At 40.9% G+C, this 66,682-nt stretch overlaps 2 protein-coding genes across 5 annotated transcripts; both read right to left on the bottom strand.

The window, feature by feature from the left end:
* Positions 1-6,236: 6,236 nt before the first annotated feature.
* On the bottom strand, positions 6,237-34,001 carry rbmx2 (RNA binding motif protein X-linked 2). 4 transcript variants are annotated; one of them, XM_059977194.1, is made up of 7 exons: positions 33,938-34,001; positions 28,406-28,521; positions 22,926-22,977; positions 21,231-21,360; positions 19,103-19,295; positions 17,861-18,513; positions 6,237-6,374 (listed from the first exon to the last, which is right to left on the bottom strand). In XM_059977194.1, exons 1-6 carry the CDS (start codon positions 33,940-33,942, stop codon positions 17,894-17,896), a joined length of 1,116 nt encoding a protein of 371 aa, XP_059833177.1. In that variant the 5' UTR covers positions 33,943-34,001; the 3' UTR covers positions 6,237-6,374; positions 17,861-17,893. The 4 variants fall into 4 exon arrangements, with proteins under 4 accessions (XP_059833177.1, XP_059833174.1, XP_059833175.1 ...); XM_059977191.1 differs by lacking the exon at positions 6,237-6,374 and adding an exon at positions 11,767-13,044; XM_059977192.1 differs by lacking the exon at positions 6,237-6,374 and adding an exon at positions 11,767-12,012.
* Positions 34,002-50,367: 16,366 nt separating this feature from the next.
* Positions 50,368-52,214, bottom strand: LOC132397743 (glucose-dependent insulinotropic receptor-like). The gene has a single exon (XM_059976507.1). It carries the CDS (start codon positions 51,561-51,563, stop codon positions 50,508-50,510), a length of 1,056 nt encoding a protein of 351 aa, XP_059832490.1. The 5' UTR covers positions 51,564-52,214; the 3' UTR covers positions 50,368-50,507.
* Positions 52,215-66,682: the final 14,468 nt, after the last annotated feature.

Below are 66,682 nucleotides of genomic sequence, written 5' to 3'. Positions count from 1 at the left end.
AAGTATGACATTGATTTGTAAAGAAAGACATTATTTAAAATATTGATAAATCAGAAAAGGCTGGATTTGCTGTACAGTTTGGAAAATGATATGAAGCATCTACAGTATAAAAATAAGAAGTCACTTTTAAACAATTGGCACAGTATTGAACCTCAAGAGAGAGAATTTGTAGAATGTCTAAGGGATGATGCTTTTTAGAACAGCTTGTTGTTGAGCCCACTAGGGGATTGGCTGTGCTGGATTGGGTGCTGTGCAATGATCTGGAGGTGATAAGTGAGCTTCAGGTTAACAAACCCTTAGGGAATAGTTATCACAATATGATCAAGTTCACATTGAAATTTGAGACAGAAAAATAAAATCCAATGTGTTGGTATTTTAGTGGAGTAAAGGAAATTACAATTGCATGAGAGGAGAATTGTCTAAAGTTGAATGGAAAGCTATATTTGCAAGAAGGACAGCAGAGTAGCAATGGCAGGAGTTTCTGCAAAAAATGAGGGAAGTGCAAGACAGATATATTCCAAATAGGAAGAAATTTTCAAAGGGAAGAAGGACACTACTGTAGTTGACAAGTGAAGTCAGAGCCAAAGTAAAAGCAAAAGAGAAGCATATAAGGAAGTAAGAGCTAGTGAGAAGGTAGAGGATTGGGGAGCTTTTAAAGACTTGCAGAAGGTCATTAAGAATGTCATTAGGAAGGAAAGGATTAATTATGAAAGGAAGCTGGCGACTAATATCAAAGAAGATACTAAAAGATATTTTAAGTATATAAAGGGTAAAGGAGAGTTGAAGGTAGATATAGGACCAATAGAAAATGATGCTGGAGATATTGTAATGAGAGATGCAGAGATGACAGAGGAATTGAATGTGTATTTTGCATCAGTCTTCACAGTGGAAGACGGCTGCAGTGCACTGAACATTCAGGAGTGTCAGGGAAGTGAGGTTTGTGCAGTGAAAATTACGACTGAGAAGGTGCTCAGGAAGCTTAATGGTCTGAGAGTGGATAAATCTCCTGGACCTGATGGAATGCACCCTTGGGTTCTGAAGGAAGTAGCTGGAGAGATTGCAGAGGCATTAACAATGATCTTTCAAGAATCGATAGATTCTAGCATTGGAAAATTGCAAATGTTACTCCACTAATTAATAAGGGTGGGAGGCAGCAGAAAGGAAACTACAGACCTGTTAGCCTGACATCAGTGGTTGGAAAGTTGTTGGAATCGATTGTTAGGGATGAGATTACAGAATACCTGGAGGCACATGACAAGATAGACCAAAGCCAGCATGGTTTCCTGAAAGGAAAATCCTGCCTGACAAACCTACTGCAATTCTTTGAGAAAGTTACAAGCAGGGTAGACAAAGGAGATGCAGTAGACATGGTGTACTTAGATTTTCAGAAGTCATTTGATAAGGTGCCGCACTTGAGGCTGCTTCGCAAGATAAGAGCCCATGGAATTACAGAGAAGTTACTGGTGTGGGTGGAGCATTGGCTGGTTGGCAGAAAACAATAGTGGGAATAAAGGGATCCTATTCTGACTGGCTGCTGGTTACCAGTGGAGTTCCACAGGGATTGATGTTGGGACGGCTGCTTTTTACGATGTATGTCAATGATTTGGACTATGGTATTAATGGATTTGTAGCTAAATTTGCTGATGATACAAAAATAGGTGGAGGAGAGAGTAGCGTTGAGAAAACAGAGAGCCTGCAGAGAGACTTAGATAGTTTAGGGGAACGGACAAAGGAGTGGCAAATTAAATACAATTTTAGAAAGTGTATGGTCATGCACTTTGGTGGAAAAATAAATGTGCAGACCATTATTTAGATGGGGAGAGAAATCCAAATTCAGAGATGCAAAGGGATTTGGGAGACTTTGTGCAGGATACCCTAAAGGTTAACCTCTAGGTTGAGTCGGTTGTGAAGAAGGTGAATGCAATGTTGGCTTTCATTTCTAGATGTATAGAATATAAGAGCAGGGATGTGATGTTCAGGCTCTATCGGGCACTCATGAGACCACACGGAGTATTGTGTGCAGTTTTAGGCTCCTTATTTTAGAAAGGATATACTGACATTGGAGAGGGTTCAGAGAAGATTCTCAATAATGATTCCAGGAATGAGAGTGTCACCGTATGAGGAATGTCTGGCAGCTCTTGGGCTGTATTCCCTGGAGTTCAGGAGAACAAGGGGGGATCTCATAGAAACATTCCAAATATTAAAAGGCCTGAACAGATTAGATATGGCAGTTATTTCCCATGGTAGGGGATTCTAGGACAAGAGGGCACATTTAGAGGACGTCCATTTAGAACTGAGATGCGGAGAAATTAGTCAGTGGGTGGTAAATATGTGGAATTTGTTGCCATGAGTGGATATGGAGGCCAAGTCATTGGGTATATTTAAGGGTAGATAGATAGGTTCTTGATTAACCAAGCCATCAAAGGGTATGGGGTGAAGGGGAGTGGGAATGATTGGAAGAATTGGATCAACCCATGACTGAATGGCGGAGCAGACCCAATGGGCCAGATGGCCTATTCCTGATCCTATATCTTATGGTCTTATGGATCAGTATAGGAGAACAAGAGTGGCCAGGAAAAAAAATGTTGTTTTGGCAGGGAAGATTATGTAGTGAAATTCTTGAGTAGGCAACATGGCAGTGGCTTTTCCACATTAATTCAGTTCCATAAGAGCGGTGGATTAAGGAAGAAAGATGGCACTGCGGCACAGACGGCAGAGTCCCTGTCTCATTGCACCAGAGACCCAAGTTCAATCCTGACCTTGGGTGCTGTCTGTTTGGACTTTGTCTGCTCTTCCTGTGAATTTATGGGGTTTTTAGGGTGCTTGCTTTCCTCCCACATCCCAAAGATGTGCAGGTTGGTGGGTTAATTCACCAGTGCAAATTGTTTCTAATGTGTTGCTGACTGGTAGAATCTGGGGAGTTACTGGAAAGTGGGGAGAATGGAATTAATGTAAATAGATGGTCAATAGTCAATGAGGACTTTGTGGGCCAAAGGGCTTATTTCCATATATTTCATAGAGAACTACAACTTGGAAATAATTTCATCAACCATGAAAAAATATCCAAAAGCAAAACAACATGCATCCTGAAAACCACAAAACAGGCAGCCCTGTAAGTACACAGGCAACATCTGTGGAGCAAGAGAGAGAGAGAAAAATGTTAACCTTTCAAATTGAAGATTTGTTATTAACATTGTTCTAATTATACATCAGTGAATTGAAAACTATCATTTCTCTCTCCACAAATGCTGCATGATCTGTTGAGTCCTTCCAGTATTTTCTTTTGAATCAATACACTTTTCTCTTAGAAAATATAATGTTTACAATCTTTACTCAAATCCTCAAACAGGCCTGTGGAATACAATTAAGAACCAACATGTTGGCTATCTATCACTTTGTGATGGCAAATTTTAAGTTTGCAGCAGAAAAGCATCCACATCAATGGATTGCTCCCTCAGGAAGATGGTGGAATTGGCTTCAGGGAAGGGAAGGACTTAAGGAGAGGAGTGTCAGTGGCATGGTAATAAAACATGGCAGAGGATCTCCAAATAAGCTATAGAGTCCTAGAGAGATTTACCTTCCAGCCCACCTATCAAGCACCTAATTTTACACTAATCTACCGTAATCCATTTTGCTGTTCTGTCAACTTGCCCCAGATTCTACATTCAGGTGTAGATCTCAGATTCATTGATCACATGCAGATCAGAATCAGATCCGATACCATTGGCATATGTTGTGAAATTTAACTTTATGACAGCAGTACAATGAAATACATGATAAATTAAGAAAAAAACTGAGTTATATTAAATATATATATGTCTGTTAAAGTTAAAATAAGTAGTGCAAAGTAGCAAATAAAAAAGCAGTGGGGTAGTGTTCATGGGTTAAATGTCCATTTAGAAATCCGATGGCAGAGGGGAAGAAGCTGTTCCTGAATCACTGATTGTGTGCCTCCGGGCTTCTCTACCTCATTCATGTCAATAACAGTGTGAAGAGGGCATGTGCTGGGTGGTGGAGATCCTTAATGATGGACACTGCCGTCCTAAGGCATTGCTCTTTGAAGATGTCATGGATACTATGAAGGCCAATACCCATGACAGAGCTGACCAATTTTACTAGTTTCTGCAACTTATTTCTATCTTGTACCAGGCGGTGAAGCAGCAAGTCAGAATACTGTCCATGACTACTGTTCATAGTTCTGGAGTGTTTTAGTAGGCAACCCAAATCTCCACAAACCCCTAGTGCAGGGGTCGGCAACGTTTACCACTGGAAGAGCCAATACGGACCCATTTCCCACAAAAAAGAAAACACTGGGAGCCACAAAACCTGTTTGACATTTAAAATGAAATAACACTGCATACAATGGTTTTTTTTTGCCTTTATGCTATGTATAAACAAACTATAATGTGTTGCATTTATGAAATTGATGAACTCCTGCAGAGAAAACGAAATTACATTTCTACATGCAACAAAAACATTTTGAACTCCGAAAAAAAGACGTTGGGTTGAAGGTTACTCCATAGTTAGCCTACCTTGGATCGAAGAATTAAAAGAAAGCACACACTGGCGGGTGTCAGGCATTGGCAGTGGTGATGTATATTAATAGCGATAAAAAACACGTTGTAGCGGTGTAGCGCTACACGCAGTGCTAAAATAAAGACACTGCAGTCAAAGGTAACTTTATTCGAACTAAACAGCCTTGCTTTAAAGCCTCCCTCAACCCGTCCCCGTGGGCGCGGATGCTCCAAAAGACACATACTCACAAACCCCCGTAGGCTATCTCCCTTAGCCGGAACGGTGGCTAATTGTGAGCCGGTTCAGATGTGCCAGGAAATGGGGTCTCCACAACGTTTTATTTAGATTGTACAAGATCACCATAATCTTCAAATTTCGAATTACATTTCAAAAACTAACAAACCACGGGGAGCCGCAGCACAGAGATGAAAGAGTCGCATGCAGCTCCGGAGCAGCGGGTTGCCGACCCCTGCCCTAGTGAAATATAGCCGCTGCCTTGCCTTCTTTATAGCTGCATCAATAAGTTGTGTTCAGGTTAGGTCCTCAGTGATATTGGCACCCAGGAACTTCAAACTGCTCAATCTTTTCACTTCTGATCCCTCTTTGATGATTGTTTTGTGTTCCCTCATCTTACCCTTCCTGAAGTCCAGTCTGCTCTTTGGTCTCACTCACATTGAGTGCAAGGTTGTTGCTGCAATACCACTCAACTGACCGGTATATCTCACTCCTGTACGCCCTTTTGTCACCATGTGAAATTCTGCCACAATGGCTGTATCATCAGCAAATTTATGGATGCTGTTTGAGCCACATAGTCGCACAGTCATGGGTGTAGACAGAGTAGAGCAGTGGGCTAAGCACACATCCCTGTGGAGTGGCAGTGTTAATCATCAGTGAGGTGGAGATGTTATTTCCAATCCACACAGAGTGTAGTCTTCCTGTTAGGAAGTCAAGGATCACGTTGCAGAGGGAGGTACAGAAGCCTAGGTTCTGTAGCTCAAAACATACAGTGAAATGTGTCATTTGTGTGACCAACCAACACACCCAAGGGTGTGCTACAGACAGCCTGCAAGAGTAACCACACATTCTAGTGCCAATATATCATGCCCACAATGTTCAGCAGAACAACACAATATACATTCATCTACACACAGGCTAAAATTTATGGTAAATCGCAAACTGTTGTAGGAACTCAACGGGTGGAGTAGCACATGTAGTAAGAAAGGAACTGTCAACACTTTGGGTTGAGACCTTGTATCAGCAGTCTTTTGTGTGTTCAGTTTAAATTGTTTGACTAACATACAACCCACACGCTTATGTGATGTGGGTGGAAAGAGGATCAGCTGGCAGAAACCCATGAGGCACTCCGCACTGACAGCACCAGACTGAAACTGTGCCACTGGAACTACAAGACAGCAGCTCCACCACTGTAACCCAAAAATAATTAATTCCAAAAATGAGATCATGCAAGGATAGAGCCAGTTGGCTTTTTTGATGACTAAATTTTTAGCGATGACCCATTTTAGCATGAGGTTTTAAAAAATCTGTATAGTGTGCACAAATCCAAAGCACTCATGAATTTAAAGATGATTAATTAATGATTTTTAGCCATCATATCAACAATTTCAGTTCAAGGAAAAGTCGATTCATTTTAACTTTAATGTGAATTAATGATTTAATTAACTTACGTGGTACAAACGCTTTACATAAAATGCTTTTCCATTCCATTTGCTTGTACAGCCTTACTCGGCATTTTCCGAAGCATGTCCCAAGCTTTATTAAATCTATGCCTTTCTTTTTTAACGATCCTTCCCGTGCACCCATCCTGTTGTTCTTCAAGATTCCAGCAGCACAGAAACAAACTGTGTGAGATAAGCAGTGTCACTACCATAACAAGTTAACAGAATGAATACTAACTATACTGCACATAGTAGTTTGTTCTGTCTTTTTGCCTGTAATAATTTTGATGTCAAGATATTGCACACACATCTTTTAGAATCTTGAAACATTCACATGCTCTCTTGTCCCTGCTGCCGTCAGGAAGAAGATACAGAGCCTCAGGACCCACACCACCAGGTTCAGGAACAGTTATTACCCCTTTAACCATTAGGGTCTTGAATCAGAGAGGACAACTTCACTCAACTTTACTCACTGCAATATTAAACTGGCTCCACAAGCTATGGATTCACTTTCAAGGACCCTTCATCTCATATTCCTGATATTTATTGATTTTTTATTTATTATTATTTCTTTTTTCTTTTTGTATTTGTGCAGTTTGTTGTATTTTGCACACTGGTTGTTTGCCCGTCCTGAGGGGCGAGGTCATTCATGGTTTCTATTGCTTTTTTTGTATTTTTGTGATTGCCCACAAGAAAATGAATCCCAGAGTTGTATATGATGACATATATGTACTTTGATAATAAATTTAAACTTTGAATTCCTTTCCTCACACAGATGCTGCTAAACCTGCTGAGTAACCTTTTTATCCAGTATCTAATTTAGAATGAGCTGCATTTTTCTACCTAAGCACTGGGAAATCTCTTTAATCTTTAGTCTCAGGTCCTCTCTCTCACCAACTATTTATTTACCATGTGATATTGAGCAAATCCTCAGAGTATCAGGTAAACTTTGAGGCAGGGGAAGACAGAGGGGCCAGGATGTAATTCTGTGGTGTCAAATTACAATGTACGGGATGGATTTAGTCATAGAATCATAGAACACAACAGCACAGGAACAGGCCCTTTGGCCCATCTAGTCCATGCCAACTGTTATTCCACCTCACCCCATCAACACTTACCTGGACCATACACCTCCACACCCTTCCCATCCATATACTTAGCCACGCTTAAGTATTGCAACTAAACCCACATTTATCACTTCTGCTAGCAGCTCATTCCACACTCTCACCATCCTCCTAGATATTCCTGTAGATATTTCATTGTTCACTCTTTACCTATGACCTCTAGATTTAGCCTCACTCAACTTCAGTGATAAAAGACTGCTCACATTGCCCTTTATCTATACCTCTCATAATTTTGTAAACCTCTATCAAATCTCCACTCATTCTCCCATGCTCCAGGAATAAAGTCCTAACTATTCAATTATTCAACTATAGCCTTCATGTCCCGGCAATATCCTTGTAAATTTTCTCTGTACTCTTTAAGTCTTACAAGATTTTCTGTAGATATGAACAGAACTGTATATATTACTACAAATTTGGCCTTGCCACCATGTATAATAACTTCAACATAACATCACAATTCATGTACTGAATAGTTTGATTTATGAAGGTTCATGTGCCAAAAGCTGTCTTTGCAGCACTATCTGGGATAGAAGCAATTGTGCATCTTTACTCCTCGAACCCTCTGTTCTACCACATTTATCAGTGCCCTGGCTCATTGTTTGTCCTCCAAAAATGCAACACCTAACTTAACTGCGTTAATTCCATGTGCCATTTTCCAGCTTGAGCAACATTCCTCCATTACTGCACCCGTGGTTATGGATATTTTAAATACCACTGCCAGAAACGCTGCAATTTCTGCCCTAGCTTCCCACAAGAACTGAGGAGGACACCTTGTCAGGGACTGTGTACACTAATTTACCTCAAATAGCACATCCTCTTCTGAAAACCATATATGGTCCATGACCTCACTGCTATTTTACCTCAGTTGTATTGACTGAGATGCAAAAAGTCAATTTAAGATCTCCCCCATTTCATTCAGTACCACATATGCTGATCTGCTAGAGGACCAATTTTATCCCTCGCTGTCCTTTTGCTCTTAAAATATCTGTAGAAGCCCATGGGATTCTCCATTACTGTGTCTGACAGAGCAACCTCTTATCTTTTAGCCCTCCTGATTCCCCTCTTATACTCTCTCCTGTATTTCTTATACTGAAGCATCTCATTTGTTCCTGGTGTCTTTACCTGCTTCTCCTGAGCCATGGCTTCAATATCCCTCAAAAACCAAGGCTCCCTTACCCTGTTAGCCTTGCCTTTTATTCTAACAGACACATACAAACTGCACTCTTAATATTTCACTTTTGAAGGCCTCCCACTTACTAAGCTTACTGTACCAGTGAACAACCTGATCCACACCTGCCAGATCCTTTCTAATGCCAGTAAAACTGGCCTTTCTCCAATTCAGAAACCCAACCTGAGAACCTCTCTTCTTCTCCACAATTATCTTATTAATGGAATTATGATCTCTAGATTCAAAGTGTTCCCCTACACACACTTCTGTCACCTATCCTGTCTTATACCCTAATAGGAAATTCCAGTCCTGTACTCTCTCTAGATGGGACATCTTTGCACTCAATGGTCACTTTATTAGGAACCTCCTGTAGCTAATAACTTGGCCACTGAATGCATGTTTGTGGTTTTCTGCTACCATAGCCCATCCACATCAAGGCTTGGTGTTGTATGTTCAGAGATTCTCTTCTGCACACCACTGTTGTAATACGTGGTAATCTGAGTTACTTTGCTTTCCTGTCAGCTTGCTCATTTTCCTCTGACCTCTATCATTAACAATGCGTTTTTGCTCACAGAACTGCCACCACTCATTGGATGTTTTTTGTACCATTTTGTGTAAACCCTAGAGACTGTTGTGTGTGAAGATCCCAGGAACAGCAGTTTCTGAGATACTCAAACCACCCCATCGATAATGATTCTGTGGTCAAAGTCACTTAGATCACATATTTCCTCATTCTGATGTTTGGGGAACAAATAAACTGCTTGACAGTGCATGCTTTTATGCACCGAGTTGCTGCCACAAGATTGGATAATATTTGCTTTAATGAGCAAATGAAGCTAATAAAGTTGTCACTGAGAATATATTGATTAAGGAAATTTCCTTGAATACATTTAACAAACTCTATCTTATCCAGTCCTTTTACAGCATGAGAGTCTCAGTCAATGTGTGGAAAAATGCTGCCTGGCCTGCTGCGTTCCACCAGCATTTTGTGTATCACCTACTATGACTTTATTTTTCTTGTTACTGTTTGCTCTCTCTCTCGACAAACCTGCTCCTCTAAATCCCACTGACTACTCGTTGGTCTACCATATAATCCCTGTCTTTTTCCTGTTTCACCATTTAGCTTCGGTAGTTGAGTCTGTTCAGTTTGAGCACTGCTATGAAATTTTCCCTAATAATGCCATCCCTCCACTTCATATCATGTCTAAAACAATTGAATCGTGGAACACTGAGTGGCCAGTCCTTCCCCTCCTGCAACCAAGTCTTATTAATGGCTACATTGTCATAGTTCCACGTGCTGACCCATGCTTCATGATTCACATGCCCTACCTGTAATTGAAATGGACACAACTAGGATCATTATTCCCACCAGCTCAACCTTTTGATTCCTGTCTTTGTATGTAGGCTTAACAACATTTTCCCCTCTATCTACCCTGGCACTCTGCAACTCTAGTTTACTCACCTCCCCCCCCTCCCATACACTAGCAAACCTTCCCACATGGATATTAGTCCCCCTCCAGTTCAGGTGCAAACTACCTCATCTGTACATGTCCCACTTGCCCTAGAATAAAGCCCAATGATTCAAAAATCTGAAGCCCTCCCTCCTGTACCATGTGTTAAATTATATTACCTTCCTATTTCTGCCCTCACTAGCATGTGGCTCTGGTAGCAATCCTGAGATCAGACTCTGCAAGTCCTGTCCTTTAACTTAGCACCTAACTTCTGGAACTTTCTTTATGGGACCTTGTCACCCTTTCTACCTGTCATTAGTACTGGCATGGACTATGACCTCTGTCAGCTCACCCTCCCCTGAAGAATGCTATCAGACTCCATCAGAAATGTCCCTGTAATGCAACTGGAAGGAAACATGTCATTCATGAATCTGGTTGTCGTCCACAGAATCTTCTGTCTGTTCCCCTAACCAACGAATCCCCTATCACAACTGTTCTCTTCTCCCCTTCCCTTCTGCATCATGAGCCAGACACAATGCCAGAGACCTGGCTACTGTGGCTTTCTTCTGCTAGGTTGTTCCCCCCCCCCACCCACCACAACACTATTCAAATAATCTACTTGTTACTGAGGGGGGCACCCACAGTGGTACCCTTCACTGCCCGTTTAACCCCTTTTCCTTACCCAGTTACCCGTGTCCTGCATCTCAAGTACAAGTACTTCCCTGTAACTTCTGTCAATCAACCCCTCACTCCCGAATGATCTGGAGTTCATCCAGCTTCAGACCCCTAACATGGTCTATGCAGCTGGTTGCTCTTCTTACAGGTGTAGTCATCAAGAATACTGGAAAAAGAAGGGTCCTGAAGAAGGGTCTCAGCCCGAGACATTGCCTGGTTACTCTTTTCCATAGGTGCTGCCTGGCCTGCTGAGTTCCTCAAGCATTTTGTGTGTGTTGCTTTGCATTTCCAGCATCTGCAGATGTTCTCATGTTCGGGATACTGGAGATGTCACCATCATCCCACATCCTCCAAAAGGAGAATTCTACTATCTTGCTTCATATTCTTGTGTAAAAAGAAAGAAACTTGCCAGAGACACACCTCAGCCTCTGCCTCTTCTTGCCAAAGCTTCAAGCTCCCTCACTCTAACCCTGGCCCACCGTCACAATGGCCACTCTTCAATTTGTTACTCTGCTTAATTCTAACTTCTTCTTATCGGCCCTTGCCAAGTTCCTAATTTCCCAACAATCTCAAGTGCCACCGAATGTCCCAACTGGCCCTGCTCGCTTTTTAAATCTTACGGTCACTCACCACAACAACTTGCAATATCTCAAGCCCTCCTCCCCACACCCCCAATTCAGTTCTTGATCCCTGATCTTAACTAAACGCAAATATAAATATCAGTTACAGCAATTTAAGAAAACTGCCATCTCACTGGAAAAGTGACAATAGTATGGTGGACGATTTTAATTCCTTCCAGGTCACAAAAGATAGCCCTTATGCAAGAAAGGGAGACAGCTCTACAGATGGCATATAATGGTCCAAATAAGTGAAAGAAAAATATGTACCAAAAGATCCTTTTACAACCAATGGATCAGAATTCATGAACAGCATTCCAATTTGAGTAGTAAGGGACTTTTAAAAAATATGACAAATGTTGAGTAATTGGGCACATATTGACAGAAAAACTGCTTGACATATATTCAAATAACTTGGCTTTTCATTAGCTCCAATTTACATTATTCAGCCTAAATAGGTCTCTTTATCATTAGCAGTACATGTTGAAAAGCAACTATTTCAGTTTCAACCTGCAATTGTGATAAAAAATACACACATCATTTATTTTCTATACAAATTTAATCATAGTATTCACAGTAATTGAAGACATATCAAAGGATCTTTGTTAAAAGAGAATAACTATTATAATCCACTTTTATTAATATTCACAAAAATTGTACTGTTGATGTTACATGATGTTCATCATACATTAGTTAAAACTTCTTTAATGTGCAATGAAACAGTTCTGTAACATAAGCAAAACTGGGCTTTGCAAAATTGTTCCTAAACACCACCAGACTTCACACCTGAAAGAAGGCATAAAGATGCAATAAATAAATGAGTTAATTTCTTATCTAATCTGAATTTTGTGGACAAACACTTAGTCTGACGCAGTTAATTACCCCAGTTCAAAAGGGCTTAGGAATAGCTATGAATGGATTGTTCAGTCACTGGCCTGAATTAATCAGTATTTTCTATTTTATTTCAGAACTCTAGCATTCCCATTTACTTTACATTTGTATTAACTTATTCATATATCAATATTCTCTTCTTAACTAACACCATTTACAACACCAAGTGTTATAACAAACTTAGTTGTAGGACTCTGGCTTAGAAATTCTGCTTCGGCAGTAAATGACATTCAAAAATTGAACCCTTTTAAAATGCTTCCAACCCAAGTTTCTATCAAAATGATTTACTTTACCTAAAAATCTACATGAAGCAGAGCAACTAGGCAGGAGTGGGGAACTGACAGAGATGCAAGAGGAAACAAATAGGATTAGGCTGAAGGGATTTTTTTCCTGATTATATTATTCTACAAAATAATAAAACAATAAGCAACACATTATTATTTCAGCACTGTTTATAGGCAGAAACATGGGAGACTGGAAATATTTCTGAAGAGTACTGAGAGATGATTTCAGCCATTAAGCATCGGTGCTTTAACTCTGACAGTTACTTTACAAATGTACTTACACAGAACCTCCCTGAAAAACGCCAATTATTTGGATAAAATAAATCCTTTCAAATATATTTGAAGACATTGCAGACTTTGCTTCTGCAATGAAGTACAGGAGATGCTATACTGTATCGCAGCTCTAAAAGAAACAATAATTTAGGGGGTTGCTAAATTGCTACAGGTTTTAATGGAAAAGAGTTTTGACACCAAAGGCAGATGTGTAGGGTTCTGTCAAAATGTAAATAACATTTGGCTAGCCGACAGCATTACTGACTTGTCAATATGACTCTTACCACCAATATTGCCAGTTCAGTAAGTATGGAGGTGTCTATCCTGGTTTTTATGATGTACAGCTGAGCCCAGAATCAGGGGCTGCTTCCTAACATAGAATGAAAAAGCAGTAAGGGGCAACCACTCCTAAATTGCGCCAAAATGCAATTAAATAGCAGAAAAATGGAGACACATTACATTCTGTGTTTGATTACCTGAAAGTTGATCACTGAACAAATGCTCATATAAATAGCAGCTATAGAAATTTAAGAAAATTACCATCTCAGATGCAAAGTGACAATGGGAGTGTGGTCAATTTTAATTGCTTCCAGATCACTAGGTAGCCCTTGTGCAGGAAGGGAGACTTTCTATGAGTGAAATATAATAATCCAAATAAACAAGAGAAAAATATGTATCAGAAGATCCTTTTACAGCCAATGGATGGGAATTCATGTCAAAAATCCAATTTGAGTATTAGGGACTTTATAAAATATAAAAAAAGCTGAGTAACTGGGCAACCAATTTAGTGATGGAGCCTACATGGTGGCATCTCTAAGCTGGCAACAGCCCCATTTATTTAAATACACTTTAGAATATATTCATTAAACACTGAGTGTCCCAGGAGGGCAGCAGTTAAATAAAACCCCACAACTCTTTGATCAAGTCAACTTTCTTTTTGCAAATGTGGCCAGCCAAAAAGCTTCAGCTAGGTAAGTTACTCTCCTTTATTCTTCACCTATTGGTGCATAGTTAGTGCAGTGAAAATGGCTGTAGGGGCTGTGTCATGTTCTACCTGCAAGATGTGTTCTTTCTGGGTGACCTTCAACCTCCCGATAACCACATTTCCACCAGGTTCACCGAGTTGCAGCTCCTTGAGAGCGTGTTAAGGAGCTGGAGCTACAGCTCAATGACCCTCAGCTCATAGGGAAAACTGAGAAGCTGATAGATAGGAAATACAGGGAGGTCGTCAATCCCTAGGTTGCAGGTGGCAAGTAACTGGGTGACCGTCAGGAGAGGGAAAGGAAATGTGCAGACAGTGCAGAGTACTGTAGTAGCCATTCCCCTCCATAAATAAATATGGATACTGTTATGGGGAGTGACCTTCTGGAGTCAGCCTCAGTTACTGGGTCTCTGCCACAGAGTCTGACATTGTGATGGGGGGGGGGGGGTGGGGAAGATGAGGATTAGTGATAGGGGATTCCATAGTTAGAGGAGTAGGCACAAGATTCCGTGGACATGAAAGAGACAGTTGCACAGAGCTAGGGTCAAGGACATCTTGGATCAGGGCCACTGCATTTCAAAGGGGGGAGGGTGAGTAGTCTTGATACATATTGGCAGCAATGGCATACATAGAAAGAATACCTAAAGAGAGAATTTAGGGAGGTTGACTCGGAAAATCAGGTTGGTGCTGGATCCCAAGAGACAGAACTTGTAGAATACCTGAGGTGGCTTTTTAGAGCAGCTAGTGGTTGAGACCACTAGGGAAAAGGCTATTTTGGATTGGGTGTTCTATAATGAATTGGATTTGATGAGGGAGTTTAACGAAAAGGAACCCTTAGGAGGCAGTAATCATAATATGATAACCTTCAGCCTGCAATTTGAGAGGGAGAAGCTAAAGTAGTACAGTGGATAGTGGAGTAAAGGGAATTATAGAGGCATAAAAGAGGAGCTGGCCAAAGTTCATTAGAATGGGACACTAGCAGGGATGATGACAGAACAGCAATGGCTGGAGTTTCTAGGCGAAATCTGCAGGATGTATACATCCCAAGAAGAAGTATTCTAAAGGCAGGATAGCACAACTATGGCTGACAAGGGAAGTAAACAATAATGTAAGAGCAAAAGGGCATATAATAGAGCAAAAATTAGTGGGAAGTTAGAGGATTGGGAAGCTTTTAAAAACCAACAGAAGGTAACTAAAAAGCCATGAGGGACAAGATGAAATACAAAGGTGACCTAGCCAATAATAGCAAAAATGATACCAGAATGTTTTTCAGATATATAAACAGAAAAGAGGGGTGAAAGTAGTAATCAGACCGCTGGAGAATGATGCTTGAGCAGTAGTAATGGGAAATAAGGAAGTGGCGGATGAACTAAATGAGCATTCTGTATCTGTCTTCACTGTGGAGAACATTAGCTGTATTCTGGAGGTTCAAGGGTGTCAGGGGCAGAAGTGAGTGCAATCACTATAATGAGAGAGAAGTTGCTTGGGAAGCTGAAAGGTCTGTAGGTAGGGAAGTCATCTGGACCAGATGGACTACACCACAGAGGTCTGAAAGAGGTATGTGAAGAGATTGTGGAACATTAGGAATGATCACTAGATTCTGGTATGGTTCTGGAGGACTAGCAAATGCCACTCCACTCTTTAAGAAGGAAGAGAGGCAAAATAAATTATTGCCCAGTTAGCCTGACTTCAGTGGTTGGGAAGATGTTAAGTCAGCTGCTAAGGATGAGGTATTAGGGTACTTGGAGGTACACGCTAAATTAGGCTGAAGTCAGCATGGTTTCCTTGAAGGAAAATCTTGCTTGACATGGTGTTTGAATTCTTTGAGGAAATAATAAGCAGGATAGATGAAAGAGAATCAGTGGATGTTGTGGACTTGGATTTTCAGAAGGCCTTTGAAAAGGTGCCACACAAGGCTGCTTAACAAGATAAGAGACCATAATACTTATTTATGTATTGGGATACAGTGTGGAATAGGCCCTCTAGGCCCTTCAAGCCCTGCCACCCAGCAATCTGCTGATTTAATCTGAGCATAATCACGTGACAATTTACCATTACCAATTAACCTACCAACCAGTAAGTTTTTGGACTGTGGGAGGAAACCAGAGCACCCGGATGAAACACATACGGTCATAGGGAGTGGCAGGAATTGAAACCTGTACTGTAAATTGCTGTGCTAACCACTATGCTACCATGGCACGTGGACAGAGCATTGGCTGATTGGCAGGAGACAAAGAGTGGGAATAACGGGAGCCTTTTCTGGTTGGCTGCCACTGACTAGCGATGTTCCACAGGGGTCAGTGTTGGGACTGCTTTTACATTATACGTCAATGATTTGGATGACAAAATTGATGGCTTTGTGGACAATACAAAGATAGGTAGTGTTGAGGAATCAAGGTGACTGCAGAAGGATTTCAACCAACTGGAAGATTGGGCAAGGAAGTGGCAGATAGAATACAGTGTTTGGAAGTGTATGGTATTTAAGTGTATGCACTTTGGTAGACAGAACAAAAGCAACGATTATTTTCTAAACTGACAGAAAATTCAAAGATCTGAGGTGCACAGGGACTTGGGTATCCTCATGCACAATTCCCTGAAGGTTAATTTGAAGGCTGTGTCAGTGGTTAGGAAGGCGAATGGAATGTTAGCATTCATTTCAAGGGCACTAGAATATAAAAGCATGGATGTAATGCTGAGGCTTTTTTAAGGCATTGGGGAGGCTTCTCTTGGAGTACTGTGAGCAGTTTTGGGCCCCTTATCTAAGAAAAGATGTGTTGACATTGGGGAGGGTTCAGTGGAGGTTCAGAAGAATGATTCTGGGAATGAAAGGGTTACTGTATAAGGAACATTGATGGCTATGGGCCTGTACTCATTGGAATTTAGGAAAATTGGTGGGGGGGCGGGGTGGATTCTCATTTAAACTTATCAAATGTTGGAATGCCTAGGTAGGGTGGTTATGGAAGAGATGTTTCCTACTGGGGGGTGGGGTGCAGTCTAGGACCAGAAGACACATCTACAGGGTAGAGGGACATCCACTTAGAATGAAGATGAGAAGGAATTTTAGTCAAATGGTGGTGAATTTGTGGAATTCATTGCCACAGGTGGCTGTGGAGGGGAGGTCGTTGGGTGTATTTAAGGGGTAGGTTATTAGGTTCTTGATTAGTCAGAGTGTGGAAGGTAATGCAGAGAAGGAAAAGAGAATGGGGTTGCAAAGGAAAATGGATCCACCATGATGAAATGGCAGAACAGACTGAATGGTATAATTCTGCTATTTCTTATGCACAGTTGTAAGTCACCGAGAAAAACTATCACAACAGAGCATAGAACAATAGCACTGAAATATCAGGAAATAAACTGTATCTTGAAATGTCACATCATTGGTTTCCTGTGCAATAAATTATATGCACAGCTACGTCCTTGGTGTTTATTCTAGAGCAGAGAGTTCATAAGTCTTTCCTACTTACTTTCTTACTTAATAATTCTCTAATGAAGTGAATATTTCATTGTTTATGATGGTTCAAATCCATAAATATCAGCAGCAATACAAAATGGAGTCAAAAAAGATGGAACTTTTTCCATAGATGGTCCTAATATTCCTCATCCATTCATGTCATTGTAATTTTACAAGTACATTAAACACCTAAAACCCTCTGAAGACAAGAGCAGCATTCTCACATTAGATTTAATAATGGAACTATTTTCTATTTAACCTGGTACTATAAATATCAGATAAGAGATATTAGAGATATTAGTAATTAGAAATTTACAGAATTGAGTGGATAAATGCCCATCCTGGATTGAATGCAGTGACGACCACCAATTCTAAATCTTTGTTGAGCTAACTGGTCTTAACTGGATGAGATTTGGGTATTACCCTGCTTTAGTGTCTCTTAGGTCACTAATCAGGAGGATTTTAAGGGATAGAAATAGGAAAAACACATTTAAATGCTATGTTTACACAAGTTATCAAATAGATATCTTCAAACCATATTTACAGGAAGGGCCTTGCAGTATTAACAGATCTTTCATGTTCCTTGATATTTGCATAAATTCTTTAAACATATAGAAAGATTGCTAAAAATACAGAGTACAAACAAGCAGATAATACCAGAACTTTTTAAAATTCTGCTTACTTTAACTTGGATTAAAATGAAACTCTGAACATTTGATTTGACTTCAAATGGTAAAATAAAATTTAGTTTACCCATAGAAAGCTTCTCATTTGCTTCTTTTATCATCAATCCCTGTGGTCATCTCTTTCTTTATAACGACTGCCATTGGTGTGCTTACTTCTCCTCTCTTTACTCTTGGAACTCTCACAATCCGAATCCCTCTCCTCTCTCCTGCTGTGATCATTCTTCCTGTACTTGTCTCGATCATCATACTTGTTCTCAGACCTCTCTTTTCTCTGCATTTTCTCTCGTTGGTAACTCTGCCTTTCCTCTTCATGTCTTGTCTCTCTCCCATCACTGTAGTTGCATCTTGAGTCTCTACTTGACCTTTCACTGCATGATCCTCGGCTATTTTGATCATTTCTTCGCCGCTCGTCCCTCTCCAAGTTCCTGGACTGATTTCTCTCATCCCATTTCTCTCTATTTCTCATTTCATCTACTCCATCTGAGTGCTTTCTTTTATTTGTTGTTGCTCTTTGGTCAACACTGCGTTCCCCATGACAGTCTCGGTTTGTGTTGGCATGCTTCTCATATCCCTCATCCTCTCTTTCTCTCTTAATTCTTACTGCTGGTGTAGGCGACTGACTTCGGAGAGAGGTCTTGCCAAATTGCTTGGAGCTTTGTTCTTCCTTTTCCAACTTCAGTTTTCTCTCCTTTTTTTCTTTCTTCTTCTTCTTTTTCTTTTCTGGAAATCAAATATATTCAGGTAGTTCTGTGTTCAAGATCAGAGACAATGGTAGCTGTAAAACATGGATATTTCTAGGAACCATCAGTAACCACTATTCATGGGGATATGTAGCCAAGTAAAGCACTGTATTTAACGCCAGTCTGAGGAAATTACCAGTTTGATAATTCTATTACCGCTGCAGCTGCAAAATCTGTAAACTTATTGGTGTAACTTGATGCAGTCAGTGCTGAGAGAGAATTTTCATCCTCAGTTCGTCATTAAATGACTGTGGATGGGTGCTTAAAGGTTGGCAGACACTAGGCTTACTGAGAGGTCAGCTCACATGCTATACAACACCATGAATCTTTGAAAATACTTCCATAATTTCTATCTCCAATACCTCCAAGGCTAGTTCTTCCTAGTACTCTGGGATGCAGATCAAACCCCAGGGATTCCCATTAATTTCTTCTGTACTACTTTTCTTTTAGTATCAATAACGATATCCTTTAATTCCTCCATTCTCTGACATTAACGGGAAGTTATGGTCAATGGCCACCCTGTAATGACACCCCTGGAAAAGGTTCACCCATTAATTCCCTTTCCACACCTTTTTTCCGTTTTTTAGTTGGCACCTCACTAGCAGTCTCGTCAGGGGACTCAGAGGATGCTGATGCTGGAGGAGGTGCTTTTGGTCCACAGCCTTCCTCTCTCAGTGTTCTTGTCACGTCATCGATATCATCTCCATCTTTTGGAAGGCGATAGTTGGCTACATGGTCAACACGGATTGTCCTTCCCTTAATCTAAAAGGTGAATACATGTAGGTTACAAGAATGTGAGCTAGTAGTCTACATTCAGCTGACAGTTCAAATCATGTTTACTCTGCCTTTTCCATAACTCTTTGGACCTGGCTTTGTTGGACCTTGGCCTGTCTGCAAGAAGAAGTTTCCTTTCCGATTCCTTTTGAATCTATCTCCTCTCACCTTAAACCTATACCCTCTAGTTTTTGGTTCTAAAGTGCCTTGAAAAAGTATTCAGCCCCTACAACTATTTTCACCTTTTTCTAAATTTAAAATATATTGAAGCAGGAATTTTTAAGCTAATCTACAATATATTGTTCACCGTGTCAAGTCAAAAGAAAAAATATACTAGTTACCAAAAATTAAAAACCAAAATTGAGTTTGAAAAAGTATTCATCTCCTTTGTAATTACTACGCTAACTTCTCTCATGTGCAATACTGTATATTACCTGGCCAACTCACTCAATTTGTGGGCATTACTGCAGAAAATTAGAAGAAATTTTCAATGAACTCATAATACTTTATGTAAGGTCCAACATTACAGTAAATTTTCAACAGAACAAACTAAAATGAAAAAAGAACATTCAGAACAAGTCTGGAACTGATAATAGAGAAGCACAAATCTGGGGAAGGGTATGAGATTATCCCATTTTAATTCTCAGTTAAATTGATCAATATCCCTGCTTGTAATACTCATTTATGTGAACAAAGGGTTGGGAGCTGAATACTTTTACAAGACTCTGTATTTCCCGGGGGAAAAAAGACTGCGTGCATTCATTCTATCCTTGCCCCTTATAATAGGCTTTGGTCATTAGTTCCAGCCTGTTTGAAGAGAATCACCACAGGAAGTGCATGTCTAAAAATATCGGCTCCAGGTTTAGCTTCAAGTCTTTCCTGCCCATAGAAACATAGACACAATACAGGCCCTTCGTCCACAAAGCTATGCCAAACATGTCCTTCCTACCTAGGCTTACCTATAGCCCTCTATTTTTCTAAGCCCCTTGTGCCTATCCAGGAAATCTCTTAAAAGACCCTATCGTTTCCGCCTCCACTGCCCCTGCCAGCAGCCCATTCCATGCACTCACCACTCCCTGTGTAAAAAACTTACCCCGACATCTCCTCTGTACCTACTTCCAAGCACCTTAAATCTAAGCTCTCTCATGCTAGCCATTTCAACCCTGGGGAAAAGCCTCTGACTATCCATAAAATCAACATGCCATAGTTTGCACCACATACAATAGTCATCTATGCTAGGACTGGACAATAAGATTCAGCCAAAAAGAAACAAATATTTGTAGGATGACAGGAAATAAAAATTCTAAAGAGTAAATGTATTAGGACAAATGAATCTAAATAAAGTCAGTCTGAGAAGTTACTTGGAGAAGAGCAGGAATGAGCAAATGTGGTACTTCCATATACTGTGCACTATACTGTATATTCCATGAAAAGTTTTACATTGAGTAAATCAGAACAATGCTGACACACTGAATGATACAGTTTGAATAAGCTGGAAATTTAATTATTGAATTTGTACCATGTACCAACAGCCTTCATGTATAAAAACTACTCCCAAAACATTATCATCTTGGTCCTCTAGGGCCGAGGAAGCAAGTACAGTATCACTTGGACTGTTGTTAATGCACATCCCTCAAGGAAAATAGCTAAAAGGTTTAAATGGATCATGTTAATAGTAGATAGCTTTCTAATTTTTTTCTCTGCAGGGTAAAATAGCATTTACAAGTTTCACAAATAAACCTGTTGCTAGTTTAAAATAAATAGCAGCTTATTTCTAACATAATTATGAATGCAGATTGGTGCAGAGTTCAAAAGGATTAGTTGCTTTTCACATTGGACCCAGATCAAGCCTACCTTTATGGAAGAGGCAGAGGTATATGAAGTGACATTCAAGAGAAGTACGTGATTCAATTCGACACTCACCTTGATTCCATTGAAGTTGTCCACAGCTAAAATGGTGCTCCTCTGATCTTCATAACAGAGAAAGCAGAAACCTTTTGACTTCCCGGTCTTCTTGTCTCGCACAAGATTGATGTTAACAACCTCCCCATACCTGTCACAAGGAAATTAATGGTTCACTGGATATCATCCTCTCTTCTAACTGCAGCTTCATCAGAAATTGTGCAGCCCCCAACTCCTCCACAGCAATCTCATCTGTACATGTTGCATCACACTCAGTAGTCCTTCACTCAGCTTGATTGGAAGGGATTAACCTCTGATTTCTTCCTCACCCACCTCCACTCTGCAGTATCCCGTCGATCCCGGGTAGGGGTGGTGAGGAGGCAAAATCAGAAAAGTAAATTAAGAAAATTGCTGTTGATTCCTGTCACCAATTCTGCACATTCTTACTGGAATTGACATCAGAAACAGAGTACATTATTACATAATACAAAAACTGCATTATATGTACCGTTTATGATAAATCATGTTCCTCCATCTTCCCTTTTTTTAAACACCAGTCCACAGCCTCAACACAATTAAGCCTTGTCTGGCTATTCATATCAACCCCTCTTCCAGACTTGCACAACGCAGCCCCCTCGCTGCTTTTCTTTTCATTTCAGAACGTTCAGTCAATTCAAGTGATTCTCTCCCTAAATCTCTCTGCCTTCCTCCTTTTCCTCTGCCTTTAAACTTTTCTGAGACTGTGGTTACTTATCGCTGCTCTCTTCAAGGAGATATTTGAAATGTTTCATCACGTTTCATTCATTACACAATGAAAGAATAATTATCTAAGATGCCAAACTGGCACTTAAGGGGTATGGCTGGGCTAACAGTGGGGCACAGGTAAAAGAGCTTGCAGCCCAACATCACATTAGCTGATATTTTGGCAGTACTAGAGTAAGAAAGAAACATTACTATCAAACTGTCAAGAAGGTGCTGGTGTGCAATTGTGCCACCTACAGGGAGTAAGCTACATCATTTTCATGAATACTGAGAAGATTAATCAAACACACATTGTCGGTCGGTGCCTGTAAGAACCTTAGAAATAGCATCAAGAGTGAGCCATTAAAAGCCCTTTGTGTCTGCTCCACCATTCAATAAGACCATGACTGACTTTCACTTCAGTTCCTGCACATTTTGATTCCAAAAACTTACCAGTCTCTTTTTAGAATGTATTTCATGATTGAGCTTGCAGATCCTTGTCCAGGTGCGAGGAACTACACTGTTGATTGTTGGGACAAGATAGATTTAAAACTATACTGCACTTTTCAGAAGGTCGATTATGTACAAGAGCCACCTTTGTTGTACTATGCCTGTTGTGACATAGGAAGTGAGGTTGCCTGCACAACAACATCCTGCTTGCCCACTGAACAGCTGCTCCGCATAAACAAAAATCCTTACTTAATCTTTAGGAGGTCTAAGTTAAGGCTATAATTGCCACAGAGAGTGAGAGAAAAACTGCTGTTAAATGCTCAAGGATAAATTTCAAGTGATGATCAAAATGAGTTTAGATGTGCTGCCTCTGTGGTTGAATATCTTGATGTTATAATCAAGACTTAGATTTGTTTGCTAGCCACTTAGTTGAAGTACACAAATAAGAACATCAGTGTTAATGTCATGCCAGTGTGACATGGCCTCAGCAAGGGAATAATGAACAATATGAATAAAACTACTCACTGTGAAAACACACAGATAATATCCCCTTCTGTTAATTCATAAGGCAAGCCACCTAGGAACAAGAGAGAAAGACAATACTTACAGATAAAACCAAACTCTCACGTCTGATGTCAAACTTTACAAAAACAATAAATTTGCACAATTAGAACTACACTAGTTTCAGCAGCTATAAAATCTGACAGTCTGCATAATTTATAATAGAAATCCATGTGAGAGTGGAAACAATTAGCAACCTATTATGAAATAATTATTTTCAGCAAAGAATGAAACAATTTCTCTTGAGAAACTGACCTGGTAACAAATATCTATATAGCATTTTTTTCCACAGTACCTTCAGAGTGCCGAGGAAATGGGGTAAATGAGAGGCTGATACTATTCTAAATATTTATTTGATCAATTTAATTTTACTGTTAGGTTTTCTTAATTCTCGAGTTTTGATTTGCAGTGGTAAACAAGTAGTAACAAGTCATGAACAAGAAGCTTGCCGGCTTCCCAGATAATTAGCTGACAAGCTAGAACTTGTTAACTGAAGTTATTGCCAATCACCTCAGAACTGATCGCGCTGGGAATAAAAATCTGTCGATTCTGCTTATGCATAACATGTTTTAGCACACCCAACAGAATCTTGTAAATCTTTTTCTGCACACCTTTCAGTTTAGTAAGCTATGTCAGGGCAACCAAAATGGAGCACAATACTCAAGCGTACTTAAACAGCAGACATTTCTGGAGAGGGGGTTAATATGACCTTTTAGAAATCTCTCCATCTACCTTTGAACACAGGTAATAAACAAATTACAACTGTCTTATGTGTATTTTCTAATATCCAATGGAGAGGTTTTGGAGTTTTTCTATTTGAATATATGATTGCAACAGTGGCTAAAGTTCTTGGTGGAGGTGAAGCTCCACTGTAGTTGACAGGGTGCTTGACGATAGACTTTGCTCAAGAGCCCACCGAGTTCAGTGGCTATAGAGTGATGAGGAATAGGGCTCGGGGCAACTTTACACTTAGTATAGTATCAGGAATCAAGGTGACATTAAATGTATGCAGCTTGAAGAACTTTCCATTCAGCTCTCCCCCCCCCCCCCACCTTGAGTACGTTCCCCAAGTCACACTGCAAATGTTGCTGGGTTTTTGCCATTGATCACCACTCCATTTCGAGTGACAGTTCAGCAATGATTATCCATGATAAAGCATTCTCTGATTCTCACAGATACATGGGTTAAATTGCCTTTCACCTAACTGGAAATACATCATTGCATTCTTCCCGTTTCTCTGTCTCTTTTCCACCTGTCCTGATGATGCCTCTTTCCCTGCTAATGCTTATGATTTAAAAGAAAATATTTCAAGATGCAGCACAGTAACAGACCCTTCCAGTCCAATGAGCCTACGTTGCCTAATTACACCCATGTGACCTACTAACCTCGGATATGTGAGGAAACCTATGCATGGAGAACATACAAACACCTTATAGACAGCAGCAGGAAGTCTTTTCTCAACTGCGTTTCCCTCACTACCGTATTTGACAAGACCTTTGATCGTCTCCTTTCCACTCTCCACATTCATGCTCACATCCTTTCTTCTGCCTTCTCTCAATCACTCCCAGAACCAGACCACAGCTGACCTTGTTCTTCACTTCTAGTCAGCAGTCTTCACTTTTAGTGGATCATCCTATGACTCCTCCGACCTGGTTTCACCACTCAGCATTTTGATATAACCATTCCCATTCCATACGTATGTATAGACCAGGGGTCGGCAACCTGTGGCTCCGGAGCCGCATGCGCCTCTTTCATCTCTGTGCTGCGGCTCCCCATGGTTTGTTAGTTTTTGAAATGTAATTCGAAATTTGAAGATTATGGTATCTTGTACAATCTAAATAAAACGTTGTGGAGACCCCATTTCCTGGCACATCTGAACCGGCTCACAATTAGCCACCGTTCCGGCTAAGGGAGATAGCCTACGGGGGTTTGTGAGTATGTGTCTTTTGGAGCATCCGTGCCCACGGGGACGGGTTGAGGGAGGCTTTAAAGCAAGGCTGTTTAGTTTGAATAAAGTTACCTTTGACTGCAGTGTCTTTATTTTAGCGCTGCGTGTAGCGCTACACCGCTACAACGTGTTTTTTATCGCTATTAATATACATCACCACTGCCAATGCCTGACACCCGCCAGTGCGCGCTTTCTTTTAATTCTTCGATCCAAGGTAGGCTAACTATGGAGTAACCTTCAACCCGTCTTTTTTTCGGAGTTCAAAATGTTTTTGTTGCATGCAGAAATGTAATTTCGTTTTCTCTGCAGGAGTTCATCAATTTCATAAATGCAACACATTATAGTTTGTTTATACATAGCATAAAGGCAAAAAAAACCATTGTATGCAGTGTTATTTCATTTTAAATGTCAAACGGGTTTTGTGGCTCCCAGTGTTTTCTTTTCTGTGGGAAATGGGTCCATATTGGCTCTTTCAGTGGTAAACGTTGACGACCCCTGGTATAGACCATGTAAGATCCTCGGTGATGTTTATGCCAAGGCACTTAAAGCTGTTCACCCTCTCAACCCCCGATCCATTGATGTCAATAGGGGCTGGCCTGTCTAGGGGACAACCTTAGTCTACTCTGATTTCCCCGCCCTTGGCCTTCTACAGCACTAGGGCAAGCTCAGGAACATCATCCAACAAGACACAACAGATACTTCTAGATTGAATAGAGTAGCAAATACTTCCACCTTTGCTGTTTTCAGTATATTCCAACATTTTCAGCTAATTGCATAGATTATTTACACCTTCTTCAGTTCCTTGCTCTCCATATTGTACTGCCCAGGCTTGCGTATCTAGACAACTAGGATACAATCTCCATGGTCAACAGACTCAGCCTTCCTCAGACCAACATACTTGTTTATTTGCTTTATTACAATCTCTTTTCATTTTGCACGATCACATCTTTGTGTTATTTAGTCTCCTCTCCTTTCTACCTTCTAGAGACTTTTCTCCTTTTGATCCTTCCGTCCCTTTTCCTGCATTTCAAAAGCCATTTATCTCTAATTATGGCTGATCCCCAATTATGTTTCTCTCCATAGTTCCACTATTTTTAACTTTTTATTAGTTCTATGCTTAAATATCTGACACTAATAATGAAATGTTAGGGGGGGAACAAATTGCATAACAAAAAGGAGGTTCTTTGCACAAAAAACAAAACATTTACTAATTGATAACCACCTAAATTAATTAAGAAAACTTCCTGAAAACATTGATTCTGGTGGATTCCATACTTTGTTAATTATGGCAAATAAGACTTTGGAATGAGCTGTGAAATTATCTTAAAGATTCCTCTGCAATCAGCTCTAAACTGTCAATTCTGTTAGACAGAGAAGAGGCGATGAGTTTCAATACCAGGAATTAGAATGCAAAGGTTCTGGCTGAGAAGTAAAATTTGACAGTTACATTGAAGAACATTTTAATGAATTGCAGGATATTAATCAGAGCTAAAGGAGCAAATTCCTTTAAGCAAAGAATGCAGCTCAGTTCACTGAGACATTTAGCACTTGTTACAACAGGATATAATCCAGTATAATGAGTTATCAAATTAAAACTTTGATCACAGAACTTATATAGCTTTATACCCATGACTGTGTGGCTATGTACAGCTCCAACACCATATTCAAGTTTGCTGATGTCACCACTGTTGTGGGCTGTATGAAAGGTGATAATGTATCAGCGTACATGTGGGAGATGGTAAATTTTCACTCAATGTGAGCAAGACCAAGGAACGGATTGCAGACTTCAGGAGAAGGAAACCAGAGGTCTGTGAGCTAGTACTCATCAGAGAATCAGAGGTGGAGAGGGTCAGTAACTTTAAATTCCACCGTGTCACTATCTCAGAGGGCCTGTCACAAAATGTAACTGCAAATAAACCACAACAGCACCTCTACTTCTGCAGGAGTCTTTAGAGGTTCAGCATGACTTCAAAAACCTTGACAAACTTCTATAGATGTGCAGTGAAAAATGTACTGACTGGCCACATTATGGCTTGGTATGGGAACACCAATGCTCTGAATGGAAAATCCTACAAAAGGTAGTGAATTTGGCTCAGTACATCATGGGTAAAATCCTTCCAAACATTGAGCACATCCACATGAAAGGTTGTCATAGAAAAGCAGCATCTATAATCAGAGATCCTCACCATCCAGGACAGCTTTTCTCTTGTTGCTGCCATCAAGTAGAAAGTACAAGAGCCTCAAGACTCACACCACCAGGTTCAAGAACAGCTACTACCCCTCAAACATCAGGCCCTTAAACAAAAGAGGATAACTACATTCATCTATTGAGATGGTCTTACTTTAAGGACTTACTGTCTTGTTATTTTGTGCTCTTGCTATTTGTATTACTTACATTTGCATTTGTACAGTTTGCTGTCTCCTATGCTCTTCTTGATTTTTCATTGATTCTGTTTAGTTACTATTCTGTACATTTGCTGAGTAAGTCCACAGGAAAAATAATCTTGGGGTTGTATGTGGTGACATTTATGTACTCTGATATTAAATTTACTTTGAACTTAGATCTACACAAAAGAGAGGAAGTCTGATGAACTAGAAATGAAAGGCAGCCAAACAGAAGAAAGTGCTTAGTGCAAAAGATTCTTTTCTCTATGAAATGAGTCAGGTGTCCAGAAGTGAATGAAGTGGTAGAACCATTTCTGAACTAAAACATCTTAAGCCATTTTATTTATGAAATACATTTAAACAGAGAATGTAGAAATATTCCTTCAAAGCCACAAAGATTTTAATATATATGACTGATGGGGTTAATGAATAATTATTCTTAAACTCAGAAAGCTAGCTCTTTGCACTCTTAGAAGTGTGCTTTGAAAAGTGTGCGATTACATGAATAGGTTAGGGAAACAGAGTAATGTTCCAGTTTAAACCACTGAACTATAGTTATGCACAAGTAGTTTCAACCACTACTTCAAATCATTTAGACCGTTGCCAGACATTTTTAAGTGGAGAGATGATTAAATGTGAACAACTAATGTGAGCCACATAAAATACGATGCATTAACCCAAGACAGATATCAATTATTCACACAAATAGTCTTAATAGGATCAGTCTTGAAGCCCACTTACATCTTGATGTACGGTAAGTATCCAGAGTTCACTCAGCAACTATCAGGATGGCAGTTAGAAATCCAAGTTGACGTGTGTGAATTACAGCCACAAACAGACGTCCTCTCAGAAGACAATGAATTAGCATGACGGAGATTGAACCTCCAGAATAATAATCCGTCAGTAATAACAGTGACTAACAACAGCCCCGTGCCACCACCTTTGTTCATTTTAATCTATGAAAATCACTTCCCAATTAATTCTGGAATTTGGAAATAAATTTCATACAATTGAGATTTAATCATCTACAAAAAGTTGAATTCAATTTTATTTTGATAGTAAATGAGCCAATGCCAGTGTCAACCAGGAGGCTGCAAGAAGTTTCACTTACCCAGGAAGATCCACGCACTGTCCCTGTACTCTGAGTGCCAGGATACTTTGTCCTGAACGCCCAGCTGTGCCTCTCTTTCATTTAACTCATTGATGAGCTTCACTTTTGTGAGTGCACTATGTGGGTTTAAAAAAAAAGCAGTTGATTAAAGACCAACACAAATGTGCCTTTGAAACTAAACAGCAATCTACTCAGTTTACACACTTCTTCCTCAGCCAACTGAATCAAAGCATTTCAGAATAATCTGTCACTAAGACCATGTATTTCTAGTTCCAATACAACAATCTTCTTCACTTAACTTCATCCCTACTATTAAACATTATTATCACTTCTAAACTCTGCATTCCCAGAGCAACCACGTTCAACAGTTAGAGCAGCTGACTAGAGACAGCTGCAGGAGGAAGATTGATATTGGGTGCCATCCATCAATCACTCAATATTTAAATAGTTCTAAGTATAAACGGCTGAAAATACATTATATTTGCATATCAAAATGAAAAAAATCAGAATTTCCATGATTGCAAACCTCAGGCATGAACAGTTTTATTACTTGTTGTTTATTCGTGGCTTTAATGCTTCCAAGGTCCAAATCCTTCAATATCATTTTACATCAAGGTGCTGAGCAACTTTTGTCAAAAATTCATCATCCTGACTAATGATTATGGTTCAGCATTAGATTAGTATTCTATTCTTCACACTGTATAAAACCTCTAAATGTTGGTTGGAAAATTGCTGAAAAAGAGAGGCTGAGATGTGGCAGGAAGAGGCAGAGCCAAGTGATGATGGTGCTAAACAGTGACTCTTTTGCTTACATCTTCGGAAACAGCTTTATTTCTATCTTTGATATCTCTCTTTTTTCCCCTTAAAGGGTTCTTTAGAAGACCCTGACCTGGAGTTACATGCTGCCTTCGGTTCTTTGCGGGAATGGGATGCTCTGTCAGGGCCTCACGACCGGCTGCTTTTCAATACGCCAAGGGCGCGGTCTGGCAGGCCAGGGTGCCAGATTCTCATGGCTCTGGAGGTGGGCTGATTCAAGGCTGGTGCCGCCGTCGACTGACACGTCACAGGAGAACAAGGAAGATCAGAAGCGGCGGACTTGCTGTTAGCCATGTAACCAGAGGCACAGAGTTCAGAAAAAGTGACGCAACAGACTTTTAACACCACAAATCAGCAAGTTGTTTTGCTATGTCTCCCCTGTCGCTGTGAAACATGGACAACTCTTTTTCCAATACCAGGTGAATGAGTAGTCTTTGCAAGCCTGTGTCTTAATTGATGCTTTGCAGCCCGCTTGAGTGCTCGGGGGGGGGGGGGGGGGGGGGCGGGTGCTGATGCTTTTTTGCTGGTGGGGGAGTCATTGCTTTGCTGCTGCTTGTGTGTTGGGGGGTAGCTGGGGGGGTTTGGGGGTCTAGCATTTAATTGTCCTTTCTTTGGGGCACTCCTCTGTTTTTGTGGATGTTTGCAAAGAAAACAGGATGCATATTGTATACATTTCTCTGACATTAAATGTACCCATTAAAACCTACTGAAAATGTGTGAAGAGATTTAGGATGTTTTGGGGATAGGATGGAGAGATTTCACAACATCTGTCTGAGCAGTAGCCACTGTTACATTCATACTTAAGTTCCATTTCTTGGAGATTTGACTGTATTGCAAGTTTCACTCCAACAACTACTAAAGTTCATCTTCTTGCTCAGGTCCATGCAGTTAAGGAGGACTTTCTTCCTCCCAGTCTTGTAGGTTCTGAGATAGCTAATGAAGCTAAAGTAAGATCACACACAATGCCGCACATGGGCAAGAAGTCCTTGAACAGTTGTAGGCCAGTTACAATGGTGTTATTACACTCTTGTAAGGAGGTTCAGGAAACATGATTAAATTGCTCCTGTATGACTGAGGTTACACTACTTATTTTGGGACTCTGATTACCAGGCGTACAACTGCCCATTGGAGTTGACCAAGTTTAACGAGAGTCTAAATTCTGGGGATGTTGACATGGGAGAGCAAATTACTCTGTCCGTGAGTTGAAAGATTTTGCAAGATAACGTTAGTGGTCTCTCTCCGGTGTTCTGACGTGGTTTCTGCAAGTAATCCATATCGCAGAAGTAAACACAGGAGTCAGAAAATCACTGTGTCTGGTAGGTCATGGCTTTCATGCTCTGAAATGGCTTCAGTTTTCCTCTGTCCATCAAGAATGCTCAAAAATTTTATAATCCAGAGCACACTTCCTATTGAATTGGAGTTATTTAAGGGACAAATGGCAATCAATTTAATCTACAATGCCTCCACTCCAAAACCAAGATCCAACTTTAGTCACTGAGGTGCAGAAAGCAGACCGTGTTTGGCAAGCACAAGCTCAGAGGCTGAGCTCCAAGACATCACTGACTCATTCCATGAATCATGTAAGACAAAGCACCTTACCAGATGAAATTCACACAAAGAGTTATCCTCTCCCAACCCATTCACTCTCCTTTAACAAACTCCATACACACAAAGTCACAGCCTCAGCCCAAAGTCACAATCAGATCCGAATCAAGTTTATTATCACCGGCACATGTTGTGAAATTTGTTAACTTAGCAGCAGCAATTCAATGTAATACATAATATAGAGGAAAAAATATTAAGTAAATCAATTACAGTATATGTATATTGAATAGATTTAAAATCGTGCAAAAAACAGAAATAATATATATTAAAAAAGTGAGGTAGTGTTCAAGGGTTCAATGTCCATTTAGAAATTCGATGGCAGAGGGGAAGAAGCTGTTCCTGAATTGCTGAGTGTGTGCCTTCAGGCTTCTGTACCTCCTCCCTGATGGTAATAGTGAGAAAAGGGCATGTCCTGGGTGCTGGATTTCCTTAATAATGGACGTTGCCTTTCTGAGACACCGCTCCTTGAAGATGTCCTGGGTACTTCGTAGACTAGTACCCATGATGGAGCTGACTAAATTTATGACCCTCTGCAGCTTCTTTTGATCCTGTGCAGTAGCCCCTTCCCCCCACCCATACCAGACAATGATGCAGCCTGTCAGAATGCTCTCCGCGGTGCATCTATGGAAGTTTTTGAGCATATTTGTTGATACGCCAAATCTCTTCAAACTCCTAATGAAGTATAGTCACTGTCTCGCCTCCTTTATAACTGCTTCGATATGTTGGGACCAGGTTAGATCCTCAGAGATCATGACACCCAGGAACTTGAAGCTGCTCACTCTCTCCACTTCTGATCCCTCTATGAGGATCGGTATGTGTTCCTTCGTCTTACTCTTCCTGAAGTCCACAATCAGCTCTTTCGTCTTACTGACGTTGACTGCCAGGTTGTTGCTGCGGCACCACTCCACTAGTTGGCATATCTTGCTCCTGTATGCCCTCTCGTCACCACCTGAGATTCTACCAACAATGGTTGTATTGTCAGCAAATTCATAGATGGCATGTGAGCTATGCCTCGCAATACAATCATGGGTATAGGAGAGTAGAGCAGTGGGCTAAGCACACACCCCTGCGGTGCACCAGTGTTGATCGTCAGTGAGGAGGAGATGTTATCACCAATCCACAAAGATTGTGGTCTTCCGGTTAGGAAGTCGATGGCCCAGTTGTAGAGGGAGGTACAGAGGCCCAGGTTCTGTAACTTCTCAATCAGGATTGTGGGAATTAAATGCTGAGCTATAGTTGATAAACAGCATCCTAACATAGGTGTTTGTGTTGTCCAGGTGGTCTACCGCCATGTGAAGAGCCATTGAGATTTCATCTGCCATTGACCTATTGTAGTGATAGGCAAATTGCAGTGGATCTAAGGTCCTTGCTGAGGCAGGAATTCAGTCTAATCATGACCAACCTCTCAAAGTATTTTATCACTGTTGATGCGAGTGCTACCAGGTGATAATTATTAAGGCAGCTCACATTATTCTTCTTAGATTGAGTGAGGTCCTGATTGATCGAAGCACATGGCCGATTTGGAAAAGTCAGGTATGGGCTGGAATTTGGCGCAGGGTTCAGGCCTAGAGTATCGATATGACAGGGTCTAAGACCCAGTGTGAGAGACGACCTAGTGTTTGGGTGATTTAAGCACTGGGCTGAATAGATTGAAAACGTTGAGTGTCGGGATTGGAGGCGAGGAGTCGGGATGGTTTTCTTCACAACTTCATGACATCTCTTCAACTCCGCATGGTGTGGAGGCTGTAAGACTGCTGCGAGGTGATTTGTTCCACTGTGTGACGAGCTGTGGTGATGGCTGCGGGACTGCTCTGGGCTTTGTGTCTGTGGACTCACTTTCATCTGAATGGTGTTGCTTGCTTTTATTATTTGCACGATTCGTGTTTATTTTTCTCTATGCTCATTGGTCTTTTTTTTAATGTGTTCTTTCAGCTTTCCTGCTTTGTGGCTGCCTGTAAGCAAATGAATCTCAAGATTGTATAATTTATACATACTCTGATAATAAATGTATTTTGAACATGGAAGAATTTGTAATTGCTGGGTTCTGTCTTTTTCCCCCAACTAACTTTTCTCTTATCACTAGTTTCCTGTTGTTATGTTAAATGCCTGTGGAGGTTTTCTCCCCCTTAAGGAGTGGCAGAGCTTTCAATCTCTGCATGCTTAATTAGCCACTGAATCATCTAGTGCTTCACATTTCTCTGGGATGCCGGTCAGAGTTTTTCCCCAAGGTCAGAATAGAAATCTTAGTTTCATCTGCAGTTTCCAGCATTAAAATGTAAACACTGATGACAATGGTGTGTGGATTCCACATGAAAATGAACTCAGTCATGACATATTCACTTACACACACGGGGGGGGGGGGGGGGGGGGGAGTCACTGACATACAGCAGGCTAGCTCATTCTTGATAGTGAACCTCCATGGAGGTCTCCTTCTTCTCTGGTTTGCCCTAGTACAAGATCAACTTACAGCCTTATTTTATAAGCTAACTAGTTTAGACCTGTTCTGTCTAACTGTGAGAAGCAATATCACTATATCAGCTTCTGAGTCTGCAGACTCTAATGGCAAAGTGACTTTCAGGTCTCTTGTTATTGAGTTGCCCAGAAGTTCTTGACATTCTGGGCTCTATTTTCAAATTGAGGATTGGAAGTTGCCCAGTGTGTGATCAGCTATCACACGGGCTGACAGAACAAGCTCTTACTAAACGGCAAGGAGCTCCTATAGGATCTACTGCACGAAGGTGCACACACGCGAGGGAGACCAGGCCGAGCCATAAATACTCTTGTTTGGTGCCTATTCGCTGACCCCTCACCCTAGCAGCTAGGCTGCAACAGACAGGGGAGGGAAGACTCCAGTTAAACAAAGTTCCACTGACAAAAAGCAATCCAGGTCAGATAACTTTTGGCCACTGCGCCTGATCACCAGGACCATATAAATTGAGAATCGAGAGCCGGTGCTGGAAACAGGAGGCTTGGCTGCCCCTTCCGAATAATCATTTGCCAACACAAATAACCACAGCGGACTACCGACCCATTTCGAGCACGGGGATTTACTCGCTTTAGCGACCCAGGTTATGGAACTAACAAGCGCAGCAGCTTTGAGCTCCTACTCACTTCATATTGTCGCCGTTCCGGTCTGCACGGCCGAGCCCGACTTCCGGCTAAACAACAACGAGACGGGGACCCTACAGCTCCGCCAACACTGCCACCTCCTGGCGCAATGCGACAGTGACAGGCACCATATCAACATTATCGTCCACCTTTTCAATTTGGAAGTCTTAAAACTGCGCATTATGACAATTTGTACGCATTTGAATTAATGCAGGTACAAGACGCTGCAAATGTTGGAATCTGGAGCAATTAGGACGAATTCATAATTCGACACTCAGGATTAATGTAGTTTCTATTAATGCAGCACAGGGATAAAAGTGGATATAAATGTCAAAAGAAGAAAATAACTACAGCATCTGGACATCTGAAAGAAAAACCGGAAATGCAGGGAAACCCTCAACTGGTGAGGTAGCACTGGTGGGGAGAAAGACAAGGTTAATGTTTATATCAACTATCCTTCATCAAAAATGGACAAGTGAGAAACAAGAACTTTTAAGTTGCAGAGAGGAAAGATAAAGTTGAAAGAACTCCGGAGGGAGTTATATGAAAGACTTACCTCAATGTTGTCAAGGTAATATGTACATTAAAAATTGGTAAAGATAGAGAAAAACAATGAAAACACTGAAGCAGAAAAGGATAACCACATCTGCAGGGAAAGGAGAAAAGAGTGGTTATCTTTAAGTGATTAAAATCCATGCTAAGTTCCAATAGTTAATATACGTTAATAAAGTTAATAAGTTAATAAAGACAGGATCAAAGTTCAGAGTAAATTTTATTATCAAAGTACAGATATGTCACCCGATACAACCCTGAGATTCATTTTTCTACGGGCATACTCAGCAAATCTATAGAATAGTAACTATAACAGAATCAATGAAAGATCAACTGGAGTGCAGAAGGCAACAAACTGCAAATGCATCTCCGCTCCGTCTGCCAGAAGATGCGGGATTTCCCAGTGGCCACCCACTTTAATTCCATGTCCCATTCCCATTCAGATATGTACATCCATGGCCACCTCCACTGGCGTTACAAGGTTGGAGGAACAACACCTTATATTCTGTTTAGGTAGCCTCCAACCTGATGGCATGAACATCAATTTCTCAAACTTCCAGTAATGCTCCCCCTTACCATTTCCTATCCCCTTGTCCCTCTCTCATGTTATCTCCTTGCCCACTGATCCCCTCCCTCTGGTGCTCCTCCCACTCTTCCTCTTTCACCCATGGCCTCTGTCTCTTTCACCAATCAATTTCCTATTTCTTTGCTTCATCCCTCCCCTCCAAGTTTCACCTATCTGCTGGTGTTTCTCTCTCCCCTCCCCCACCTTTCAAATCTACTCCTCAGCTTTTTTATCTCCAGTCCGGCTGGAGCGTTTCAGTCCAAAACATCGACTGTAATTTTTCTATAGACGCTGCCTGTCCCGCTGAGTTCCTCCAGCATTGTTGTGTGTTGCTCGGATTTCCAGCATCTGCAGATCTTCTCTTGTTTGCAAATATAAATAAATCACAATAAATAGTGAGAACATGAGATAATGAGATAAAGAATTCTTAAAATGAGATCATTGGTTGTGGGAACATCTCAACGGATGGGCAAGTGAGTGTATCCCTTTGTTCAAGAGCCTGATGGTTGTGGGATAGTAATTGCTCTTGAACCTGGAGGTGTGAGTCCTGAGACTCTTGTACCTTCTTTCTGATGGCAGCAGAAGAAAACAGCATGGCCTGAGCGGTGAGGATCTCTGATGGTGAATGCTGCTTTCCTACAATAATGTTTAATGTAGATGAGCTTAATTGTTGGGAGGACTTAACTTGTGAATCCACTACCTTCTGTAGGATTTTCCATTGGAAGGCATTGGCGATAATATCCTCATGCTTAATGAGGACTAACATTCCTCATATGTTAGTCATTTTTGGAGCAGTGTGGGAATCAGAAGATCGGTCACAGCGAGATGGGACAGAGAATTAAAATGCGAGATGACTGCAAGCTCAGAGTTGTTCTTGTGGACATTGGTTACGTAGCTTGTGTTTGGTGCCTCCTACTGTGGAGCAGACCAGTTTGTGAACACTGAATTGAAAGAAGTGCAAACGATTTTCATTTATTTATATTCATATCTGAATGCCACTTTGCTTTGGGTCTAGAGAAGGAAGTTTGTACTAAAATGACTCAGATATATTCAGAAGTAGAGTGGGATGTTGAAGTGTGACACAATATGCATGAGTTGGCCCACGCTGCCTTTGTGATACTGCAGTGGGATAGATATTGGTTAACAACAGGGATTCTTATAAATAGTGATGTGATATCTTTTACCCTCACTTGGTAGTTCAAATGTTTCATCAGTTTAATAGCTTTACTGCAAAAGCACTACTTCAGCTTGATGCTCATCTGCCAGTTAAGATTTTTTTCTGCTTAGTTCTCTGGAAAAGGCCTTGAACCCACAAATTTTAGACTCAAAGTGCAGGTCCCTGAGCGTCCCATGGCTGACATACTATGTGGAGGCACATAAAAAAGTTTACCTTGACATGAATTTAAATTCCTTACTAAAATCATGAAAGCAAAGTTGTGTGGAACACGAGCAATGGAATTATATTTAAATTGCTCTAGATATGGCTATGATGGGTTGAATGGCTTTTTTCTTATGATGTAAATTTACCCTAATCTTGATAGGCCAACTTCAAACTGCGGTCCAAGGCTTATTGAAAATGCAGCCTGGGATCGCTGTTTGTGGAGGGCGAATTAGTGAACTCATGAGGTAGGGTAGGTGTGGGGACAGAAATACACTGAGCGTGTATACTGTGAGATCACTGTGGTGTTGGGAAGACCACGGCCTCTGGCATTCAGATTTCACTCCCAGCGCCTCAACCTCTAGACCCCCGTTTGAGCAGCTGACCAACCCTGATTCATAGGCACCTGGTCCCTGTTGTCTTCAATCTTCTTCTCAGAGTCCTCACAGGGTACTATTTGTGATGGAGGAATGTGTGAGCGGCAAGCATGTGTCCGTGTTCTTGTGCGCCATTCCTGATGTGTTGGTGGGATGATCTGCTCACACTTAGTATTACATGCACTCATGCATTGGAGCAATTGTGCAACTTCAAAGTTCAAAGTAAATTTATTATCAAAGAACATATATGTCACCATATACAACCATGAGATGCATTTTCCCATACTCAGCAAATCTATAGAATTGTAGTTGTAACAGGATCAATGAAAGATCAACCAGAGTGTAGAAGACAACACATTGTGCAAATGCAAATATAAGTAAGTAGCAATAAGTTATGAGAATATCAAATAATGAGATAAAGAGTCCCTGAAAGTGAGATCATTGGTTCCTGTAGAGCTCTGAGCTGACCATGGGTTGCATCCAGGTCGTCTGTGTGCTTTAAGACCAGTGATCTCTCCATGAAAACCTTGTTGCTTCTCAGTTGGAAAGTCAAGCCTCCTCCTGGTGGAACATCAATTTGAGTGAATATTCTCAAGTTATAACCCTGCGGCAGTGAGCAGAGCTCCAAGGGGATCAGAGTGAGACTGCGTGGAGGTAGGGAGGCTTTATCTTGTTGGTGTCTGGCTCTGTGCAGCAGCTTTCCCCTGCACCAGCAGAAGTCATTGTCTCTTGATTCCACACATTATTCAGTGAGGGCGTGGCGATGAATTTCTCTGTGCTTCTTCGCCTCTCCCGTGTTCAGCCGGGCAAGCTTGACTGCACTGACTCACTCATTGATCATATAACCTTATTTTTCCCAACGGGCAGCCCAATTTTATTCTATCAACGACATTGCCTCTAGCAACTTCCCTATTCTGGCTGGTGATGTACGGCCTGACCTACTGAGTAGTTTCAGCATTCTCTGTTTTTATGCTGATAAAGGTAGTTAGTTACACTGTCAAAAGTAAGGAAGAATGGTCCACAAGGAATGATACTGGAGCCATTGTTGTTTATGGCACCTCACCATTATATCACCAAAATAGCTCTGAAGTAAACAATTAGGTTAAGCAGGGGTAATGGGGGGCTACAAATACCTGGTTGCTTTTATAATCTATATTTGGCTTTGATCAGTCTTTGTTATTAGGTTTAAATTGGGTGTTGGACACAACTGGACTTTGGGTATGGGAGTAGAAAATGATTATCCAAAATATCCCAAGCCGCAGATCATGGCGTAAAAGATAATCTTATCAATACATGTGGTCAACTGCACTTCAGGAAATGTATTTCATGTTTGAACAGATGCACCAGTGACTAAAAATCATACAGTTTTCTTGATATATCGATATCTAAAACAAATAGTGTGGGTCGTCCATCTGTGAAAAGACAAGTTGTGTCAAAAATCTTTTACCAGTTTCAAAGAGAAAAACTCATTCTTCATGGCACCAATCTTCAAAACTGAAGTAAAAATGTTGCTGGCGGAATAATTGAGTAATAATTTAAAATGATAATGAGGATATTGAGCATTTATGCCAAGATATTGCATCTCACTCAGTTTTTGTGTGTTAAGTGAGTACTTGGTTTGCTTTAATGCCAGATTGGGATCATTTGCAAAACAAGACATACTTGCTTTACAAAATTCTGTTACAGTATTCCCCCATTTCCAATGTAAAGCACCTGCAAACTCCTACTGAGCACCCGGTGCTTTTTGATGATCCCATCATCCCTGCTGGGGCATAGGCCGCTGACAGCAGCTCGCCAAAGTACTCTGTCCTTGGCCAGTCTTTCAAATTATCCCCAGGTGTAGCCCATCTTCGAAGATCCTTCCTCCCAGCGATTAGGTTTTTAGAACTTCTGTTGGTGTTTCTGTAGCTCTGGGTTTTTATGGGGTGGAATTGTTAGCACCATCCCCATCCCTCCCCCTTTCACAGCCAGGCTTGGGACCGTACACTGCAGAGTTACAATCTCTGTTAGTGCAACAGAAGTGAACGTCCTATATGTGGATGTGGTCATCATTTGGAGGAAACACAACAGGTAAATGGCATCAAGGTGAATTGTGACAAAAGGTGCCCAGTCCAATTCCCCATGAGAAATAGTTGCATGGGATGTTTTTATGGAGACATATGCATAACTATGAGACAACAATGGGCTTTGCTGGCTTTTAATCTTGCTTTTTTATTATATTTTTCCTTTCAAAGATATTTACATATAGATACTTATGAGAGTAAGATGCAGTCTTAGTAACTGAGTGATTGTTTTAAAATCCACATCCAATATCATTTACTTGTTTTGGTGCATTCAGCTAAGGACATATAGTGAATAAATAATTCCAGATGGAATATTGTAGTTATACACTGTCATCACAGAGTCCTTGGTTTTGGGGGTCTGGAACTACTGTCTGATCCTTATGACACACTGCATGTCTTATCCTGCAGAGAATGCAAGAATCCGTGTGATCTTCACCATCCTTACATCCCAGTTCTCTGCTTTATACAGCTGAGTCCTTCACTGATGTGTTGAAGCTGCTAAAGGAAGTCTCTTTTCACATACCTAGGGTTAAAGGAAAATAAATGCTTTTAAATGAAACTAATTTCCCCATGCTATAAATAAATTGGAAAAAGAAACAAGTCTAAATGTAGCAGTGTGGCATTTGGAGCTAGTCTGGCAATGTTCATTGTAATGGAAACACAAACAATAATAACTTCACAATATCAAGCTTAAAAACATAAAGGTTGCTATAGAAGTGGGAATGGTTGTTAATGTTTTTCAAAGGCAAACCCATTCATTTTCACATTAAAATGGATTAAGATTATTGTTAGTCCCCTTTGCTAGCTGTAAGGCAAATATCAGCATCTGTTTGCTTTTTTATTGTGAAATGATCTGTAATAACAACCTTTTATGGCATTTTGTGACAATTAAATCCACACTAAGTAATCCGACCAAATATACTGCATTCTATCTTCTTCACTCATGAACAGTGCCAGAGTATCAAGAGTAGGAGAATGGACTGAAATAGTTAAAGTACATCTGAAGCTTTGCAGTACGCTAACTTTTAAAGTTCGAAATGCATTTATTATCAAAGTATGTATACACTATGCAACCTGTCTCTTTACAGGCAGACGCACAACAAGGAAACCCAAAAGAACCCATTAAAAAGACCATCAATGTGCAGAAAAAGAAATGAATCATAAAAGTAAGCAAGTAATATTCAGAACTGAAATATGCCTTTGAAGGTTCTCAATCATCCAGGTCATTGTATTTCAAGCAGTTGTAAATCAAGGCAACTGGGCTTGCTGTGTTGTCTAGAAAACATTTCACCACTCATCCATGAGGCTTCTTCAGTTCTGATCCATGAATGGTAGTTTTCTGGCTGATAAACCCCTGTGAGTTGTTAAAGGTATAGGTATGACATGAGGGTCATAGGGGTAATGAGAGGGTCATTAGTCTGATCTTTGTATGAATGGAGGTGTGGAGACGCTGAGTTAGAGATATTAGGACTGCATCATAAGTAGCTGCTAGGTGGAGTCGTAGCCCACCTCCCCTGTTCAGGGATAGGTTTTCCAGTGTGACAAAGATGGCTTCATTAACCCCCTTTTTAAACCACCTGTCCTCCCTGTCCAAAATGTGCAAAATTTCAAAAATAAGGGAGGCCCTGCCACCTCAATTTGTCCTGTACCCAACCCTTCCGATCTGCCCCAGCACATAAATCGGTCAAACATCGGCTGGTTCTTTGCTCTCGGGCCTGGGTCCCACCTCTTCGGCTCTGCCAGTTCAACTCGCCTCCAAGCCCAGCCTAGCAATGGCCAAACATTGCCTCGTTTTCTGCTTTTGGGCCCGGGCTCGGCAGCCTCATTTTGGCCCGTGCACATCACACCACAACTATCCTGCGGCTTCGAGACTTAAATTTGGTAGCTGACTTTCTCCATTCTGCCGTGTGTATCAAACTGTCAAATCCTAAATGTCTCAGCTTACAGCACTCTCAACCCATACGTTTTGAAGACAAAATCTTCAGGGGTTTAAAGACAGAATGTACTGAAAATACTCATCGGGTCAAGCAGCGTCTATAGAAAGAGAAACAGAGGTAATGCCTCAGGTGAAGACTCTGCATTGGAACTGGGAAAGGTAAAACAAAAAGCAGATGGTTTTAGGTTGCAAAGTGGGTGATGAGGGAGTAACTCTGCTAGGATGGTGCCAGCATTGCCATGGTGATAAGATATAGATGAAGACATTTTGTTGATATATTAATGTGGATACTTAGTGTAAGAGAAAAACAAATACATACATGAACTGCAGAACATCTAGTCAGGCTGCATCAGTGGAGAGAGAAAAACTGAGCAAAAATTACGGGTGAATTAGCTGTAGTAGCTCCAGTTAATTCTGATATAAAAGGAGAAAATGGCGAATTTGCTGTAATTATTCAGTATTGAGATCTGAAGGTTGCAACACGCCCAGTTAGAAGAGGATAGGCCACTCCTCAAGCAGGAAATTGTAGATTTGCCAAATCATAGGTGGTGATGAATCAGCATATAGGAGGGAGAGTGAAATTCTGGCTGAGGGGTATCACAACAACAATTTTACTCAATTTCAGCAAGACCAAGAAGCTGATTATTGACACCAGGAGGAGGAAACAGAGGTCCATGAGTCAGTCCTCCTCAGAGGAATAGAAGTGGAGAGGGTCAGCAACTTCAAATTCCTTGGTGTTATCATTTCGGAGGACCTGTCCTGGACCCAGCACATAAGAGTAACTACAAAGAAAGCACAGCAGCACCTCTACTTCCTTGGAAGTCAGTGAAGATTTGGCATGACATCTAAAACTTTAACCAACTTCTATGTGTGGTGGAGAGTATATTGACTTACTGCATCACAGCCTGGTTAGGAAACGCCGATGACCTTGAATGGAAAGCCCAACTAAAGGAAGTGGATATGGCCTAGTCCATCACACGTAAAGACCTCCCCACCGTTGAGCACATTTACCTGGAGCATTGTCGCAGGAAAGTAGCATCCATTATCAGGGACCCCAACCACCCAGGTCATGCTCTCTTCTAGCTGCTGACACCAGGAAGAAGGTACAGCAGCCTCAGGATGCACATCACCAGGTTTAAGAACAGTTATTACCCCTCAACCATCAGGTTCATAAACCAGAGGGAATAACTTCACTTAAACCATCACTGTACTATTCCCACAACCTATAGATTCACTTTCAAAGACTCTTCATCTCATGTTTTTGATAGTTAATGCATATTATTATTATTATTATTATTTTTTTTCCTTTGATATTTGCATTGTTTGTTGTCTTTTGCACATTGGTCATTTGTCCACCCCCTTGGGTGCAGTCTTTCATTGATATTATGGTTATTGGACTTATTGAGTATGCCTACAAGAAAACAAATTTTGGGGTTGTATATGGTGAGATATATGTACTTTGATATAAATTTTCTTTAAACTTTGAATGAAGTTATCCATGTTGACTCAGGAGCCTATTGGTTGAAGGGTAATAATTGTTTCTCTACTTAGTAGTTTGGGACTGAAAGCTCCTGTACCTCCTTCCCAATGGTAACAGAGCAAAGAGAACGATTTCAGGTAGCTCCCTTTCTCTGTTTGTATCTGAACTGGCCAGTTCTATTTAGTTTATCCATTTGTAATATTTGATAAATTTCTCTTTCTCCGTAAACACTGCCTGAACCATTTCCTGCACTTCTGACATGCATATCACAATTTTTATATCTCAATTTGTTTGTTTGCACTGCTTTCAAATTGCCTATGTAATTTATTGACTCTATCAACAGTTAATCACCATGGCAACATGGTATCATCTTTTCAAAAAAACGTCCGTTTGTCCTAGCCATCCCTTCCCTACCTTCACTACAACTTGTAATTTTTCTTTCCTATTTCTGCGAAGTTTCTTCAACATGAAACATTAATGCACTTCCTTTACAGATGTTGCCTTGCAAGCTGTATGTTCTTTGCATTATCTGTTTTTAATTCAGGTTCCATTTCTGCATCAACTTTCATTTTCTTAAGTGCTTTTGGATATCATATTGTCTGCAATTTTTAAATGTGATTTGCAGAGTTTATAGTATAATATATTGGAATCTCTCCAGTTAGTCATTAAGGGTATATTTTGTTCCAGTATGTCTTTTACTCCTATCCTGAGATTGGCAAAACCAGTTTCCGTCAAATCTGCTTTGCTATATATTTTAACGTTACTCTTGTCTATGTTATGAAATGTATAAGGGGATAGATTGGATATGATGGGAACAGGAATTACAAAGTGAGATTAATTGGTGCCTAATACTTCCAGGCATCTTTTCAACTTAAAGGATTGCTGCTTTCAGCCAATACTATTCATGCTGTTCAGTGGCTGAACTCGTCCTGAGGAGGCAAATTTCATGAACAATGAGTCCTTATTAATCAATATATTTTAAAACTAGCCTGATTCTCTTAAAAGGTGGTGGGCGGGGGTTTTCATTACAGTTGCTGAAGAGGTTCTGTAGTGGAGGGAGTGAAGTTTTCGGACATTGAGTATGTAAGCATTTCCTGGAGCAGTGGCTGCAGCTTGGCACAGGGATTAATTCACACCACACTGAGTCTCGGAGCACAAACTCAGCTAGTCCATGCTTTACTGCTACTCTGCCTAGTCCCATTGACCCACACTTAGACTTGGGGCATCATACCCCTCCCATCCATGTACTTACACAGAAACATAGAAAATCTACAGCATATTACAGGTCTTTTGACCCACAATGTTATGCTAACCATGTAACCCACTCGAGAAGCTGCTTAGAATTTCCCTACTGAGGGCAGTAGGGAAACACCCCTAATTTCCCTTCTATTTTTATAAGCTCCATGTACCTATCTAAGAGTCTCTTAAAAGACCCTATTGTACCTGCCTCTATCACCTTCACTGGCTGTGCATTCCATGCACCCACCATTCTCTGTGTGAAAAACTTACCCCTGATATTCCCCTTGTACCTACTTCCAAACACCTTGAAACTATACTGCCTCGTGTTAGCTATTTAATCCCTGGGAAAAAGCCTCTGATTATTCACATGACCAATGCCTCTCAACATCTTATACACCTCTATCAGGTCACCTCTCATCCTCTGTTGCTCCAAGGAGAAAAGGCCAAGTTCACTCAACCTATTCTCACAAGGCATGCTCTCCCATCCAGGCAGCATCCTTGTAAATCTCCTCTGTCTATCATATCCACATCCTTCCTGTAGTTAGGTGACCAGAGCTGAACACAGTACTCCAAGTGGGGTCTAACTAAGGTCTTATATAGCTGTTACATTACCTCATGGCTCTTGAACTCAGTCCCACAATTGATGAAGGCCAACACACCATACGCCTTCTTAACAACAGTGTCAACCTACGCAGCAGCTTTGAGTGTCCTGTGGACATAGACCCCAAGATCACACTGATCCTCTTCACTGCCAAGAGTCTTACCATTAATATTATATTCTGTCTTCAAATGTGACCTACCAAAATGAACCACCTCACACCTATCTGGGTTGAGCGCCACCTGCCACTTCCCAACCCAGTTCTTCATCCTATCGATGTCCTGCTGTATCTGACAACTATCCACAAAACCCCAACTATTGTATCATCAGCAAACTTACTAACCCACCTTTCTACTTCCTTATCCAGATCATTTATAAAAATCACGAAGAGTAAGGTTCCCAGAACCGATACCTGCGGAGCACCATTAGTCGCTGTCCTCCATGCAGAATATGAATCATCCATAACCACACTTTGCCTTCTGTGGGCAAGGCAATTCTGGATCCACAAAGCAAGGTCTCCTTGGTTCCCATGCCTCAGTACCTTCTGAATGAGCCTTGCATGGGGAAACTTATCAAATACCTTACTGAAATGCACATACGCTAAAGCCATGCTGACTATCCATAATCAGGTTATGTCTCCCAATGCTCATAAACTCTGCCTCTCAGGATTTTCTCTAACAACTTGCCCACCACTGAAGTAAGACACACTGGTCTATAATTTCCTGGGTTATCTCTACTCCCTTTTTTGAACAAGGGAACAACATTTGCAACCTTCCAATCCTCTGGTACTTCTCCCATCCCTATTAATGATGCAAATATCATTGCCAGAGGCTCAGCACTCTCCTCCCTCACTTTCCACAGTACCCTGGGGTACATCTCATACGGTCCTGGTGACGTATCTAACTTAATACCTTTCAAAAGCTCAGAACATCCTCTTTCTTAATGTCTATACACTCAAGCATTTCAGTCTGATTTAAGTGATCCCCACGATTGCTAAGGTCCTTTTTATTGGTGAATACAGAAGCATTAAGAACCTCTGCTACCTACTCCGGCACCACACACGTTTCCACTCTCATTCGTGATTGGTCCTATTCTCACATGTCTCATCCTCATGATCTTCACTTACTCAAACTTCACTTAAATGTGACAACCGAACCAGCTTTTGCCACTTTGCCTGGCAACTCATTCTACACTCGCACCAGTTGGCAGATGGAATTTAATGCTGACAAGCTTGAGGTATTGTACTGTGGCAGGACATACCAGGGTAGGACAAGCACAGTGAATGATAGGGCACTGAAGAAACAGTAGAAAAAAGGGATCTAGGAATACAGACCCAAAATTCCTTGTAAGTGGTGTCACAGTTAGGGAGGGTCATAAGGAGAATTTGTGGCAGATTGGCCTTCATGAGTCAAAGTATTGAATACAGGAGTTGGGATATTAGGATGTGGTTGTATAAGACACTGATGGGGGTAAATGTGGAGTGTTTTGTGCAGTTCTGGTTACTTTCCTACCAGAAAGATATCAGTAAGATTGAAAGTGTACAGAGAAAAGTTACTAGAATGTTGCTGGGACTTGAGGATTTTATTCCCTGGAGCATATGAGAATGAGGGGAGCTGTTATAGAGCTATAGGGATATAGATAGCATAAATGCAAGTAGGATTTTTCCACTGAGAACAGATGAGATTAGAACTAGAAGTCATTGGTTAAGGGTGAGAGGTTAAATATTTAAGGGAAACCTTGGGGGGGGGGACTTCTTCACTCAGAGTAGCTACAGGAAGGACCGGGGGATATCAGGAGAGAGAAGAAGTCTCCTCAGTGTGTTTGATCATCAAGTATGTACCTCAGCCTACCCACTGCATATGTCTGCACAGATCTCCATCTCACGTTGCGAGTGGCTCCATGCTGCCGTGAAGCATGCGAACATCACTCAGACAGAGGGGACAGAATGAATACCCCCTGTGCATTCTGTACAAAGGTTGCAATGGGCCATGGTGCACCTAGCTATCATGTATGAAGTAATCTGAGCTATACAATCTGGGGATGAGTGACGCAGAGAGCAGTACGTTGATGACACAGTGGGAACCCGATAAATCTCATCTCTTTGCTATAGTTTTTTTGTGACTAGTACTACAGATCACAGTTGGCACCTTTATTGTTGAGTTTCTGATGGTAATCTAGGAAATAGGCTCCGTGCAACTGGTGCTGGGGAGACTTCAAATCTGCTAATATGAACCACCTCTGGAAATACCTGGACCAATATGTCAATAGCCACTGGTCAGCTAATAATCTGTGGGATGAGTGCAAAATAGCTGCAAAATATGCTGCCTGACTTTTAAATATTTAAAGCATTTATAGTGTTTTGCTTTGATCATTGAATGATGGGACACACGTCTGATAAATATCCCACTCCTTCTTCCCAATTTTCAGTGTTCCCTTTGCGGAGTTTGGAGATCATTCTTCCTGGTGTGAAAGCCATGGGGATCTCCACTGGACATCGTGGACTGTCCAGTAGAAAGCCTCTGTTGCTTATGACTCTGTTTCCATTGCAGTATGAGAAATCAAGGACAGCTGGGTACTGCAGTGGAAGCTCAGACATCAAGTTCCTCTCCCACCTGAAAAATGGGGTCTCATATGCCAGGCTGCTGTTTATAGGCTTCAGTTTGGCATTTACCACAATTATACCCCAGAAAATGATATAGCAGGCCACAGTTTGTCCACCTGGGCGGCAATGTCTCTAGTCCCATTACGCTGAGCAGTGGCATTCCCCAGGGCAGTGTACTCAGCCTGCTGCTATTCACTCTGCTGACGCATGACTGTGTCGTAGGATCCAGCTCAAACCATGTCATCAAGTTTGTAGATGACACAACAGTGGCTGGCCTGATCAACAGCGATGATGAGTCGGAGTACAGAGGAAGTGGGGTGGCTGGTGGATTGGTGTGAGAACAACAACCTAAGTTTGAATGGGGAGATTGTGGACTTTAGGAAGGTGCAGATGAACCATCCCCCTGGGCACATACATGGCTCCACTGTAGAGTGAGTTAAGTGCACCAAGTTCCTGGGAGTTCAGTTCACGGATAACTTCACCTGGTCCCTCAATATCACCTCCCTGAACAAGAAGGTACAACAGTTTCCTGAGGATATTGAGGCAAGCAAGGCTCCACCCCCTCCCCTACCCTCACATCTTAACTGAATTTTACAGGAGCACCACTGAGAGTGTCCTGACAAGTTGCTCCTCCATCTGGTGTGGGAGCAGCCGAGCATTGGACAGAAAGTCCCTGCAAAGGACTGTGAGAATGACTGATCATAGGAATCTCCTACTATACCTGCGTACACTGGACCCTTAGTATTATCAGGGATCCCACCCATCCTTCCAGCATCCTATACAAGACCTTGGTCACACCCCACTTGGAGTACTGTGTTCAGTTCTGGTCACCTCACTGAACACAGGAAGTTTCTTCCCCCAAGCCATCAGGCTTCTGAACTCCCTGCTGCATCGCATTTGAAGCGTCACTGGATAATCTGCTCCGTACAAAGTAAAGTGCATAAATTAAATATTGGAACACAATATTTAATTTATGCACTTTACTTTGTTTGTTTATGTGTAATTCAGTTGTAGATCTACTTCTTACTTTCTTAAATTATTGTGTGTTATACGTCTGTTACGTGTACCACTGTGCTTTATGTCCTGTTCTGGAGAAATGTCTCATTTGATAGTGTATGTATATAGTAGTTAAATGACAATAAACTTGACTTGTTGTGACTCCATTCAGACACATCCATCCAAGCTCAAACTGCTATCGTCATCACCTGGATACAATGGTGGTAGCCAGTCGCAATCTGCCATCAGTCATTGCAGGGTTTTAGCTGCCCTAATAATCAGATTTCAGTGGCTCTCCAGAGCACCCACCACATCTCCTCACCCAAGCTGAGTATGGCACCAATATTTCCTGCACTTTTGCTGTTGCCTTGCAACCAGTCACTGGATGTGGGGCTGATTTTGCTGACATGATTCTGAAGAAGACCAAAACTTCCCGAGCTGCTTGAGTTTATCCTCCAGGCTCCCATACTGAAAGTCAACATCCATGGGGTAGGCAGGAGGAAAAATTAGTGGATGAAAATAAAGGGAAAGTAGTAGTTTAAAGGAGTTCTCTTTTGTTTAAAATTTGAGCTAAAATTGAATGATTCTGTGCATATATAAAAACTGCTTGGCATAAATATTATAGAACTAAATAGAAAGGTAGTTCTGTGCTGTGCTCAGTTCTACTTGCCCATTGCCCCATCCTGGTCCATGAAGGATGTCACTTAAAATAATCATCCTTGTGTCTATATTCCTCATGATCTCGTCCTGCTCCTTCTATTGTTACATACCCCGTAACTGGGTCACTTACCAGCAAAGATAGAGAGGTCCGTTGAAGTCTGATGGTACTATTTTTAACAGTATTTATTGATAAAAATACACAAAAATAATATCAGTGCAAACATACAGATAATATACGTCTTCAATACTAAATCTAAAAGCGCGGGTATAATAATAATCAATAAGAAATAGCGCTATCGTTGTCTAGGGGATAATGCATTGTCCGATGGAAATATAAAAGTCACTCAAGTTCATTCAAGCTGCAGGCTGCCCTTTGGTTGGAGTCAAGAGAGAGAGTTTAAACTTGCCCATTCCTTTTATGATGTCAGTCCTTCGAGAGTCGGTGGGGGCTGATTGCTCCTTTGTGTTAGCTAAAGCTGTTCTTCCGTGGCAAGACCCACCAATTCCGAGGCAAGTGGAAAAGGACGCACGTGGGCTTTCGCTATTATGCTGTTACAGGATTTCTAGCGTTTCTTCTGGTGCGTCTAAAAGGGCTGTTCCCCAGACCCTCTTTTATCCTGACTCACAGGGTCTCAGATGTCAATCAGGTTGGGATGATGCAATCCCTCCACCAACCCCCCACCCCTCTGTTCATTGCCTGGGGGCTTCGATGAATCGTACAGTACTCAATACACAATTCCGTCTCCAAGAGATAATGGCCGTTATCCGTGGCTTTGTCTCTCGGAGGCCCAGGAAACATTCCGAACATTGAGGAATCTGTGTGTCTCTCTCTCATTTCCTGGGTCTCCTGACCTGAATCAATAGCGATCCTGCGATTCTCAAAAAGAAGGGGGCCATAGGCGTAACACTATTAAATCCCTTCCAGCTTCATCCCCACACACGTTCTACTTGGCCTCTGACCTTCAGCTCCATTCCTTTACACCACTCTTGGTACCTGAGCTTATTGCTTCTTGAAACTTTTCCACTTCCAACTTCCTCCTTTATCTTAAAAGCCCTCTCAAGCCCCCTTCTACTCACACTTTATTTGGCTCAGAATCGAATTCCCTTGTGCATTTGTGGCTCTTTTTTCAGCTGGCAAGAATTTGATATACTGAATGCTGGGCATGTTTGTGTTGAAATTCTATTAAAGACCAGAATATACATTACCAGAGCAGCTTGAGTTTGCCCCCCAAGTTCATACTGAAAATCAGCAGCCATATGTTAGCTTGACATGGGCACAATAGGTCAGTTAAAGGCCACAAAAGGTCAGACATAATTGTTATATAATTCTATTATTCTGCAATAGGGTGAAGCGATAATTACATTGGTTACTTGTTTTCTTTTCTTTCTTTTTCCAATATTGTTATTAAATTGCATATACACAAATACAGAATTCATAAGGATACTTATTATAAATCAAAATAAGATAGCACAAAATGCACTATATATAAATCACACTGATACAATCACGATATCCCATATTCATGATCAATCAAATAAAATAAATTGAATTATGAAATACAATAATAATATGGTTAATTATATTATAAAAAAAATCTACATCCACTACCAAGAAAAAGCTGGTTGGTAAAAAAAAAAACAAGAGAAAAAAAGAGTACTTTACTATATAGTGTTTTATAATATTAGCCCAGATCTATATTTTAATAACAATTCAAAGATTTTTTAAATAATTCAGAAAGGGTCCCCATAGCGTTTGAAAATCTTGGTTAGAATCAGAAATCGAACAAAGAATCTTCTCTAAATTTAAACATGACATAACATCACATAACCATTGAGCATGTGTGTGTGTGTGTGTGTGGGGGGGGGCATCCTCCTTTCATTTAAGCAAGATCACCCTCCTAGCCATAAGAGAAATAAAAGCCAGTACCCCCAAATGAGAAGGCTCCAAAATTATAGCTCTTTTCTCAACAATACCAAATAAGGCAGTCAAAGGATTGGGCTTAAAATTAACTTTAAAAAGTACTTGTTTTCCTTGCTACCTTGAAACCTACATTTCTCCTCAAGGCAATCTACAACAACTTGACTGCTTCCAATAAAAAAAATTGCTCCCTTTCCACTCGAGTGCATTCACATACCTTTAGATGTGCTTGTTGTTGTCGGATAAGTAGCCAATCTGATTGCAGTACAGGGCCCACGTATTTGATCGTCGCCCCCTCTCTCTGTACCAGGATTCTGCATGTCGCCTGCTTTCCACCAACAACAGAAGCTAAGAACTTGTGCGATTCTGAACTTGGCACAGCAGCACATCTGACAAACTTGCGTTCTCACATCCTTTTGCCAGTAGGAATAAATCAACGGATTCATCAGGGAATTGGAAAGGGCAAGAAGACAGAGGTAGTCTTCAATGAGAATATGCAATTCACAGGTGATGCAGCATGCTTGCACGATACTTGCAATGAAGAATGGAGCCCATGCAACCATGAAACAGCCAACAAGAATCGCAATGGTACTCACTGCCTTGACGTCTCGGATGTGGCAGCGTGGCGGATTAGCTGGGCTGGAGACAGAGCCTACTCGTTCACTCTCTAGAATTTGCCGAGTGTGAGAATATGCTATCCTGAGGATTACACTGTAGAAGTAGATGAAGACTAATGAAGCAGGAACAAAGCAAGCACAAAACACAGCTATAATGTAGTTGGGATGGACAACAGAGAACAGGGTGCAATTATTATTATTTTGATTAGGTTTCAGCTGTTTAATGATTCCTGGAAGGAATCCAATTAGAAGTGCCATGCTCCAGAGTCCTACAATGATCCCAGCCACCATTTTATACGTCATCAGTTGGCAGTACCGTAAAGGTACTTTTATGGCTAGGAAACGGTCAAAAGCCACAGAGACCATTGTTAAGATTGAGGCAGAAGATGGGGACATTAAAAGCGAAATCCGCAATATACACAAAGTCCTGCTGGTGGCAAAGCTCTGTCTGCTGAGCACTATCACTGCAGTTCCAAAGAGGGTGAATCCCACAAGCATGTCTGCAATTGCCAGGTTTAAGATGAAATACAAGCTGGCAGATCTGTTCTTTGAGATCATCAGGGCCAGCACCACTATCACCAGGCCATTGGAAGTGATGATAAGCAGCGATAGCACCGTCACAATGCCGCCAAACTGATTAACATCCATTGTTCAAAACAAACAGCAGAACATAGAATCAGCAGAAATTGGACCACTTGCTACCACATCTTGAATTTTTGAAGCAGATGGAACCACAAAACAGCAAAAGTAACCGACGAATCGAAGTTTGAGAGAGCCTGTTGCACGCATAGCAGGACAATCAGTAAAGTGTGCATTATGAGGTCACTTTTAAATTTATTGGTGAGCTCATGTTCCCTGATTGACCAACAGCAATAACAGCATCATCATGAAGAATAACACTTAGCCAACACCCATCTCTCCTATGTTGCTAATCAACGGAACAGGACCCGTTGATAAGACTTGTTTCATGATGGCACAGGGTATATATTGTGCAGAACAATCAGGGGATTTTATTTATCGTTAGCAGTTTATTGCCCAATTTTCCAGATTATGAACATTGGACTTGTGCTTTAACTCATTTATTACCAGCTGCTGCTGGTAAAATGGTACTTGCTATGAACTCATTGGGCACAGCTTCACAATAAGATGCATTTAGCTCTCTTTCCGGATGTGTAAGAATAATCTGAGATTCAGCTTTCAGTAAAACATTGTTCTCTTTAAGGTTATTTTTATTGTTAAACATTATCACTTGTAACAGGAGTAAAGTGTTATAATTATGTATTATGAAATCTGGGTGAAAGGCCAAGGATAGGTGTAGATGACACAATGTTGAAAGATTAGATAAGTCTACGAGTAATATTTAAATGATACTGATATGAACATTAAAAGCAATATATTTTTAGAAAGCAAGATTCGAAGATCTATGATTTGGTGAACTATGAGAGGATGTCAGATTTATTTGGAGCTCATGTGGAAGAAAAGACATTTTGGTGGGCCTTGAAACGCCAACTGTTACAAAACACACCAGTTATTCAGTGGCTACTGCTTTCACCCGATTCTCTCTACCTAACTGCACCCCCCCCCCCCCGCAAACTAAACAGCATCAGAAGATAACCAGAAGATTCAAAGGAATTGACATGTACAAAGATGTTGATTTCTTGATAGCTTGGATCTATTAAAATTTGATCATGTAAATCTGTATTTTAATTAACTGTCAAACAAAATCTTTTGTTATTTGCATTGGATGCGGGATTAAAAATGTACATGATATCCTGGAGTATTAAAGCAAAGGGTAGGTTAAGTGCTCAGTATAAGATTGTGGGCCAAAGGGCATGCACTATTCTGTAGTGTTCTATGTTCAAAGATGGAACACAGCAAAATCAATACCTGGGGGTCGTTGAGTTTCATAGCAAATTCACTCAGCAGACTCTTGAACAGACCTTCTGCCTGATAAGATGGACTTTTGGCCTAATAATGTATCTCATTATGATCTTGCACTTTATAATTTATCTGCGCTGCACTTTTTTCTCCAGACTCTTGACTATTCGGCTTCAACTTCCAGACTCCAATCGATCTTTGGACTTGTATCTTCAGTTTCGATACCCAGACTAACCGATAACAGGACTCTGAACTCCAGGCTTGTACTCTGGGCGCACCGACTGACGCCTCCTCACGCCTCCTGCTCACATGGATGTAGATCCCACGACCCACCGACTTCATACGGCCTTAGCATTCGTGGATGCCTCTGTCGCCTGTCCTCCGAGCATGGAGCAGAGACCTGGACTCTGGAAACCTTTTGTCCCACGTACTACCAGGCACAAATTGGAGAGCGGAGCAGAGCGGTGATGCCCACACTGCTGGCCTCTGAGGGTGGAATGGAAGCCTGACTGCCGGATATCCTTTGTCACCCATCCTTGTCACTGGGCTTCACCCATCTACGTAGCTGAACTTCAAACATGGAGTGCAGAGTGGGGGCCTGACCTCTAACTCACCTACATCACTGTCTCTAAATTCTAACCTGACCACCGGCTCCCTTCTCTGTCCCCAAAATTTAGTTTTCAAAAAGACCAATTGAAACTTATCCACCCTAGATCCCAAACAGCAGTAATTTGCCCCTATCATTAATGCAGAAAGACATACAAAGTCACTCCATTGAGTGTAGATGCCAAGCCAGGTGTTATGTGGTTACCAATAGTTTACTTAAATAGGCTGAAATTACAAAAGAGTGAAATAAAATGCAAGTGCAAAATTTGATATTTATATTTATATAAAGTATTTTGTTTAAATCAAATTCATGTTCACAGTTTGCTGGAGGCACAAGGCAGTGTAGTAAGATGTGATGTCAGAAGGTTGCTGAGAGACTTCAGTTGGATATAAATGCATTAAGTCAATGGGAGAGAATGTGGCAGGAATGCAATTAAGTTTGGTAGAGCAAATTTAACAGTTACATTAGTTAGAAAGAAGGTGGTGTTCAGCGGGCCGCTGGGTTGGGGGGGGGGGTGGAATCTTACATAAGTCGCCAAACTTTAACTTTAAGATTCAGCATGAAATTAGAAAGATGAATATAATGTTACACTTTACTGTAGGAAAACATGAGTGCAAGAGACAGCTTGTTCCAATTATAAAATGCCCAAGTGAGGCTGTGTATGTATTATGTACAAGCCTAGACACCTATATATGGAAAGATATACTTAGGACATGGGTGTACTGTGAGGATTAAAACTGGACCAACACCCAACTAAAAACAAGAGAAAATCTGCAGATACTAGAACTCCGAACACCCTGCTGAAGGGTTTTGGCCTGAAACGTCAACTATACTCTTTTCCTAGATGCTGCCTGGCCTGCTGAGTTCCTCCAGCGTGTTGTGCGTGTTGCTTGGACCAATACCACTGAGGTTTTGAAGAATGAGTGGTGGTCTCTTTGGAAGCAGAGTAGATATAAAACTGATGTTTACCCTTGCCAGAGTGTCTAAACTAGGATTAACACTGACAAAATAAGAATCTGTCATTCAGGCTAGGGTAAAGGAGAAATTTCTTCAATCAAGCAGTAATGAATATTTGAGATTCACCATTCAAGGCTGCCATAGATGCTCAGTTACAGAATATATTCAAGAGGTCAATAGATGTTTAGATATTAAGAGTCAACCGGGATATGAGATTGATGCAGGAAGGAACATCTGGGTGGGGGTGGGAGGTGAATGACGTCCTCTGACTAGAGTGAAAGGAGAAGGGGGGACACTGAATTTTCACTGGGTTCTGTGGCTGGAGATCTTATCAGAGATAGTGGAGGACGATGAAAAGAAGGATTTGGAATGGTAAGATAACAGATATAAATGTCCAGAAACAGTTGGGCCAGGATTTTGATGCATTATTGTTCTTCAGTTGCTTTAATGGGGTAGAAGAATAAGTATCACATATTTAGTCACTTTTTCTCTTCCATTCACGTCACTCCACACACATTCTTGTTGCTCTTCTTGCATCAAGGCCTGGTCTGAAGCTTTCTGTTGCCACTTGCTTACTTCTGTAATAATACGGTCTTCCCTCATGGCTCCTTCCTCACTTCACATTCCACATGATTGGCTTCCATTTGACATCTGCATCATAACGCCATTGGTTTTCTCCGACTCTGCAAATGTGCGCGTTTGTAATGTGAAGAGTTGTTATGGTGTGGTTTGGTGGTTGCTATCAACCAAGAAGGAAAGAGCAGCGTTCATCACCTATGCTTCCTCACTTGAATATATACACCCACAGAGTTGCTATGAGGGAAGGTGCAAATGTCATAAGTATTCCTTGTAGTTCTGTCCAAAACTTATGAAGGTGTTGTGTATTGAGAAAGCAGGTAAAGTGGATGTGGGTCAAAGAATGGTAACATACTTAGGGTGATGTCAGGAAACCTTACTGTGAAGATCTCCCTGTTCATTTATTCACTACTTTCAATTTAAATTAGCATGTGTGTGTCATGTTGTAGTGCAGGTAATATGATAAGTCACATGATGGCCAAGAGTAACTGATCACTTTCCTGTATTCTCTCAGGAATGAGTGCAGACACGCACAGATCGACTATGATTCATTTGGGATAGTTTTTGGAATCTGGAGGCATCATCAGTTCTGAGCAGGCAGACCCTTCACCCTGGTGACAGATCACTCCGTAAGTCACCACTAGTGATGAAAGAATGGAAACTGTTGAAGCAAGGATGCAACCAGTGAGGTCAAGAGTGTTAATACCCACTATTTTGAGAGAATGGATTTAAGCAATACTTTATACCATATACAAAGGAATAGTCAGTGTGAAAGTAATTGCGAGCTACTTTGTTTATCCGACCCATCTGGACAGTGACCTTAAATCCTGGGTAAGTAAATCCAGGATCTACCATTTTCATGGCAAGAAACAGCTTGCCACTCTCACTGAGTTGATCTTTGACATAAATCATTCCCGACACTAATGTTTATAAATGAAAATCACCCACAGGATTTATGTGACATTAACTGCCCTGATTCATGTGCTGATTAGAGGCCTTAGTTTATACTAGTGGGCCTGCAAAAGGCTTAGGATTGTTATCCTTACAATGCAAATCTCATTTTGGAGGTAGCAGGTTACCATAGCAACACGCGTTTAATGAAGTAATGTGCAACCAAATGAGAGAAAATGAGAGGCTGTGGCCTGGAAATTTGTTTACATAATGAATGTTTTCAGCATCAAGGCTTCTGATCTTTGCTCAATTTGTAATTACATCTGAGTGTGCCTTGTGTACCAGTCAAACTAATCTTTCTTATTCTGTGAACATTGGTTAACACACTGGAAAAGTACAGCAGGACAACAGTAGTGGGGTGGTTAGTCCCTGTGCATTGGGAAGGAGATGCACAGTCTGTCTCACTGTGCTGAGTACATGCACCTAACACAGTGTTCCTGCACTGTGGAAATTATAGGTCTGCAATTTCAATTGGCAGATTGATTTTTCATTCTTTAGCACCTAACTTTCTTTCTGGAACTCCTCCAAGTTTTCCCTCAACATGATAACCTAAATAAATATATAAGTAGTTTTATAGGGGCGCAGCTTGAAATGAGAGCAGGAATAGATCTGAAGACCATTTTCTTCCACAGGGACTAGAAAAAAGCCAGCATATTTGAGTGACACCCACCCTCAGGATACTCTGGGATCATGGTCATGGCTGCTTTTCACAGAGATTTCTAATCTACCTATCTCAATAGATGTGCTACTGTAAACGGTGAATGGATTGCTGATGACTGGTGCTGGGGTAATCACACACAATGGTGTAAAGTTGTAAGCTAAGCATCTAGAGTTTTCCATTACATTGAAATTGTTCTAAATAATCTTTTCAACGTCAATTGAACAAACGCAACTCTACGAGCCAGAAATTAAACGTGAGTACTTTGAACACATCCCTACTGATGCTGATTCTGTGAACTGTTGTGAGGAGCATTTTTTAAGGGTAAACCACAAGAAGGCTAACGACTTGGCACCCCCGCTGTGCAGTGCTACACGAAAGGATGCCCCTGAAGCAATGGCTATTGTCAGCTTTTCTCAGCGCCATCAACTCCATCGCTTCTCTTTTTTGTTTCTTTCCCAGCCGTTCTGGCAGTGGCCTGGGAGGTGGTGTTCGGTGAGTAAACTGGAGTAATTTTACAGGCAAATATTGACAGGGCACCGTTAATTTTGCTTTGATGAAACTGTGATTTTAATGGGTAAATTTTTGGCAGCAGGAAATTCCATTCACAATTGACCTAAGCTGGAGCATGCTCGAAATACTTAACAGTAGTTGAACAGAGGCTTTGAGGACTTCTGAAACAAACATGCTTTGGAAGAAGTTTATAAGTATGAGTTGAATATCAAAAGTCACAAAAGCATTCAAAATAAATGGCATTGATGATAGCTTCACACTTCCACCAGAATTTTCTACTGTCCATGCTCTTTCTGATACAAATCAGGATATTATTCTGCGATATAATGACCACAATGTCTACTACCTTTTTTTGCGAGGATGTTTTATTAAAACCGTAGTGAGCCCTGGACAGCTACCAGCTACTTTTACTGTTGAGGATAACTACTTACGATGAGGCGGGGTTGTAAATATACGAGCCTGCAGATAACTGAGTCAGATTCTGCAGACTTGGTGCTTTGGTTCTCAAGAGCCAAAGATGGCAGAACATCTAATATTATTGGGAAGCATTTTCATAAATTTTCTCCATATTCTGTACTAACTTTGACTAAAGATTTGCAGAGGTTACATGAGTGGTTGATTATGGTTGCTCCCTAGCAAAAATAACTTGTCTTGTGTTGTTATCGATCTGTCAGACTGACAGAGCTGTTCCCGGTTCCTGTGTGCAGTATCTGGAAATCCAAAGGTGGATATCCAACCATTTTTCAGAGGTATGACTAAATCAGGCCCATTTTCTTTTGAAGCTCTGCTATGGAATCCATATCCATGTATCTCTTGCATCCAGACTCAAAAGTTCCAATGCTGTCTGGTCTGGTACTCTGACTTCCAATCATTAGACAGTTGAATTCAACCACATTTTTGCTGCCAGTTTGTACCTTGCACCATCCCTAGTCCACTTTGCTTCTGGTAAAGTCTTTGGTGGATAAAGCACAAAACATACATGCAAGGCAATCATGTTCCAAATCCCAAGATCACATACCCTGGAGAAACATCATTACTTTGCTTCCAATTCCTCAAAATTCTGGAACTTTTCTCTTCATGATCATGTTTGTTGATTTTCACTGATAACATTGTCTCAAACAAGATTGGTCAAATTCAGTGTAAACGGGTAATGTGGAAATGAATAACAGAAAATCAAGACCATGCCGGTCCCCTTTTCTATGAAAGTAAATGGTAAATACGGTTACACCTGATGTAAAGCCAGCCAATGTTCCAAGATTGAGATTGAGATTCAGATTAATTTATTTACAACATATACATTGAAACATACAGAGAAATGCACTTGTGTTAACAACCAAAACAAGCGGGCAGTCTGCATGTGTTGCACACATTCTGGCACCAATGTGGCCTACGTGTTCAACAGAGAAACAGAAGCAACAACAGCAACAACAAACAAGTGGCTTTCCTCACTCACACCTACTTACAATCACTGTCCTTCAACCCAGGACAGGCCACCTCCGGGCCTCCAGTCTCCAGAGGAATCGTAGATTTGCAGACCGATGAGGTAGGTGGTTGCTAGAAACGTTGGAGAAATGTCATGGGTGTGCATATCTTTACTATTTCTATTGTTTCTTTGGAAGTTCTCTATTCTTTCACTGGAACACCCCAGTGGAAGTTCTAAGGTCAGAGGTTAAATGTCAGTAGAAGTTGTCCACTGAACTAAAAAAAATGTATAATTTTATTAGAACTTTCCATTTTTGCTTGGTGTTCATGAATTTCACAAGATAACAATCACTGCAATTAATGTAGGTGAGCTCATTTCATCAAAATTCTTTCTAGCTGTATCAAGGTGTCATCTATATGACAATGCCGTATGGGATTTGATGTGAACATAAAAATAAGTTGTTCTTTATCACTGATAGCCCCACGGTAGCACCCATGGTAATATAGTGGTTAGCATGACCCTATTACAGCCTGGAGTATTCCAGAGTTTGGAGTTCAATTCCAGCACCCTCCTGTAAGGATTCCCCGTGGAATGTGTGGATTTTCCCTGTGTGCTCCGGTTTCCTTCCACAGACCAAAGACGTACCAGATATGGTCAATTGGTCATTGTAAATTGTTCCGTGACTGGGTTAGGGTTAATCAGGGCTGTGGGGTTGCTGGGATGGTGTAGTTTGAAGGGCCAGAAGGGCCTACTCTGCACTGTATCACTAAAATAAAATAATCGTTTAAGAAAGAAGCATTCTGGCTCCCAGTTTACTACCTTGTGGATTGACTATTGCACCAATACGTTTTTGCTGTATTGAAAGCTGTTTACCAGCAAGCATATGGCATACCCAAATTTAAAGCCGTGGATGAACTAGGAGATTCTTAGTCTGCAAAGGGCATTCAAGACTGGTGATCCAGAACTATACAAGAAGTCTGGAACTTATGGACCTATGGAAGACTATTTTAAAAGCAATGAACAATTCCAATTGAAGTTAGAGATGGAATCAGATGCACACCAGCTCTGCCTGGGTTTGCAGGCCATTACTTCCTACAAGGCAAAACCTAGCATCATGAATGGCTGTGTGCTTCATTCCCAGATGAATTCAATGTCATATATGTGTGCTTTGAAAAGGAGAATAAAACTACACCTGTGTGAATCCCTGCAGCATTTGGTGACCCTGTGATCTGTCTTGGAGGCTGGCATCAGAACATCTTTCAACAGGGTGAACCCTTGCAAGGTGTCAGGCCCTGTTAGGACAATGAAGACCTGTGCCAACCATTTGGTGGGAGTATTCAAGTATAGCTTTAATCTTTCACTGCTGCAGTCGGAGTTTACACCTGTCTCAAAAGGGTGACAGTCATACCAGGGCCCAGGAAGAGCAGAGTGAGCTGCCTCAACAACTATTGCCCAGTTCTACTGTGTTGAAGTACTTTGAGAGGCTGGTCCTGCCCAGACTCAACTCGTGCCTAAGTAAGGACTTAGACCCAGTGCAATTTGCCAATCACCACAATAGGTCTACAGCAAATGCAATCTCACTGGCTCTCCACTCGGCCTTGGATCACCTGGACAATAGCAATACCTACATCAGGCTGCTGTTCCTTAATCACAGCTCAGTGTTCAACACCATCATGCCCTCAGTTCTAATTAACAAGCTCCAAAACCTGGCCTGTGTACCTTCCCCTGCAGCTGGTTCCTTGACTTCCTCATTTGGAGACCACAGTCTGTGCAGTTCTGAAATAACATCTCCTCCTCGCTGACAATCAATGCTGGAGTACCTTAATGATGCATGCTTAGCCCAGCACTCTTCTCCCTCTATATTCTCGACTATGTGGCTAGGCACAGCCCAATGGACATCTATAAATTTGCAAATGACACGTGGATTTTTGGCAGAATTTCAAATGGTGATGAGGAACCATACAGGTGTGAGATAGATCAGCAGATCAAGTGGGGTCAGAACAACAACCTTGCATTCAGCATCAGTAAGATCAAGGAATTGATTGTGGATTTTAGAAGAGGAAATCTAGGTAACACACACTTGTCATCATTGAGGAATCTGCAGTGAAAAGGGAGAGCAGTTTCAATTTTCCAGGTGTCAACTTCTCTGAAGATCTATCCTGGGCCCAATGTGTTGATACAAAGACGGCAGGACAGCAGCAATGTTTCAATAGGAGTTTGAGGAGACTTGGTGTGTCACCAAACACTCCTGTAGAACTACTGTGAAGAGCATTCTAACTGGTTGCATCACCATCAAGTATGGAGGAGTCTCTGCACAGGATCAGAAAAAGCTGCAGAAAGCTGCAATCTCGACTAGTTCCCTCATGGGCACTAGCCTCCCCAGCATTGAGGACATCTTCAAAAGATGATGTCTCAAAAAGTGGCATCCATCATTAAGACCCTCGTCTCCCTGCTACCAGCAAGGAGGTGGTACAGGAACATGAAGACACACTCTCAACATTTTAGGAACAGCTTCTTCCCCTCCGTCATCAGATTTCTGAGTGGACAATGGACCCACTTTCTTTTTTTTTTGGCTCTCTTTCTGCAGTACTGATTTAATTAATTTAGTATATATTTCTTTTTGTAATTGATAGTTATTTTTATTATTATTATTGCAATGTACTTACTGCTGCAAAACAACAGACTTCATGACAAATACCTATGGTATTAAAGCTGGTTCTGATAATGCTTCTTTATATTTTTTAACAGAAATCTGGGCGCCTTGGTTGAGCGGCTATGTGAACGGGTTCTTTGGCTATTTCGAAGTAGCATATAAGTTTCCAGCCCCACATGGAGTCACAATGGCTATGAGTCAAGGGCTGCTGTTGACGTTTCAGCTTGTCTAAGTGCAGCATCGTCTGCTGTTCATTTTGGTTTCATTCCAGCTGTACTCTGTTATCTAGCAAAGAAATTAATGAAAATGGCAGTGGCATATTTATCAGATGGTGTTTTGCAATGAAAATAAGCAATAACCTGGCTAAGGAGTTATTCTGTTGCTTGTAGCAGTGAACAGAGAATAGGAATTTACACATTAAATTTGCATGCTGGGATTGACAAGATTAACAGTAAGCATAAGATTACTACTGTGATGAAACATAGCATGATAACCATTCGCCAACCTGTCAGAATTTCTGAATGATTCATCTGCTTGGCTGTACACAAAATGTTGAGGAGCCTCAGTCTAGAACATTTCCTGGATCTTGACTATCACCCATTGGTTCTTCACCCTGAATAAAAAAGAGCAAACTTTGAAGAAGCAAAATTTGATTAAATTAACTTGATTTAAAAGTGCATTGATTTATCACGAGCTGTTCTATGAGCAGATAATGCATAATATCCAATATTAAGGATGCAGCTGTATCAAAATGATAGATTTGTTAAGGAGTTTAAGGCTTGCAAAATAGTTGGGACATAGTTGTGTCATCTTCTTCAGGAGGAGCTTTAAAGTTTGCCAATATTACTAGGGTATCAAAGTAGCAATTCAGATGTCTTGATGACTCTGATATAGTATACTAGAAACTTCAACAGCCGCTCCTTTGGGTGTTACAAACACTAGTCATCAGTTGTTTTATGATTTGCATTGAGTTCAAATAATGGAATGACAATACTTGGCAGAAATAAAATTACTGAGGGAATAAGGGCAAAATGATTGTTGCTTATGAAAATGGAGGCCACATATACAAGGCAGTGTTTGCCAGATTAGTATTATACACATTTACCCCCATCTTTTGTTCTGTTTGTGGGTTATTCTAACCAAACATAGCATGTTCTATTAACAGTCAACAGCTTAACAAGGTAACACTCATGTGTTTTTATGTAGACAGTAATGCAGATATCCCCATTCAAACAGAAATTTCCATTTGCATCTAGTCCTGAGACACAGCAGCAGGCAGAAGCAGGTTTGAACTATCAACTAAGTGCCAATACTCGGAAGTGCTTTCCTTCCTAATCAGTGCACCGTGATTCAACTTGCTTTCCTCCCCAACATTTATATCCAGGAGCTCCAAATGGGTTGGTAGCTGTAGTGGTACTTGAGAAGTTGTCATGATGAGAGTTAGGTGCGGAAATTGGTGGCATGGTCTGGCGAGTTGTATAACTAGTGATTCTCTATTCATGTAAAAATGGTTGCACAAAAAAAATGTTGAAATAATACTTCGGATAGTTGTGATTATTCAACAATCATTGCATGATATTGAAACCGTGTGAGACTGGTAAGATACTCACTTAACAGGACAACATTATGTGATGCCATTGTTCTAACATTCCCACATCCCTAAAAGTTTTCAAAGCCAATAAGACAGAAGTGCTCTTCAAATTAGCATATTAACCAGGAGAGGGCTATCACAGAAACAGTAAATAAAAACAAATCAATCAAAGCTTTGAAGCGATATGAACAGCAAATTGTTGCAGAATAATTGTATGGTCAAAATGTTTCTCAGTTATGGGAAGTAAATGTTTTAAATTTTATTTTTGATGTAAAAGAAGAACCATTGTTCATATTGCAACCAAGTTGCACAGAGTGACCTATGCTTAGTGACTCCCAGAATGAAATACAGTCTGCTTGCCTGATTGATCCTGCTCGTCGTCATATGTAATTTTAGCTCTGATAATTCGTTTCCTGAAATCCTTCTTTGTTCTTTGCAGAACTAAATACATCACTGATCCTCTCTGAAACCTTACTGATCACCTGTTGCAGAGGTTGCGTCTGAAGGGAGGTTTTCCCATCAATCTCATAAAATGCAAAGCTCCTCTGTGTCTGCCAATACTTTGCTTCTTATAACCCTTGCTTACTTGATGAGAATTACTTTGTTAAAAAGCACTTAGAATTGTTCATTGGTCTACTACGGGCAATAAACAAGTACACATCAGACTTATTGATTATTGGATACTAAAATATACATTTCACTCTATAAATCAGCAAAATCTGAGATTAGGAAGCTTGTCTTCGATAATGCTGAGTGAGTAAAAGTCAGTTAACAATATAAATGACAGTGATAACCTCCGGGAAATTTAATAGCAAAGGTGTCAAAAAATGAGTTCCTCTTAAAATTTGTGAGATTGAAGAGATATCAAATGACCTTCTTGTACAAATGATGTCTAAATTTACAATGAAGGGCACAAATGTGAGCAGGGAAGAATATAGACATTTGACTTATCAGCCCTGTCCATTTACACACTGCAGAAAGCAGAATCACAATCAGGTTTAATATCACCTGTGAAATTTGTTAACTTAGCAGTGGCAGTACAATGTTATACATGATAAAAATAGAAAAAAATAAATAAGTAAATCAATTACAGTAAGTATTTGTATGTATATTAAATTGTTAAATTAAAAATAGTGCAAAAACAGAAATAATAAAAAAAGCGAGGTAGTGTTCGTGCGTTCAATATACATTTAGAAATCAGATGATAGAGGAGAAGAAGCTGTTACTGAATCACTGAGTGTGTGCCTTAAGGCTCCTGTACCTCCTTCCCGATGGTGACAATGAGAAGAGGACATGTCCTGGCTGATGAGGGTCCTTAATAATGGACCTTTCTTTTTAGCTGCATCGATATGTTGGAACCGGGTTAGATCCTCAGAGATCTTGACACCCAATAACTTGAAACTGCTCACTCTCTCCACTTCTGATCCATCTATGAGGATTGGTTCATGTTCCCTCATCCTACCCTTTCTGAAGTTCACAATCAGCTCTTTGGTTTTGTTAACATTGAGTGCGAGGTTGTTGCCATGACACCACTGAACTAGTTGGTATATCTTGTTCCTGTACACCCTCTCATCTCCATCTAAGTCTCTACCAGAATGGTGGTATCATCAGCAAATTTATAGATAGCATTTGAGCTATGCCTAGCCACACAGTCATGGGTATAGAGAGAGTAGAGCAGAGGATGAAGCACACACCCCTGAGGTGCACCAGTGTTGATCATCAGTGAGGAGGAGATATTATCACCAATCCACATAGTTTGTGGTCTTCTGGTTAGGGTCCAATTGTAGATGTTAATGACAGAGGCCCAGGTTCTGTAACTTATCAATCTGGACTGTGGGAATGGTGATGTTAAACACTGAGCTATAGTCAATAAACAGCTTCCTGACACAGATGATCTAAGGCCAAGTGAAGAGCCATTGAGTCCCTCTATCATGAATGCTACTTGAACTGTCTCATCTCCAAGATGAAAATTTTGCACATTCCTCAATCCTCAAGAGCAATAAATCAAAACTCCACAATGCTCAACCAGCATCTCATCTTCTCTAATCAATCCTTTCTGGATGCCTGCAGTTGACAATCTTTGTCACACTCCCCACTTTCCAGCATTAAGCAAATTACTTACCCATCAGCTATTTATTCTTCTAAGTTTTGACCTGATGATTCAGCAGAAATTTGTCATTTAACTTTGTAGAGCATTTATGCCCGAGTTTTTGTCACCTTTTAACAACAACTTACCTGCGTAGCTGTAATTATTCTGCAAGTAACATTTGGGTCAAATACTTTGAAATATTTGATGTAACAAAATGCCATGCATTAAAGTACTTTTGTACATAATACAAGAGTGTGTGTGATTTCTTGTTGAGGACCTGATGTAATGAACCAGATTGTTTGATTCTAGTGTTTAGTGATGTTATACAGAACATCACACTGGGGTTTGGAAGTATGGAATAGTATGAAGGAAAGTACATTACTGCATCAAACTATGGTTGAAACTTTGCACACAGTAAGGAAAAGCAGTTGAGGTTAGCACGGAAAAGCTTATAGAAGACTGGCTTTTTGTTCTGGTGAATGAAATTTGCTACCTGGGCCAGCCTGCTCTATTGGTTAGCAGGATATTTATGTATGTTACATTATAGAACCTCTCAGGAAAATGGATTACCAACCATGATCATGTACACAGGTAAGGGTTACAAAGTCAGAGGTTTTTTTTAACCTCAAATTTCCTTTGGTTTGATGCAGTAATGAATGTTCATGCAAGATGGCATCTATTTGGACACAACTGTGATTTACATTGGTGGGTGGGTCATCTACAGATATAAAGGATCACTCCTACAGAGGAAGGCATTCATGGGACATGTGAAGCCTTTTGTATTGTAAGTTAATTGAAATCCAAAGCTGCGGAAGTGCTTCAGCTAGGTCCATGTTAAAGTGAGCAATTTACCTCTCACTTCAGAGCCCTCTCTGGCCTTGTCCCCATCCTTGACCCTTGGCAGCAGCCAAAGCCAACACTGACCCTCACCCCTATGCCCCAATGTAATCGTCAAGTTCCCGCCAACCATTCCTTGACTGACCGTCTACCTGGACTCCAACAGGGCCTCTTGCAACCTGGAGTTGCAACTGGGCCACTTTCCTCTGCTGTCTCCAGAATGGTGGATAGGATGGAGAAAGAACCTTTGAACATGGTAATCGTGCATCCATTCTATTATGCACAACATATGAAGACCTCATACATGACAAAGGTCTGCAGTGCTTGAGCTTTTAGACAAAAAAAACTTTAATTGGCCTGACTTACTTTATCACAAATTTTCAAGAGCTGAAGAACCTATAATTTATAATCCACTAAATATTTTATGCTGTTCAGCTCAGTGTTAGTGCTGAAAATAAGACCAGTTTGCCCACCCATCGTATCCCACTTGAACATTTTGAAGAAAGGCATCAGTATCTCATGGTGCTTTGTGGACCTCCACTATTTTACTTGCTGTTAATAGCATATATTTATTTGAGGAGTATGGGGTGTCCAGGGAGGTAGCACCTTTGATGAAGAAGTTGGTTGTGTCCAGTCTGGGGCAGTTTACTCACCTTTGGTCACAACCAAACACCTAGTTCTCACTTGTGCCTCCAAGTAGCTGTTTACACATGACAGCAGCCACACCCCGGTACATCACTTCGATAGATTGCCTGCTAAACCAGGCAAGGATAGCCAGTGAGATCGGGACATACCTGTTTTAGTATGCAAAGCCAACTCCGGCTGATTGGGCAGACAGACATACTTTATTGATCCTGAGGGAAATCGGGTTTCGTTACAGTTGCACCAACCACGAATAGTGTAGAAATATAGCAATATAAAACCATAAATAATTAAACAATAATAAGTGAATTATTCCAAGTGGAAATAAGTCCAGGACCAGCCTATTAGCTCAGGGTGTCTGACACTCCAAGGGAGCAGTTGTAAAGTTTGAT

This window comes from Hypanus sabinus, chromosome 8 (assembly GCF_030144855.1).
Source record: "Hypanus sabinus isolate sHypSab1 chromosome 8, sHypSab1.hap1, whole genome shotgun sequence".
NCBI classification, from domain to species: domain Eukaryota; kingdom Metazoa; phylum Chordata; class Chondrichthyes; order Myliobatiformes; family Dasyatidae; genus Hypanus; species Hypanus sabinus.
This window is presented reverse-complemented; position numbering and strand designations above follow the sequence as displayed.

Coding starts and splice junctions, on each gene's coding strand:
- rbmx2 (XM_059977194.1), bottom strand. Junction 21,361..22,925: donor ATTATCTGTGTGTTTTCACA/GTGAGTAGTTTT, acceptor TCCTTGTGACAG/GTATGGGGAGGTTGTTAACA. Junction 18,514..19,102: donor AACTAAAAAACGGAAAAAAG/GTGTGGAAAGGG, acceptor TTTGATTTCCAG/AAAAGAAAAAGAAGAAGAAG.
- LOC132397743 (XM_059976507.1), bottom strand. CDS start 51,563: ATGGATGTTAATCAGTTTGGCGGCATTGTGACGGTGCTATCGCTGCTT.